At 48.2% G+C, this 72,089-nt stretch overlaps 1 protein-coding gene across 1 annotated transcript; it reads right to left on the reverse strand.

The window, feature by feature from the left end:
- Positions 1–28,728: 28,728 nt before the first annotated feature.
- LOC143961884 (phospholipid scramblase 3-like) lies at positions 28,729–59,980 on the reverse strand. Its single transcript, XM_077471219.1, has 6 exons — positions 59,889–59,980; positions 51,893–51,920; positions 51,188–51,372; positions 40,770–40,931; positions 36,263–36,424; positions 28,729–33,477 (listed from the first exon to the last, which is right to left on the reverse strand). Exons 1-6 carry the CDS (start codon positions 59,949–59,951, stop codon positions 33,436–33,438), a joined length of 642 nt encoding a protein of 213 aa, XP_077327345.1. The 5' UTR covers positions 59,952–59,980; the 3' UTR covers positions 28,729–33,435.
- Between the last annotated feature and the right edge of the window lie 12,109 nt (positions 59,981–72,089).

Genomic DNA, 72,089 nt, shown 5'->3' on the forward strand with positions numbered 1-72,089 from the left:
CTCATGTTTTTCTGGAAAAAGGCAGGCTTCCGTGGGCCAAATGTTTGAGTGTAAAAAAATGATGATGCCGGATAACCGTCTTGCCCAATGGTTGACGGCTGGCTTGTCAAAACTGATAGCCCGCCAACTACTGCCATATAAACTGGTGGACTCAGAGGCCTTTTGAAAATTTGTGGCCATTGGAAAACCACAATGGAAGGTCCCAGGAAGGAAGTATTTCTCACAGAAGGGCATCCCAGAGCTATATGGCCATGTTCAGCGGCAAGTGAATGTATCTCTGGCACACAGTGTCAGTGCCAAAATACATCTGACCACAGACACGTGGTTTAGCAAACAAGGACAGGGAAGGTATATAACTTTTACTGCCCACTGGGTGAACCTTCTGGTGGCCATCAAGCATGTAACCCGTGGCACCCATGTAGATTTGGTTTTACCGCCACGGATTGCATTGCAGGCCTGCCTCTTCTTCTCCTCCTCCTACTCCATCCTCCTCCCTCTCCTCCTCAGCTGACTCCTCCTTTTCCGCTGCTTGCGTCTCTTCCGCTGTGCCACCCAAGATCCCCAGAACCTATTTGACAGGTGAGACGTTGCCATGCTGTGCTGTGTCTGTTGTGCCTGGAAGCCAAGAGCCACACTGGCCCTGCACTCCTTTCAGCTTTGCGTTCACAGGCAGATCAGTGGCTAACACCGCTCAATTTGACAGTTGGTAAAGTGGTGTGTGACAACGGTGCCAATCTGCTTAGCGCATTGAAACAGGGCAAAATTACACACGTGCCATGCGTGGCACACATCTTAAACTTGGTCGTGCAGCGATTCTTTGTGAAATACCCTGGGGTCCAGGACATCTTGCTGCAGGCAAGGAAAATCTCGGCCCATTTCAGAAGATCTTACACGGCCATGGCTCGCCTTGCTGACATTCAGCGCCGACATTATCTGCCGGTCAGACGTCTTATTTGCGATTGCCCAATGCGATGGAACTCAACCTTCTATATGCTTGATAGGCTGCTCCAGCAGAAACGTGCAGTTAACGACTACCTGTACGAACTCTGCAGCAGAACAGGTTCTGGGGAGTTTATTTTTTCACCGTTCCAGTGGTTGCTCATGCGCGACACATGCAGATTTCTGCGGCCATTTGATGAGATCACCAAACTGGTCAGGCGCAGCCATGGCGCCATCAGTGATATCGTACCTTATGCATTCTTTATGGAGCGTGCATTGCGTTGTGTCGTTGATCAAGCCGTGGAGGAGCAGGAGCAGGAAGATGAGGAAGTTGCAATGCTGGATGAATTCCCAGGGGGGCTACTCTATCTGAGACAAGTCAACAACAGGAGTCTGAAGAGGAGTCAGAGGAGGATGGTGCCGGGGCAGATGAGGAGGAACAAGAAGAGCATGCTTTAAACCTTTCTGGGATACCTGTTGTGCATGGATGGGGAGAGGAGAACGAGGAGGACGACATTATCCTGGATGATGAGCAGGAGCCAGACCACCACACCGCTTCCAGTTTAGTGCAAATGGGGGCCTTCATGCTCCAGTATTTTAACAGGGACCCCCGTATAAAAAGCATAAAGGTCAAGGACCAGTACTGGGTGGCAACGTACTTAGACCCCGGTACAAACACAAAATGGCGGAAATGTTACCACCGTCACAGAGGGCTGTCAGAATGGAGCACTTACAGGCCTTGCTTCGAGAAATGATGCATTCTGCTTTTGCGTGAGCTCCCAGAGAAAGAGTTGCGGGTACCAATCCAACAGCGCCTGCAAGAAAAGGAAGGGTTGAAGATGTGTTGGTGACTTCTGATATGAGGTCATTCTTTCAGCCGACCCATCGACAGGTCTCATCCAGATCCAGCATCAGGGAACGCCTAGACCGACAGGTGTCCAACTACATCAGGTTAACGGCCGATGTGGACTCTCTGAGAAGTGATAAACCCCTGGACTACTGGGTGGGCAGGCTTGACCTCTGGCCAGAGCTTGCCCAATTTGCAATGGAACTGTTGGCTTGCCCCTCGTCCAGTGTCCTGTCCGAAAGGACGTTCAGCGCAGCAGGGGGGTTCGTGACTGATAAGCGCACTCGCCTAGCACACGACAGTGTTAACTACCTCACATTTATAAAAATGAATGAGGCATGGATCTCGAGCACACGGACCTTTTTTCTACCTTTGACTCACTTCCTTGTACAAAAAAAGCACACCGTACTATATGCCTGTTCCCTCCTGTTTGAAGAGGTTGAGCGGTGTCATATTTTTGGGTCCCGCAGCGAGTTGCTGGTATCAGTGCTGCTGTCAGTGCTCTCTATCTCAGTGCTGGTGTCAGTGCTCTCTCTCTCTATCTCGGTGCTGGAGTCAGTGCTCTCTCTCTATCTCGGTGCTGGTGTGGTGTCAGTGCTCTCTATCTCGGTGCTGGTGTCAGTGCTCTCTATCACGGTGCTGGTGTCAGTGCTCTCTATCACGGTGCTGGTGTGGTGTCAGTGCTCTCTATCACGGTGCTGGTGTGGTGTCAGTGCTCTCTATCTTGGTGCTGGTGTCAGTGCTCTCTATCTTGGTGCTGGTGTCAGTGCTCTCTCTCTTGTTGCTGGTGTCAGTGCTCTCTCTCTTGTTGCTGGTGTCAGTGCTCTCTCTCTTGTTGCTGGTGTCAGTGCTCTCTATCATGGTGCTGGTATCCGTGCTCTCTATCTCGGTGCTGGGGTCAGTGCGCAGACTTTATTGCGGTGCTGGTGTCAGTGTTGTATCTCAGTGCTGGTGTCAGTGAGGGAGATGGCAGCATAGAAGCCAATCAGCAGGCAGTTCCAGCACCATGGCTGAGGATCAGCACTGGACTGGCACCTCCGTACCACCGCAGTGGAGCCCTGAATAGGTGGGGGTAAGGGCCGGGCAGAGAGAGGGGCTCAAGCACAGGTTGGCACACTGGGACATTGGCACAGGACTGCACTACCCTGACTGTGGCACTGATCATCTCCTGCACCCCCTTCATAGCCTGACCTGACCTTGCCTCTCCTCCATGGCCTTCATGCGCTCCTGAATTGTCAAAATTTCACAGATAAAAAAAGAATGCTTGTCGTTGTCGATCCCAGATTCACTTAATACTTTTGTAATGTCAGTGTCCATGTGTGCACAGCTAGTAAGTATTTTGTGGCTGAAAATATGACCTGGAGGTTTTTAAGGTTCGCCTGCCATTGAAGTCAATGGGGCCCGCCACAAACTTTGCGGTTCACGAACTTTTTCCCGCGTTCGCGGTTCACGTTCGCGAAACGTCCCGTCTGAAGTTCGTCCATCTCTATTCTCCACCACCAGGGGGTCGTCCACTCCTTTACTTCTTTAGCACAATGATGTGAACACAGATAACAAGTGAAACGTCCCGTCGGAAGTTCATCCATCACTATACCAGTGTCCATCACCTGAAGGTGCCTATATACCCACACCACATAGTAATTACTATGGTGCTCTGTGTCCCATGATGTATGTAGTGGTGGCACCTGAAGAGCATGCGCTATGCGGTTTTTCTAAAATTAAAGTTGCCTAAACTGGAGTTTGGTTTGGGTGTAATTATCTAAATTGGGTCTCGGTATCAGTCTGACTGGACTGTGAGATGTTCGGCCTGGCCACAGGGGGCACTGTCTCTTCTGGCAGGCATGGAACTGTGGTCTGGTGAGGTGCCTAAGTTACTCTCTCTTGGAGCCCCCCCATTGGGAGGGGCGCTCTCGCTGTGCTTTCTGTAAGAGGGTACTTAAGATGCAGAGGTCACGTGGTTTGGGGGTTCCGGTCCAGTATAATGTGCTGACTACATGGTCCAGGTCCTCCTGACCAGCCCCCAGGAAGGCTAAAGCCTAGGGTGCGGATCCACCCGACTTTAATGTTTTGGGGCTGGCTAGCCCAAGGCAAGGAAACTAAAGGAGGATTCTGAGGTGGATGGGTGCCGTCCCCAGTCCGGGAGAGACCCAGTGTACTTCAAGCATTCCAGGGAAGGACTCTTCAGAAGAACACCACGTACGGGTTGGTTTTCTTAGCAAGAGCCTGGAAGGTCTGAAGTAACCGAGAGAATCCGGTCTTGTGGATATCGCCAAGCAGGCTGAAAGATCCAGGTATCCTACAAGTGTTATAAAGCTTAGTTTCCACTACGGGTTTTACAACAATGTCTGTGTGGCAGAGACTTTGTTCTTGAGTAAGCACCAAGTTGGCTGCTAGGCCTTGTGAGAGAGGGACTGTCCAACCAGAGTGATCATCCAGCTGCGAATGGCTATTCTCTGGATGCAGTCAAAGTAAGCAAGTTCTTCAATGTGTTTTGGACTTTGATACTAAGAGTACCTGAATTTCCCTTCCAACCCTCTGATCCCAAGTTGAAAGTGGATCTATTATCAGTAGGGATGCACCGAAATTTCGGCCGCCGAAACATATCGGCCGAAAATGGGCCTTTCGGCAATTTGCCGAAAGGAAAAATCGGCCGATAATTGAGCCGAAAATGGGGCGGGGCCTGGGCAGGGCAGAGCTCCGCCCCTGCCCCTGGTGCCGCCCATCACGGGAGGTGTATAGCGCAGGAAAGCCACCTCTGCCGTCTGGATCAATAGAGCGCCGGGAACATCACAGCTTTAATTTTAATAGCTGTGTGTTCCCCCGTCGCTCGCTGTCGCATACAGCCCCTCCCCCTCATTCGGGGAACTGTGATAGACAGATCACCTGTCCAGATTGGACGGGGGTTCTGTCTATCACAGATCCCCGGACAAGGGGGAGGGGCTGTATGCGACGGCGCGCAACGGGGGAACACACAGCTATTGAAATTAAAGCTGTGATGTTCCCGGCGCTCTATTGATCCAGACGGCAGAGGCGGCTCTCCTCTCTTTCTGCATCACTGACTGCACAGGGGACAACACACGCTGCATGAGGGGACACAAACACTGGCTGCACGAGGGGACACAAACACTGGCTGCACGAGGGGACACAAACACTGGCTGCACGAGGGGACACAAACACTGGCTGCACGAGGGGACACAAACACTGGCTGCACGAGGGGACACAAACACTGGCTGCACGAGGGGACACATACACTGGCTGCATGAGGGGACACAAACACTGGCTGCACGAGGGGACACAAACACTGGCTGCACGAGAGGACACAAACACTACTGGCTGCACAAGGGGACACAAACACTACTGGCTGCATGAGGGGACACCACACTTATCTCTTTTATCATGTCGCCAGTCTCTGACCACCTCCTGTACCATGTCACCAGTCTCTAACCACCTCCTGTACCATGTCGCCAGTCTCTGACCACCTCATGTACCATGTAGCCAGTCTCTGGCCACCTCCTGAACCATGTCGCCAGTCTCTGGCCACCTCCTGAACCATGTCGCCAGTCTCTGGCCACCTCCTGAACCATGTCGCCAGTCTCTGGCCACCTCCTGAACCATGTCGCCAGTCTCTGGCCACCTCCTGAACCATGTCCACCTCCTGAACCATGTGGCCAGTCTCTGGCCACCTCCTGAACCATGTCGCCAGTCTGGCCACCTCCTGAACCATGTCGCCAGTGTCTAGCCACCTCCTGTACCATGTCCACAGTCTCTGACCACCTCCTGAACCATGTCCCCAGTCTCTGACCACCTCCTGAACCATGTCCCCAGTCTCTGACCACCTCCTGAACCATGTCCCCAGTCTCTGACCACCTCCTGAACCATGTCCCCAGTCTCTGACCACCTCCTGAACCATGTCCCCAGTCTCTGACCACCTCCTGAACCATGTCTCCAGTCTCTGACCACCTCCTGAACCATGTCCCCAGTCTCTGACCACCTCCTGTATAAAAATATTTTTTTAAAACAGTCATTTTCGGTATCGGTGCTGTTTCGGTATCGGTTTCGGTTTTCGGCCTAGTGTATTTTTCATTTTCAGTATCGGTTTCGGCACCAAAAAAACCCATTCGGTGCATCCCTAATTAAATCAGTTACTGGGCCACCTACCACGGGACATCCTCCTAGACGTGCAACAAGAAGAACGGAGGGTAACAATAAGCTCAAAACTAACCAGCAGCTCCTTCCGGGGTTAGTGCTACATGTTCAATAAAGAAATATATCTTTTTTTCTAAATAGTTTTTTTTTTGCAGTGGTGATCAAATACCAACGAGAAGAAAGCTTTATTTGTGGGAAAAAAATTATATATTGAATTTATGTACAGTGTTGCATGACTGCGCAATTGTCAGTTAAAGTAACACAGTGTGGTAACATAAATAAAGGCCTGTCATGAAGGGGGTAAATCTTCCGGAGGTCAAGTGGTTATATAACCAATTTCCTTTTCATCATGATGTACTCATCTCCACTTTTCATGTCATTGCACTTAGTGCTCCGCATGTCTTCTCCACATCCGTCTTTCCCTCTTTCTCTCTTCTAATGTTGGGAGGTATAATTCTCATTACTACTGCAAAACGAATCTCCTCCCTTCTGTACTCTGATCTCCGTGTCCTATAATATTCATCCAGCCTCACCCTGTGTAGGAGGACGTCACCCCTCCCCCATCCACATTCCTCTCCGGTGTCAGAGACTTTCAGTCTTGTTTCACTTCCCCTGTCAGCGATGGCGTCTGGTGATCTGAGAGCCGAGCTGAAATGTTCCGTCTGTCTGAACATTTATACCGATCCTGTAATGCTGAGATGTGGTCACAACTTCTGCCGGGTCTGTATTGATCGTGCGCTGGATACACAGGAGGGGTCTGGAGATTTCTTCTGTCCTGTATGCAGAAAAAGGTTCAGGAGTCGTCCTGCACTGCAGAGGAATATAGCACTACGTAACATAGCAGAGACTTTCCTGTCTCCTCATCAAGATCGGGAGGAGTCCGGGGTCTTCTGTACTTACTGTGTGGACTTTCCTGTACCTGCTGTTAGATCCTGTCTGCTCTGTGAGGTTTCTCTGTGTGATAAACACCTGAAAGTGCACAAAAATTCCCCAGAACACGTCTTATGTGACCCCACCTTGTCCATGGAGAGCAGGAAATGCTCCGTCCATAAGGAAGTTTTGAAGTATTTCTGCACTGAGGATGAGACCTGTATCTGTATTTCTTGTTGTATGATTGGAGAACATAAAGGACATGAGATGATATCACTGGATGAGGCTTCTGAGAAGAAGAAGGAGACACTGAGGAATGTTCTGCAGAAACTTCTGACAAAGAGAGAGAAGACGGAGGAAAGAGTCCAGAGTCTGCAGGAACATCGGAGGAAAGTAGTAGAAGAAACATCCGGTGACACCGAGAGAGTCACTGCCCTGTTTAGAGATCTCAGGAGACGTCTGGAAGACCTGGAGAAGAGAGCCCTGAGGGACATCTCCGGGAGGGCAGAGCGGATCTCCATCTCCATCCGGGATCTGGAAATACAGAAGGAGGAGCTGTCCAGGAAGTTGCGTCACATTGAGGAGCTGTGTAACGTGACGGATCCACTGACTGTCTTACAGGAATCAGACACAGGTGACTTGTGTGATACTGAGGATGGAGATAATGAGGACAGAGAGAGACATGAGGAGCTCCTCCATGATGGAGGGGGTCTGGATGTGGCGGGGGTCTTACAGAAAGGTTTATCTGATGTAATAACAGAGGTAAATGTATACTATATACAGGGGGCTGCAGACATATTACTGGATGTAAACACAGCTCATAATGATCTACAGATATCAGATGACAGGAAAACTGTATCCAGGTCAGATATAAAGCAGAATTACCCAGAAAGACCAGAGAGATTCCAGGATTGTTCTTCTCAGGTGATGAGCAGTCGGAGTTTCTCCTCAGGGAGACATTACTGGGAAGTGGATGTCGGGGGGTCAGATTGGTTTACAGTCGGGATGTGTTACCCCAGTATGGAGAGGAAAGGGAAGGTGTCAGAGATTGGATTTAATAAGAAGTCCTGGGGATTGGACAAGGATGATGATGATGATGAGTATTCGGAGATTCATGACAGTAAATGGACCTTCTTATCCCCCAATCCCTCCAGTAACAGAGTCAGGATATATCTGGATTATGAGGCCGGGCGGATCTCCTTTTATGATCTGTGTGACCCGATCCGACACCTCCACACCTTCACCACCACCTTCACTGAGCCCCTCCATGCTGTGATAGGTGTATGGAGAGGTTGTATAAAGATATGTGGGGGGGAGGCGGGAGATGTGAGAACTCCGCCCACAGTCTAGTGATGTCAGACGAAGGAGGGGAATTCATTTAATATTCATCCAATAGTATATAGCAGTGGGCGGGGCTTCCTGCAAGTTTTTCTACTATAAATAAATGCGAGATTGCTTACTGACCGTTGTGATTGGGTAGAATATCTGTCCAATTATTGGAGTAACAATAACATGTTCCTATGGCAGAGTGGGTCAGGATTAGATCCCCTGTCAGGTTTTTTCTTCACACCTATGCAGGTTGCTTTCCAGCCTTTCTGCTGAGCTTTCCGCAGGATTTTTTTACCATGATTTGTGTTTTGTGGGGTTTTTTTTTTTTTATGCATTTTTTTTTTTTGGTTGGGGGGTTTGTGTTTTCTTTTTTTTATGCATTTTTTCGTTGCCTGGCAAATTTGATCAAAGATTGTATGGCTCAGAGCAGTGGGAAACAAAGTCTTACTTTGGAAGTTTGCAGTCAGGGTGTCCAAGCTGAGGTGTCCTCCAACACACCGACAGACAAACGGTCATCGAATAAAAGCAGCCGATAACGCCGTAACATCTAGCATATTTATTTTCAAGCCTTCACAGTGAGTACGGTCAGCAGCAGACGAGTTTTGTTCAACAAGGCTTATCCCCGAAACTCGTCTCCCACTGACGGTACTCGCTGTGAAGGCTTGAAAATTAATACGCTTGATGTTACGGAGTTGCCGGCTGCATTTATTCGATGACCGCTGGGCAGATTTAACCTCTTGGTGCCCACACTATAGCCGAACGCACTGTCTTAAAATGCCGGGAGGGCGTCCATGTACATCCTCCCGTTCTCACACTGCCCGCCCCCCTTGGGATTCCGCTGATCGGGTAAAGGGCCAATCACAGCGAGCCCTTTACCACATGATCGGATATCAGCCAATGACAGCTGATCCATTGGATGACTTTTCTAATGGATCCTAATATAATGTATCATTGTGATGTTGTATCTTATAATCACTAGATGTGTCCTGGTGATGAGGGAGGAATTAGGAAAAGAAATGTTAATGTGAAATAAAGATTCTTCTGTATGTTATTATTATTCTTCTTATTATTATTATTCTGGGTTTATACAGAGCCAACATTTTCCGCAACGCTTTACAACATAGGGGCAGACATTCCATATAGAATGTAATACAGGAGGAATCAGAGGGTCCTGATCATTAGAGCTTGCAATCTAGAAGGGAGGGTCAAGAGATGCAAAAGATAATAACTGTGGGGGATGGGCTGATGGAGAAAATAAATGTCCAGCTGTTAGGTGGGGGCAGGATAGGTCTCTCTGAAGAGATGAGTCTTCTGAGATCGTCTGAAAGTGAACAGAGTAGGAGATAGTCAGACAGATTAGGGGTACTGAGTTCCAGAGGATGGGAGAGGCTCTGGAGAAGTCGTGGAGGAAAGCATAGGAGGTGGTGATAAGGGAACTAGAGAGCAGGAGGTCTTGGGAGTAAGCATGAGCCGAACACACCACCCCCGCTTTGGTTCGCAACCAGAACCTGCGAACAGACCTAAACTTCGTGTGAACTTTAGAACCCTATTAAAGTCTATGGGACTCAAACATTCAAAATCTACAGTGCTAATTTTAAAGGCTAATATGCAGGTTATTGTCCTAAAAAGTGTTTGGGGACCCGGGTCCTGCCCCAGGGGACATGGATCAATGCAAAAAAAAGTTTTAGGGGGGCGCATGTTTCCCATGCTTAGAACTGTCCCTGCACAAAGTGTCATTTCTGCAGGAAAAAAAGTCATTTAAAAATCACTCGAGGCTATAATGAATTGTCGGCTCCCCGTAATACAGAGAACACTCATTGAAAGTCATTGATTAAAAAAAAAAAAAGCGTGGGGTTTCCCCAAATTCAATTACCAGGCCCTTCAGATCTGGTATGGATATTAAGGGGAACCCCGTGTCATTTAAAAAAAAAAAAAAATGATGTGGGGTTCCCCCTAAAAATCCATACCAGACTCTATATCCGAGCACGTATTTCACAAAGAAACTGTAAAAAATAGTTAAAAAAGACACACACATCGTTGCAAAAGTCCTTTATTAACCACTTAAGGACTGCCGTATTGCCAATGTACGTCATCACAATGGCACAGGCAGGCACAAGCACGTACATGTATGTGCCTGCCTTCCAGCGGGTGGGGGGTCCGATCGGACCCCCTCCCGCTGGATACGGCGGTCCGGTTCGCTCCAGGAGCGATCCGTGATGAGGGGATGGCCGTTGGTTTCTGGCCACCCCCTCTGGATCGCTCCTGGCCAAGGAGAAGCTTCCTCCCACTGTGTATTGTTTACACAGGAAGGAGGAAGTGATGTCATTCTCTTCGGGGCGGTCTTTTTGACCGGACTACGAGGAGAAGACACAAAGTAAGTGTGCACCAACACTACACTGACATTTAGGTACACACAGGCACACAAACCCCCCCCCCGATCCCCCCCCCCCGATCGCCCCCCGATCCCCCCCCCCCAGTCACAGTGTCACTGATTGCATTGATCATTTCTTTACTGATCACTGCATTCAGTGTCAGTTGTAAAAGTAAAAACTGTCAGGGCAGTTAGTGTTAGGTCCAGGGTAGCCCCCTATCACCCCCCAATAAAGATTTAACCCCCTGATTGCCCCTAGAGTTAACCCTTTCACCCCCTTTTGCCAGTGTCACTAAGCGATCATTTTTCTGATCGCTGCATTAGTGTCGCTACTGTCGCTAGGTAGCTAGTTATTTTTTTAGGTTCACCGCCAGGTTTTTATATCGCTAGGTACCCCGATATACTACCCAATAATGGTTTTAACCCCCTGATTGCCCCTAGTTAACCCTTTCATCCCCTTTTGCCAGTGTCACTAAGCGATCATTTTTCTGATCGCTGCATTAGTGTCGCTATTGTCGCTAGGTAGCTAGTTATTTTTTTAGGTTCACCGCCTGGTTTTTATAGCGCTAGGTACCCCGATATACTACCCAATAATGGTTTTAACCCCCTGATTGCCCCTAGTTAACCCTTTAACCCCCTTTTGCCAGTGTCACTAAGCGATCATTTTTCTGATCGCTGCATTAGTGTCGCTAGTGTCGCTAGGTAGCTAGTTTTTTTTTTTAGGTTCACCGCCAGGTTTTTATAGCGCTAGGTACCCCGATATACTACCCAATAATGGTTTTAACCCCCTGATTGGCCCTAGTTAACCCTTTCATCCCCTTTTGCCAGTGTCACTAAGCGATCATTTTTCTGATCGCTGCATTAGTGTCGCTAGGTAACTAGTTTTTTTTTTAGGTTCACCGCCAGGTTTTTATAGCGCTAGGTACCCCGATATACTACCCAATAATGGTTTTAACCCCCTGATTGCCCCTAGTTAACCCTTTCACCCCCTTTTGCCAGTGTCACTAAGCGATCGTTTTTCTGATCGCTGCATTAGTGTCACTAGTGCCGCTAGGTAGCTAGTTATTTTTTTAGGTTCACCGCCAGGTTTTTATAGCGCTAGGTACCCCGATATACTACCCAATAATGGTTTTAACCCCCTGATTGCCCCTAGTTAACCCTTTCACCCCTTTTGCCAGTGTCACTAAGCGATCGTTTTTCTGATCGCTGCATTAGTGTCACTAGTGTCGTTAGGTAGCCCCTAGTTAACCCTTTCACCAGCGATCACAGTATAAGTGTCACTGGTGACGCTGGTTAGCCAGTTAGTTATTTAGGTTCCCCGTCAGGTTTTTATATAGCGCCAGGGACCCCCATATACTACCTAATAAAAATTTGAACCCCCTGATTGCCCCTAGTTAACCCTTTCACCACTGATCACTGTATAAGTGTTATGGATGACTGTGATTAGTTTGCTTTTTATAGCATCAGGGCAATAAAGGTTTAACCCCCTGATCACCCGGCGGGTGATATCAATTAGGTTTTAGGGTCAGGGTCTGCGTCGCCCCAGGCAGCGCTAGGTTAGTGCCAGTACCGCTAACACCCACACGCAAAGCATAAACCTCCCGTAGTGGTATAGAATCTGAACAGATCAATATCTGATCTGATCAGATCTATACTAGCGTCCCCAGCAGTTTAGGGTTCCAAAAAAATGCATTGTTAGCGGGATCAGCCCAGATACCTGCTAGCACCTGCGTTTTGCCCCTCTGCCCAGCCCACCCAAGTGCAGTATCGATCGATCACTGTCACTTACAAAACACTAAACACATAACTGCAGCGATCACAGTGTCAGGCCTGATCCCTGCGATCGCTAACAGTTTTTTTGGTAGCATTTTATATTTAAATCCGGAAGGCAGTGCTTGGTTTTCGGGGTCCCGTACGTGGCTAGGCTCCCAAAAAGTCCCCCACATGTAGTATCCCCATACTCGGGAGAAGCAGCAGAATTTATTTTGGGGTGTAATTTGACTTATGCCCATAGCATTTAGTGACAACTTTGTGCAAAAAAAAAAAAGTTTGTAATATTCCCGCAATTTGTGGCAAAATATAAAATATTCCATGGACTCAACATGCCTCTCAGTAAATAGCTTGGGGTGTCTACTTTCCAAAATGGGGTCATTTGGGGGGTTTTGTGCTATTTTGGCATTTTATGGCCTTCGAAACTGTGATAGGTAGTGAGGAGTGAAATCAAAAATTTGCACCCTTAGAAATCCTGAAGGTGGTGATTGGTTTTCGGGGTGCCGTGCGCGACTAGACTCCCAAAAAGTCCCACACATGTGGTATCCCCATACTCGGGAGAAGTAGCGGAATATATTTTGGGGTGTAATTCCACATATAACCATGGCATGTGTGAGCAATATATCATTTAGTGACAACTTTTTGTAAAAAAAAAAAAAAATTTTTTATTTTTTGTCATTATTCAATCCCTTGGGACAAAAAAAAATATTCAATGGTCTCAACATGGCCCTCAGCAAATAGCTTGGGGTGTCTACTTTCCAAAATGGGGTAATTTGGGGGGGTTTTGTGCCATCTTGGCATTTTATGGCCTTCAAAACTGTGATAGGTAGTGATAGGTAGTGAGGAGTAAAAGAAAAAATGTATGCCCTTAGAAATCCTGAAGGCGTTGCTTGGATTTCGGGGTCCCGTACGCGGCTAGGCTCCCAAAAAGTCCCACACATGTGGTATCCCTGTACTCAGGAGAAGCGGCAGAATGTATTTTGGGGTGTCATTTCACATATGCCCATAGCATGTGTGAGCAATATATCATTTAGTGACAACTTTGTGCAAAAAAAAAAGTTTGTAATATTCCCGCAACTTGTGGCAAAATATAAAATATTCCATGGACTCAACATGCCTCTCAGTAAATAGCTTGGGGTGTCTACTTTCCAAAATGGGGTCATTTTGGGGGGGTTTTGTGCTATTTTGACATTTTATGGCCTTCGAAACTGTGATAGGTAGTGAGGAGTGAAATCAAAAATTTGCACCCTTAGAAATCCTGAAGGTGGTGATTGGTTTTCGGGGTGCCGTGCGCGACTAGACTCCAAAAAAGTCCCACACATGTGGTATCCCCATACTCGAGAGAAGTAGCGGAATATATTTTGGGGTGCAATTACACATATAACCATGGCATGTGTGAGCAATATATCATTTAGTGACAACTTTTTGTAAAATTTTTATTTTATTTTTTTTGTCATTATTCAATCCCTTAGGACAAAAAAAAAAAATATTCAATGGACTCAACATACCCATCAGCAATTTCCTTGGGGTGTCTACTTTCCAAAATGGGGTCATTTGGGGGGTTTGTACTGCCCTGCCATTTTAGCACCTCAAGAAATGAGATAGGCAGTCATAAATTAAAAGCTGTGTAAATTCCAGAAAATGTACTCTAGTTTGTAGACGCTATAACTTTTGCGCAAACCAAAAAATATACGCTTATTGACATTTTTTTTGCTAAAGACATGTGGCTGAATAAATTTTGCCCTCAATGTATGACTAAAATTTAGTTTATTCGATTTTTCTTATAACAAAAAGAAGAAAATATATTTTTTTTCAATATTTTCGCTCTTTTTCCATTTATATCGCAGAAAATAAAAATCGCAGAGGCAATCAAATACCATCAAAAGAAAGCTCTATTTGTGGGAAGAAAAGGACGCAAATTTCTTTTGGGTGCAATATTGCATGACCGCGCAATTACCAGTTAAAGCAGCGCAGTGCGAAATTGGAAAAAGACCTCTGGTCCTTAAGGTGTTTATTGGTCCGGGGCTGTAGTGGATAAGAACAAGGAGGTCCCCTTAGTCTGCCTGTAAAGTAGTGCATCTTCCCCATATTTATAACAGCAAAATGACATTTCTAAAGGAAAAAAATGTCATCAAAAACTGCTTGCGGCTGTAATGTATTGTCTGATTCTGGCAGTCCATTACTAGGCCCTTTGGGTCTGGTATGGATATTAAGGGGAACGCCATGGCAAAATTAAAAAAAAAAAATGTCATGGGGTCCCCCAAAATCCATGCCAGGCCCTTCAGATCTGGTATGGATTTTAATGGGAACTCTGCACCAAATAAAAAAAAAATGCTGTGGTAGCCCCCCCCCCAAAAAAAAAATCCATACCAGTCCCTTATCCAAGCATGCAACTTGGCAGGCCGCAGGAAAAAGGGGAGGTGACCTCGCTCCCTCTGATGTCACATGACATCAGAAGGGGGGCGGGGTCACCTGGTTACATCACCGGGTGGCACCGCCCTTGGCTATATAACCGCTGTCAATGCGAAAAGACGGCAGTTGGTGGGGCGCCTCCTATGGAGGCAGAGCTTTTCCGAGGTTTTTTTTTTCTCTGGGTCGTTGGTGCCGTGATTGACGATGGATTTACATTGCAGAAAACTTTTTTTTTTTTTTTACAAGGAATTGGCAAAAACTGTCTGCTGTCGTTTTTTATGTTTTTGACACTTTTTTGGTGAATGGGTAGGTGTACAATGTACCCGATACCCATTCACATGGGGTCGGCGGGATCTGGGGGCTCCCTTGTTAAAGGGTGCTTCCAGATTCCGATCAGCCTCCTGCCTGCAGACCCTCACAACCACCGAGCAAGGGTTGTGGGGATGAGACCCTTGTTCCCAATCAACATAGGGACAAGGGGCTTTGGGGGGGGAAAGGATATGGAAAATTTCAGCCCAAAATGATGTGGCTAGTGGGCAGCTCCAACAAATATAGAGATGTGTGTCATTGTCAGGGCAACCACAAAAACAAGCAGAAGAGTAGGATGAATCATTTGCCCTTACTCAAGATGGCTGCTGCTAGAAATGCTAGCGGGGTATTTGATCAAAGTGTTTAATAAAGAACAGAGACATTGATGGATGGTGGAGATTGCTTTGAATATTAAAAATTAATGAAAAATAATTTTGGATTTGTGGTGCTCAGATACAGTGTAGGGCCGATTCAAACTTTAGCAATCCCATAGTTGCCAACGGTCCCGATTTTTCCCGGGACAATCCCGATTTTGGGACCCTGATTGGAGGCCGTCCCGATTCGGGATTTTGCCTTTTGCCAATGGAAAAACTGGAATGTTTGGCTCTACAGCAGTTTCCGGCTCCTGGCTCCAACAAAATGGCTGCCAGCGCAGCCCGCGAGAGCTTTCCCCTCCTGATCAGCTACATCTCCTCTCGTTCCTCATGTTCGGTGGAGAGGGGAGGGGCCAATCCGTGCAGCCAATGAATCGGCTTCTCTCTTCTCAATTCTCCAGCCAGGGTTAGCTGCACGGATCGGCCCCTCCCCTCTCCACTGAACAGATGTAGCTAGACTGCAGCCAACACTGGGGGCACTGGTTTAAGAGGCACTCCACTGCGGGGACTGATTTAAGAGGCACTCCGCTGGGGGCACTGATTTAAGAGGCACTCCGCTGGGGGCACTGATTTAAGAGGCACTCCGCTGGGGACACTGACTGCTGGGGACACCTGATGTAAGAAGCACTCCGCTGGGGACACTTGATGTAAGGAGGGACTCTGCTGGAGAGACCTGATGTAAGGAGGGACTCTGCTGGAGGCACCTGATGGCATCTGGTGGCAGGCGTTTTGGCAGGTGACATGCTCAGGGGTCCCACTGATTCTGGATTATGGTGAGTTGAATGATTTCATTCTATATTACAATGTAATAATAGTAATAATGCACTTCAATCATCCTGACACCACAACAACCATGGTTCTGGGATGATTGAAGCGCTAACACCAGGTGTTTGAAGTATCTTTATCTGCTGATTTGTTAAACTCTGGAATACACATATTTCTATTGTGGTGTAGGATCTGGGCCTGCTGTCCCTCCATCCCTCTTTTCTTCCTTCTCTCTCCTTCCCTCCTTCTCTTCTTCTCTCCTTCTTTCTCCTTCCCTCCCTCCCTCTTTTCCCCTTTCTTTCTCCATCTCTCATTCATCTCAGACTCTAACCACACCCCATTTGAACCACACCCATATAAGCCACGCCTACAATTTTTCACATACACCACGCCAATTTTTGAGCGCTGTGCGCACCACATTCTTCTTTTTTTTGCCCCAAATCCCCCCAATCTCCTTGCAGCCGCCCCACCTCACATGATACCACAGTGTTCAGGGCAGACACCCCTTCTGCTCACCCCTTGTAACGGCCCTGGTGGTGCTTGGGTGGGGGGGGAAATTCACCCTGACAAGGTTGGTTAAGAAGGCTGAACTGTGCCAGGATCCATTTTTGGGGGGACACCAGGCTTTTTTTTCTAATTTTTTTTTTGCATGGGTTTCCCCCTAAATCTAGACATGTGCACACTGAAATATTTCATTTCGGAATTTTGCCTTCATCCGAAAAAATTAATTACTTTAGTTACTCCCGAAATTCGATTTTATTTATTTTGTTTCGTTAAAAAAGGCATTCGTACGAAAATACGAAATAATTAAAGTCGAATCTGTCATTGAGGCTTATGGTTAGGGTTGCCACCTGTCCGGGATTCACCCGGACAGTACGGGTTTTGAAACGTGTGCCCGAGTCTCTGACCACCTGAGACCCGGCCACATTATTCATTTCAGACCAGTCCAGTGGCTCCCTGCGTGGCCGAGTCTCCTCAATTTATGAGTCCGCAGCGGCGTGCGGCTGCTTAAATTCAGCTCCTGTTTAGCTGTCTGAGTGCAGGATGGGAGGCGGGACACAGAGGCAGAGGAGGAGCCTCCATGGTGCTCTCCTCCAATCCTCTGGCTGGCTGCAGAAGGGACAAGGAGGTGGGCGGAGCCTCCCCATTCCTTGCTGCTCTGGAATGTGTGCAGAGATCACTGGGACTGCAGCCAACCAAGCTTGTAAGGTAAGTACTCTCACCTCCCTCCCCCACCTACACTAACACACACCCCTCCCCCCACCATACACCCCCTCCCCCACCATACACTATACATACACCCTCCCCCCACCATACACTCCTCCCCCACCATACACTATACATACACCACTCCCCCCACCATACACCCCTCCCCCCACCATACAAATACATAACCCCCCCCACCATTACACCCCTCCCCCACCATACACTATACATACACCCCCCTCCCCCACCAGACACTATATACACCCCCCTCCCCCACCATACACTATAGACACCCCCCTCCCCCACCATACAGCCCCCTCCCCCACTATACATACACCTCCCCACCATACACATACACACCCCCCTCCCCCACATACAGCCCCCTACCCCACTAACATACACCCCCTCCCCCACCATACAACCCCCCCACCATACACTATACATACACCCCCCATCATACAACCCCCTCCCCCCACCATCCACTATATACACCCCCCTCCCCACCATACAACCCCTCCCCCACCATACACTATATACACCCCCCTCCCCCACCATACAGCCCCCTCCCCCACTATACACTATACATACACCCCTCCCCCACCATACACTATACATACACCCCCCTCCCCCACCATACACTATATACACCCCCCTCCCCCACCATACAGCCCCCTCCCCCACTATACACTATACATACACCCCTCCCCCACCATACAACCCCCTCCCCCCACCATACACATACACACACCCCTACCCCCACCATACACCCCCTCCCCCCACCATACACTATACATACACCCCTCCCCCCACCATACACTCCTCCCCCCACCAGACACTATACATACACCCCTCCCCCCCACCATACACCCCTCCCCCACCATACACTATACATACACCCCCCTCCCCCCACCATACAACCCCTCCCCCACCATACACTATACATACACCCCCCATCATACAACCCCTCCCCCACTATACACTATACATACACCCACTCCCCCACCATAACACCCTCCCCACCATACACTATACATACACCCCCCCTCCCCCACCATACACTATATACACCCCCTCCCCCACCATACAACCCCTCCCCCCACCATACAGCCCCCTCCCCCACTATACACTATACATACACCCCCTCCCCCACCATACACCCCTCCCCCACCATACACCCCTCCCCCACCATACACTATACATACACCCCCCCCCCCACCATACACTATATACACCCCCCTCCCCCACCATACAGCCCCCTCCCCCACTATACACTATACATACACCCCTCCCCACCATACAACCCCCTCCCCCCCACCATACACTATATACACACACCCCTACCCCACCATACACCCCCTCCCCCCACCATACACTATACACACACCCCTACCCCCACCATACACCCCCTCCCCCACCATACACTATACATACACCCCTCCCCCCACCATACACTCCTCCCCCCACCATACACTATACATACACCACTCCCCCCACCATACACCCCTCCCCACCAGACACTATACATACACCCCCTCCCCCCACCATACACTCCTCCCCCCACCATACACTATACAGTACACCACTCCCCCCACCATACACCCCTCCCCACCATTACACCCTCCCCCACCATACACTATACATACACCCCCCTCCCCCACCATACACTATATACACCCCTCCCCACCATACACTATACATACATCCCCCTCCCCCACCATACACTATACTACACCCCCTCCCCCCACCATACACTATACATACACCACTCCCCACCATACACCCCGTCCCCCACCAGACACTACACATACACCCCCCTCCCCACCATACAACCCGCCCCCCACCATACACTATATACACCCCCTCCCCCACCTTACACTATACACACACCCCTCCCCCCATCATACACCCCTCCCCCACCATACACTCCCTCCCCCACCATACACTATACATACACCCCCCTCCCCCACCATACACTATATACACCCCCCTCCCCACCATACACTATACACACACCCCTCCCCCCACCATACACCCCCTCCCCCCACCATACACTCCTCCCCCACCATACACTATACATACACCCCCTCCCCCACCATACACTATATACACCCCCCTCCCCACCATACACTATACACACCCCTCCCCCCACCATACACTATACATACACCCCCCTCCCCCACCATACACTATATACACCCCCCTCCCCCACCATACACTATACACACACCCTCCCCCCACCATACACCCCCTCCCCCACCATACACTCCTCCCCCACCATACACTTTACATACACCACTCCCCCACCATACACCCTCCCCCACCATACACCCCTCCCCCACCATACACTATATACACCCCCCTCCCCCCACCATACACCCCCTCCCCCCACCATACACTCCTCCCCCACCATACACTATACATACACCCCCCTCCCCCACCATACACTATATACACCCCCTCCCCCACCATACACTATACATACACCCCCCTCCCCCACCATACACTATATACACCCCCCTCCCCCACCATACACTATATACACCCCCCTCCCCCCACCATACACCCCCTCCCCCCACCATACACTATACATACACCCCTCCCCCCACCATGACACTATACATACACCCCTCCCCCCACCATACACTCCTCCCCCACCATACACTATATACAACCCCCTCCCCCACCATACAACCCCGCCCCCACCATACACTATGTACACCCCCTCCCCCACCATACACTATACATACACCCCTCCCCCACCATACAACCCCCTCCCCATCATACACTATATACACCCCTCCCCCACCATACACTATACATACACCCCCCTTCCCCACCATACACTATATACACCCCCCTCCCCCACCATACACTATATACACCCCCTCCCCCACCATACAACCCTCTCCCCACCATAACTATATACACCCCCTCCCCCACCATACACTATACACACACCCCCCCACCATACACTATACACACCCCCTCTCCCCCCACTATACACACACCCCTCCCCACCATACACCTACACATACACCCCTCCCCCACCATACACCCCTCCCCCACCATACACTATACATACACCCCTCCCCCCACCATACACTATAAATACACCCCCTCCCCCCACCATACACTATATACACCCCCCTCCCCCACTATACACACACTCCTCCCCCACCATACACTATACACACCCTCCCCCACCATACACTATACACACACCCCTCCCCCCCACCATACACCCCTCCCCCACCATACACTATATACACCCCCCTCCCCCCACCATACACCCCTCCCCACCATACACTATATACACCCCCCTCCCCCCACCATACACCCCTCCCCCACCATACACTATACACACACCCCTCCCCCCACCATACACCCCCTCCCCCCACCATACACTCCTCCCCCACCATACACTATACTTACACCCCCCTCCCCCACCATACACTCCCTCCCCCCACCATACACTATACACACACCCCTCCCCCCACCATACACCCCTCCCCCACCATACACTATACACACACCCCTCCCCCCACCATACACCACCTTCCCCCACCCATACACTATATACACCACCCTCCCCCACCATACACTATACACACACCCCTCCCCCCACCATACCAACCCCCTTCCCCCACCATACACTATACACACACCCCTCCCCCCACCATACACTATACATACACCCCCTCCCCCACCATACACTATACATACACCCCCCTCCCCCCACCATACACTATACACACACCCCCTCCCCCCACCATACACCCCTCCCCCACCATACACTATATACACCCCCCTCCCCCCACCATACACATATACACCCCCCTCCCCCACCATACACTATACATACACCCCCTCTCCCCACCATACACCCCCTCCACCCACCATACAATATACACACACCCCTCCCCCACCATACACTATACACACACCCCTCCCCCACTATACACACACCTCTCCCCCCACCATACACTATATACACCCCCCTCCCCCACCATACACCCCTCCCCCACCATTAACTATATACACCCCCTCCCCCACCATACAACCCCCTCCTCACCATACACTATATACACCCCCTCCCCACCATACATACACCTCTCCCCCCACCATACATACACTATACACACACCCCCACCATACACTATACACACCCCCCCTCCCCCCACTATACACACACCCCTCCCCACCATACATACACTATACACACACCCCCCACCATACACTATACACACCCCCCTCCCCCCACTATACACACACCCCTCCCCCACCATACACTACACATACACCCCTCCCCCACAATACACCCCTCCCCCACCATACACTATACATACACCCCTCCCCCCACCATACACTATATACACCCCCCTCCCCCACTATACACACACTCCTCCCCCACCATACACTATACACACCCTCCCCCACCATACACTATACACACACCCCTCCCCCCACCATACACCCCTCCCCCACCATACACTATATACACCCCCCTCCCCCCATCATACACCCCTCCCCCACCATACACTATATACACCCCTCTCCCCCCACCATACACCCCTCCCCCACCATACACTATACACACACCCCTCCCCCCACCATACACCCCCTCCCCCCACCATACACTCCTCCCCCACCATACACTATACATACACCCCCCTCCCCCACCATACACTATATACACCCCCCTCCCCCCACCATACACCCCCTCCCCCCCACCATACACTGTCCACTGCCCTACTGACACCGTCCACTGCCCTACTGACACCATTTACTGCTCTACTGACACTGTCCACTGCCCTACTGACACTGCCCACTGCTCTACTGACACCATTTACTGCCCTACTGACACTGCCCACTGCTCTGCTAACACCATCCACTGCTCTACTGACACCATTTACTGCCCTACTGACACTGTCCACTGCCCTACTGACACCGTTTACTGCTCTACTGACACTGTCTACTGCTCTGCTGACACCATTTACTGCCCTACTGACACTGTCCACTGCTCTACTGACACCATTTACTGCCCTACTGACACTGTACACTGCCCTACTGACACCATTTACTGCTCTACTGACACTGCCCACTGCTCTACTGACACCATCCACTGCTCTACTGACACCATTTACTGCCCTACTGACACTGTACACTGCCCTACTGACACCATTTACTGCTCTACTGACACTGTCCACTGCCCTACTGACACCATTTACTGCTCTACTGACACTGTCCACTGCCCTACTGACACCATTTACTGCTCTACTGACACCATTTGCTGCTCTACTGACACTGTCCACTGCCCCTACTGACACCATTTACTGCCCTACTGACACTGTACACTGCCCTACTGACACCATTTACTGCTCTACTGACACCATCCACTGCCCTACTGACACTGCCCACTGCTCTACTGACACTGCCCACTGCCCTACTGACACTGTACACTGCCCTACTGACATCATTTACTGATCTACTGACACTTCCCACTGCTCTACTGACACCATCCTCTGCTCTACTGACATTGTACACAGCCCTACTGACACTGCCCACTGCTCTACTGACACCATTTACTGCTCTACTGACACTGTCCACTGCTCTACTGACACTGTCCACTGCTCTACTGACACTGTCCACTGCCCTACTGACACCATTTACTGCCCTACTGACACCATTTACTGCTCTACTGACACTGTCCACTGCCCTACTGATACCATTTACTGCTCTACTGACACCGTCCACTGCCCTACTGACACCGTCCTCTGCCCTACTGACACCGTCCTCTGCCCTACTGACACCATTTACTGCTCCACTGACACCATTTACTGCCCTACTGGCACCGTCCACTGCCCTACCGACACCGTCCTCTGCCCTACTGACACCATTTACTGCTCTTCTGACACCATTTACTGCCCTACTGACACCGTCCTCTGCCCTACTGACACCATTTACTGCTCTATTGACAGCGTCCACTGCCCTACTGACACCGTCCACTGCTCTACTGGCTGACAGTGTCCACTTTTAAGGTAGGCTATTTTCACTGACATTTCTTTTATTAATCAAATCATATTTTATGGGTACACTAAATGCTTTTGTTTTATTTAATCAGCCCCTTTAAGTCCCCCCACTGTTAATGCAATTTGGCTATAGCAAATGTTCACTGTAGCACACTTCATTACTACTCTTTTTAGGTAACCCAAGGTATTTTATAATCCTATAGCGCGTACTACAAAAAAATTGCTGTGCGCCGTGAAAATGTTCGGGTTTGGCTTGAAGAAAAGGTGGCAACCCTACTTATGGTGTCTGTCGTGTGTTCTAAGAAGATTCGGCGGAGCAGCTAAACTGTACGACGCCGCAATCGTACGTTTCCGGTCGAATGTTCCACCTACAAGCTATAGTAGAATTCTAATGTTGTATGACACTAGTAATAATTATATTTATTCATTATTATTACTAGTCAACCAACATTAGAATTCTTCTATAGCCTATGGGCGGAGCATTTGACCATGAATCTCCTGTCGCGGCGACTGCTTTGTCGAATCTTCATGTCGAATCTTATCTCTCATGTCCCTTTAAAAAATATATATATATATTTTTAAATTTCCCTCCCTATGTGCACTGGTATCCTGGTCCCGGGCGCAGTGCAATATGGGAAGTGCCACGTCTATGCAATCACAAGATTGCAGACAAGGCGCTTCATTTGCCCAAAAAAAGAGCGCTCTGTGGCACCCGGCGCAATGGACTGCCCATTCGAGTGCATAGACTTGCACTTTGTCACATGGGCGGTGCTTCCGACGTCACTCAAGGAAGTGACGTTCGTTGGCACTGCACTGCAGTCTATTCTTTGTCCCGCCTGAGAGGATCAGGTAAGGCTGCCACATGACCATGCTTACAAATTCATTATTTATTCAGCGCCGGTACCCCCTCCACATCCACAGGGTTACTATTGGTGGTCGGCACTCGGCAGCATACCCCAAACCCCCCCCCACCCCTCTGCTAAACAAGATTTAAAAAAAAAGGGTTATTTTCGGTGGTCGGCAGCATACACCCCCCCCCCCAACAAGCTTTAAAAAAAAGTTATTAATAATAAGCCTTTTTTTTTTAAATCTTGTTGGGGGGGGGGGGGGTGTATGCTGCCGACCACCGATAATAACCCTTTTTTTTTAAAAATCTTTTTGGGAGGGTATGCTGCCGACCACCGATATGAACTTATTATCGGTGGTCGGCAACATACACCCCCCCAACAAGATTTAAAAAAAGGGTTATTATCGGGGGTCGGCAGCATGCCCCCCCCCCCGCTAAACAAGATAAAAAAAAGGGTTATTATCGGTGGTCGGCAGCATACCAATAAGCCCCCCCCCGCTCAACAAAATTAAAAAGATATATGCTTTTTTAGTTTACAACCCCCAACACCCCCCCCCCCCCTGAATGTAGATATGTGCGATTTACAGTTTGCAGAATGCAGATATGTGCGATTTACAGGTTGTAGATATGTGCGATTTACAGAATGCTATTTACAGAATGCAGATTTGTGCAATTTAAAGGTTGCAGAATGCAGTTATGTGCGATTTACAGAATGCAGATATGTGCGATTTACAGGTTGCAGAAAAGGTGCCTGATGTGGTTAGAATTGTCATGGAAACCACCATGACTTAGCCTGGAGACCAGCCTCCTTCCCACTGACCATGGACCCTGGACTAAGGAGACCCTCTATTGAGTTTACAAGGAACCTTTTCCTCAAGGGTTATATCACTTCCCTGTGTACCTGACTGGCCATGAATATACTAGCGACACTTTCCATGCCATTAGGGCTGGAGGGACTGCTCCTGGGACCCCCTGGCATACTGTGAATAGTTCTAACCTAATATACTGGTCCTGTCTGGTAATTAGGAATGAGCCGAACACCCCCCGGTTCGGTTCGCACCAGAACCTGCAAACAGACCTAAACTTCGTGTGAATTTTAGAACCCAATAAAGTCTATGGGACTCGACCGTTCAAAATCTAAAGTGCTAATTTTAAAGGCTAATATGCAAGTTATTGTCATAAAAAGTGTTTGGGGACCTGGGTCCTGTCCCAGGGGACATGGATCAATGCAAAAAAAAGTTTTAAAAACAGATGTTTTTTTCAGGAGCAGTGATTTTAATAATGCTTAAAGTGAAACAATAAAAGTGTAATATTCCTTTAAATTTCGTAGCTGGGGGGTGTGTATAGTATGCCTGTGAAGGGGCGCATGTTTCCCGTGCTTAGAACTGTCCCTGCACAAAGTGTCATTTCTGCAGGAAAAAAAGTCATTTAAAATCACTCGCGGCTGTAATGAATTGTTGGCTCCAATAATACAGAGAACACTTATTGAAAGTCATTGATAAAAAAAAAGAAAAAGCGTGGGGTTCCCCCCAAATTCAATTACCAGGCCCTTCAGGTCTGGTATGGATATTAAGGGGAACCCCGTGTCAAATTTTTTATAAAAATGACGTGGGGTTCCCCCAAATATCCATACCAGACCCTTGGGCAGGACCCGGGCCCCATAGACTTTAATAGGGTTCTAAAGTTCACACGAAGTTTAGGTCTGTTCGCAGGTTCTGGTGCGAACCGAACAGGGGGGGGGGGGGGTGTTCGGCTCATCCTTAATGCTCGGTAACAGGTTCAGTAACAATCAGTAACAGGTGCAGTAGCAATCAGTAACAGGTTCAGTAACGCTCGGTAACAGATTCAGTAACAGGTGCAGTACCACTCAGTAACAGGCTCAGAAACACTTTGGTAACAGGTGCAGTAACACCCAGAAACAGGTTCAGTAACAATCAATAACAGGTGCAGTAATGCTCGGTAACAGGTGTGGTAACACTCAGTAACAGGTGCAGTAACACTGTGGTAACAGGTGCGGTAACACTCAGTAACAGTTTCAGTAACGCTCGGTAACAGGTGCAGTAACAGGCTCAGAAACACTTTGGTAACAGGTGCAGTAACACCCAGTAACAGGTGAAGGCTCTGTAACACTCAGTAATGCCGCATACACACGATCGGAGGTTCGGCCAGCAAAATACAGATGAGAGCTTTTGGTCAGAAAATCCAACCATGTATGCTGGACTTGGACTTTTGCTGGCCGAATTCCCTCCAGCAAAATATTGAGAGTATGTTCTCAATTTTTTGGTCGGAAAAAGTTCAGATCCGAAATTCCGATTGTCAGTCTGTAGCAATTCTGATGCGCAAAATTTCTACACATGCTCGGAAAAACAATTTGACGCATACTCGGAAGCATTGAACTTAATTTTCTCGGCTCGTCGTAGTGTTGTTGTACGTTACCACGTTCTGTACGGTCGAAAGTTCCGAGAACTTTTGTGTGGCCGTGTGTGTGCAAGCCAAGCTTGAGCGAAATTCTGTTGGAAAAACCATCCAAGATTTTTCCACCGGAAAATCACTCGTGTGTACGCAGAATAACAGGTGCAGGCTCTTTTATGCCCCGTACACACGGTCGGATTTTCTGATGGAAAAAAAATGTTCAAAGGGAGCTTGTTGTCGGAAATTCCAACCGTGTGTAGGCTCCATCGGACATTTTCCATCTGAATGATGGATCTGGATCTCAAACTTTCCAACAACAAAATCCGTTGGCGTAAATTCCGATCGTGTGTACACAATTCCGACGCACAAAGTTGCACGCATGCTCGGAATCAAGCAGAAGAGCCGCACTGGGCTATTGAACATCATTTTTCTCAGCATCGTCGTACGCGTTGTACGTCGCCGCGTTCTTGACGTTCGGAATTTCCGACAAGATTTGTGTGACCGTGTGTATGTGAGACAAGTTTGAGCCAACATCCGTCGGAAAAAAAATCTGTGGATTTTGTTGTCGGAATGTCCGATCGTGTTTACAGGGCATAACAGGTGAGGTAACACTTTGGTAACAGGTTCAGTAACACTCAGCCAGAATTGTCCAGGTTTGTGGCAGGGTCACTTTAAGCAGTAATGGAAAGATTGCCCACCTTATATCGAAGAGTGGATGAGTATGAGAGGGGGGTGGGGCCCCCCTATATAACAGCTTTATTCTCTGAAACAGGCAAACCCCCCATCCCCCCGCTGTGTCCAGAGTTCCTGCACCAATCTCTGCATCTACACATACCAGAAAGAAAGATCTCTGCAAGACCTGATAATGCACGACAGAGGTCTAAAATCTAGACTGTCTCTGCCAAATCGGGACTGTATCCTCTGTGTTTTGGTCTAAAAAAATGTGTAGCAGCAATTGTACATATTTTTTATATTTCATTCAGAACTGACAAAAGAATACAAATTCTTTATCAGGTAAATATGAAATATTGTAGATGAAAAGTTTGGTTTTATTTTACATCAGCAGGTGGAGCTCTAGTCTCCTTTTCACCCCTAAGCCTTCCATCATTCTCAGCTGTGCTGAAAGAAGCCTGTTATTTAACCGACTCGATTTCTCATTGCAGCAGTGACTCCGCCCCTATCAGACAGCCCAATAGGAAGTTTTAGTATTAAGCTAACTCATGGTGCTCTGGGAGTCCGTGGTCAGGGACGATGTGTTTATTTGTCAAACAAAGTGTGTATTCAGTATACTGCATATGTATTTGTCAGACGATGACTGTATACAGTATATGGTTCACAGATATAATAAAATGAACCCCAAATCATTCGAGTTAACCTTGAAGTTTTGAAACACTTGCAATTTTTATTTATTCGTTTAAAAATGTAAAGCAGCCGATCTTCAGCCTGATCATTATAGGTATGGAATGTACAGAACACGTCTATCTCTATACAATGGATAAATCATTTGATTTGTTCTTGAGTGTTTGGTCCCTGAGGGTGGCTGTATAGGAAAGCCAAGAGCAAAAAGGACAAAAAGGAAAAATAGAGGAGGGCTGGGCATGACAGGGTTAACAGGGTACAGACAGGGGAAAGGTCTTACCCGATTGGGGGGAGCCTGGGGAAGGAGGGGTCAGAGGAGTAAAAAGGAGCTGGCCCTTCCCCCCAGCATCAGAGCAGTGTGGAGGAACAAGATGATGGATGGATGGAGGCCTGCAGGGAGGGGGCTCCGGGGACACCGGGGTGTCTTGTCAAATAACGTCCTCCATCGGATAGTGTCCGCTGTGTACTGCGCATGCGCAGTACACAGCAACACAGATTCCGAAAATTGCCGAGGATGAACGGCGCCTGCCCCGTGAGTCCAGGTTCAATCCCCACTATCCAAGTGGACATAGAGTAGGAATAAAAAAGAGCCGAGAGCAGCGAGGCCGAGGCCTCTAATATTCACAACCCTATGTCTGCTTGGATGGTGGGGCTACCAGTTCCACTCACGGCGCAGGCGCCGTTCAGCTTCGGAGATTTTCCGAAGCTTCGTCTCCTCCGTACTGCGCATGCACTATGACACTATTTGATGGCCGGACACTATACGGCAGAACACCGGGACAGAGTTTGCAGCCCTCACTACCGCAGTACGGAGCACGCGGGCTCTGCCCCCTTGAAGGTGAGATGGTGGGGGGAACTGTCCAGCAATGGCCGCTGGGCCTACGGGCGCAGAGGCTACAAGGCATCGGGGGACTGAGGTGGCACTCCCCCCTCCCTGGACGGAAAGCGGCTGGTGGGTGCTCCGGTTGGGTGTTCCCCTGGGAGGGCTTTTGCTTGCTGGGGACTGTAGGTCGGGGCACGGTCAGTGTCGGAAGAGGAGGAGGAGCCCCAGAGACAGTCGGCGGTGATGGAGGCATGACCTGCGACTGGTGGGAGCCGACCCATCCTAGGCAGCCGGGTAAGTCCATTTAAAAATTTTTCTATTTCTGGGCAGTCTGCGGGTTAGCGGAGGTGGTTGGGGTGGGCCTAGGCCATAGCGGGAGGGGATGGATACGTGGTCATGTTTGCCCGCGGGGGGTTCCCCCGGTGCTTTCAGCCCACAGTCACGCCACTAGCAGGGCAATACGGGAGTGCAGAGGTTGCCGGGTTGGGTGTAAGGCAGTGGGGCTCGTCAGCAGCTTGGCTGGCGCAGGTGGGGTGGACATGGCTGGGGATGATGGGGGGAGGCTGCTGGCACACAAGCCGCCATTAGTTAGCCGACTCGTACTCAATGGGAGGTGTATGGGTTTTGAGAGGCCTCTAGGGGTGCACCTTACACCGGGGTCCATTGGGACAGCTGTGCAAGGTGGGTCTGGGGTACTGTTCTCCCGGCTGCCATGGACAAGTGACAAGCCAGCTGAGGCCAAGAGAGCATAGAGCACAATGGGGGGTGAGGCGGTACGGCCTGATCTGGCAGAATTTTTCTAGGATTAGTTAAGGTTGTTTTTTTTTCGATATTATGGTGGGAGTGAGTGGGGGAAAGAATCCCGGACATTGTTCAGCGCTTCGGTTAACGGAAGCGGTGGATGGAGCTCACAGGGGAGTCTATGGGGACATGGCCTGGTGGAGGGGCATGAGCATTTCTGGCTGAGGAGGGTGCTACGGGTACTTGCGGTGAGATTGCAGGGACAGTGGTTGGAGGAGGCGGCTTCTGTACTAGGCGAGGGCCGAATTGGTTTTGTTTAAGTTCAAAAGGGGACGGCAGATTTTCTCCCCTGGGACCGGGGCGGGGGCCACATGGATAAAGGGAGGGACGGCGCAGCGGAGGCATGGGTGTCCCGTCCTACCGGTGGAAAATAGTGGGTTGGGCGCATCTGAGGTATGGGTGTCCCTTCCTACCTGTGGGACACTGTGGTTTGGGTCCATCTGGGGTAGGAGAGTCCCTTCTTAACTGGGGGAAAATGGTGGGACGGGCCCATCTGAGGTATGGGTGTCCCTTCCTAACGAGGGGAAAAAACGGTAGGTTGGGCTCAGCTTAGGGATGGGTGGCCCTTCCTAACTGCGGATGATAGTAGGTGGGGCCCACCTGGGGTCTAGGTGCCCCTGGCCTGACTGGGAATTTGGTGGGTTGGGCCCATCTGAGGTATGGATATCCCTTCCTAACTGTGGATAGCTGGGCCCATCTGTGGTATGGGTGTCCACTTCCTAACTGTGGATAATGGTGGGTTGGGCACATCGGAGTTATGGGTGTCCCTTCTTGACTGTACAAAAAATGGTGGGTTGGGCCCATCAGAGGTATGGGTGTCCCTTCCTAACTGGATAATGGTGGGTTGGGCCCATCGGAGGTATGGGGGTCCCTTCCTGACTGGATAACAGTGGGTTGAGGCCATCGGAGCTATGGGTGTCCCTTCCTGACTGTACAAAAAATTGGGGATTGGGCCCATCAGAGGTATGGGTGTCCCTTCCTGACTGTACTAACAACTGTGGGTTGGGCCCATCTGAGGTATGGGGGTCCCTTCCTAACTGTGGATAACGGTGGGTTGGGCCCGTCTGAGGTATGGGGTCCCTTCCTGACTTTAAATAACTGTGGGTTTGGCCCATCTGAGGTGTGGGTGCCCCTTCCTGACATTATGGGGGTATTATTGGGGTATCAATTAGGTTGTATCTGGTAGTATGTAAGTGGTTAATTGTCCCTGAGCCGGGGGTATTGGCGGCTGGGGGCCTTTGATTGGAGGGAGAATACAACCGGTAAATTATAAGTATGTAGGTCTTTGAAGACATTAGGCAGGGCATATGCTGAGGTGGGTTTATTGGTTAGGCATTAATGGTATGCTGGCCTTAAACGTGTTTTCTTGTGAATGGGGGATCTAAGGGGTTTGTGGAGAAAGGTTGATGTGGCCATTCTATTCCAACGGAAAATAAGCAGGAGTTGTGAGGGTGACATTTTTTTTTCCTGGTTTCTTTATCGGAACGGGTATTGGGGGTCAGAGCAGGCTAGTGGCTGTGATTGGGCAAATTATGTGCATGCAGCCGGCTCGACAGGTTGTGGGGCTTCCTTCCAAGGCCGGTGGAGTATGGTGCCCTGACACATTCGGCAGGCAGCTGGCTTTATAATTTGTGTTCACGGATATTGTTTATGGTGGTGCTGGCCGTGCAGGGAGGGGTGACTCGGTTGGGGTGCTGTCAGGAGCTTTCACAGGGACTTTATGGGGGTGATACAGGTCACAGCACTGCGGAAGTCATGTCTACCTGTGGGTAGGCTTCTCTGTCATTTGGGGTGTAGAGGTCTGAAGTTAGGGGTTTATCGGTGCCATTCACCTCCCGGGGGTGGGAACGTCATAGCAACAGCTTGGTCTGGCTTACGGTGGGGATGTACCCCGGGAGTTGTTAGGCGGCACCAGAGTAACTGGGGGGTTCGTTGTCCCAGATGTCGGCGGTGACCCGGAATTGGCCTTTTTCGGTAACTCACAGGGTGGATGGTACTTCTTTATAAGTTAGGACGAGCACTGATAGGGTATCGGCTATCTCGTAAGCGCAAGGGTCACACTGTGTTGTTGGAGATTCGGTGGCAGGTTTTCACCCGTTGGGGGTTGTAGGTTCACCAGTCTGGGAAGTTTTTTTTTTGCTAACGGCTTTTTGCTAACGGCTTTTAGCCGAAGTACGGGGGGGGGGGGGGGGGCAAGGCTCTGTAGGTCACCTGCAAGGATATTTGGGAATCCCAGGTGCTTGGCTGGAGATCTGTATATTTAGAAGGTGGGGGGGGGCATGGTGGCTACATTAGGACTTGTCTCCGATGTTCAGAGTTCAAGTCCGTGGGCTGAAAGGGTTTAACGGTCTTAGGTTTTGGGGGCAATGGTTTTCGTCTTATTTATTCGATGTGGAGCCGGCCAGGTGGGGGTCGGTTAAGAGCAGGTTAAGCACATTTTCAAAGGTAACTGCGTAAATTCCAGTGGTATGGTCTCGCCCACCTGTTGCAGGATTATAGGAGGGATTATGCTAGGAGGGTTTTTGTTGGGGGGTATGCGGGTTTTTTCATGCCTGTTGTGGTTACGCCTGGTGGGTTCTCTCTTCTCTTGCAGGTGGACCACAAGGCCTGGGCTAAATATTGGGCCTCATCTGGGTTGAGGGGGACAAGAGGTGCAGGCAGTAGGTATGAGGGGACAAACTGGGGCATTGCTAGATGAGTAACAGGTGTTCATTAGTTAGGAGTACTGGGCATGCTAGGGAGCAGGATGGTGTCGGGAGGGCATAGCGTTGCACGACTGGATGAGGCCTCTGGACGTTGTGGTGCTACATGTCGATGGTGATTATTTGAGCTTACAGTCCATGTGGGAGATAACGAGGGGTATGCAGGTAGATTTAGGCACCCTGAAGGGCTTTCCCGGGTATGCTGATTGTGAGGTCCGACATTATCGCTCGGACGATTTGGAGATTGGACCACTCGGTGGAGAGGGGGGAAATATCTCATAAAAATGGTTAAAGGGGGTGTCAGCAGATGGTGGGTTAGGAATGGATAATTGGTGGTGTTTCGGGGTGACGGGGTTCACTTCTGTGCTGGGGGGATTAAGATGTGGGCCCTGGGGTTGCCGGATGGCATCCAGAGAGCGTTGAGGGTGGTAGGGGCACCCAAGCGTAAGGTTTTCCCCCTGGGCGCTGTGGCGGGTGTTGGTCTTTGCAGGTGAATAAAGAAACCTCGGAATAAGGACAGTTTGGGACCCATTGGTGATATGGACCCGATGGTGGTATTAAATCTAATGGTGGTTTAGCTTGAATTTGGCTAATGGGTGCACTGCGGTCAGCTGACTGTCTCCGAGCAGTATTTCGGCTATTATCATATATAAAAGGTACTGCAGTGCATTTACTAAACAGATGGTATGTGGAGGGTATGCAAAGACCAACGCGAAGATCAGATGTTTTTTTTTATGGTTATGTTCATTTAAATTTATTGGTTAATAAAGAGGCTGCTACGGACAATATTTACTCCAACTTGGTGTGGTTTCTATTAATTGGAAATGGTATGGGGGTTGGAGTAGGGGTTGGTCAGGCAGTATGGGAGGTATAGTACATCTGTTATTCAATGGTCATGCTATAAGCAGATCTCTGGGGTGTGATTGGCTGGCCTGGGATAGCACTGCCCCCTGGAGGACTGAACTAAATTACTGTGGAATCAGGACCAGCAAAGAGGTGATCCAGATAGAAAAGTGGGGGTGTCCTCTGATTGGCTCATCTCTCCAATATATACACGGTGTGATGTCATCGACTCCACTCCACATTGGTGAGGACGCTAGTCAAACCCCTTACTGGTGCACACATCAGGAGTTATTTTTGCGCCTGCGCTCTTCTTCCAGAAAGTCCTGAAAAACAAAGTTCTGGTTACAACAAATGACCATTCCTTGACCAACAAACTGTTACAACAAATAACCATTCCCTGGCTTCTAAAAAGCAAGGCCCGGATCGAGAGAAAATAAAATAAAAGATAGTACAGGACAGGCATGACGGTGTGAGAAGGGGAAGCAACTATGGGGTTAAGGACTGTAGGTGGAGAATGGGGGCGAGGTGGATTGGTTGGAGCAACAGGATGAGGAGGGGCTTGTGGTAGTTAGTTAAGGGATAGCTGGGGTCTCCTGGACAGCAGAGAAGGGACAGGTGACAAGAAGGCAGTTTCCCACCCACCCTCCCTGTGTTTTGTTTGGTTGGTTTGCTTTATCTCCTTGCAGGTGCAATATGAGCAAAGGACGTCATGACAGCTGATCGTGTGGTGGTGGTTGGTCTTTTGGAGGTGGAAGAAAATACGGCTGAGATGGAAGTGTGGGGGGCTCATCGGTGGTATGTGCCTCTCTGGCGTATTCCAGTTATTAAGGTTAGCTGGAATACGGTAATGGTTGCGCTGGGTTGTCTCCGAGCTGGTGTGTCATGGTCGGAGGCCAGGTATGGTAAAAGGTCCTGCAGTGTTACAAGTGGAACAAGTTGGAATTCTGGGTGCCGTCGTAAGACCAAACAGGCTGATAAGTTGTTTTTGTTACTAAAAAGGCTGCTATGGCCATTTGTACTCCAATTCATGTGTGGTCTCATTATTTAGTTAATAGCAAGGGGGGGGAGGTGGTGAGTACTCATGGGCGGGCAGACACAAAACAAGGTGGGACACCTTATCTACACTGGTCATGAGCTAAAAGGTACACTTCATTACCAAAAGTATTGGGACACCTGCCTTTACATGGCATCCCAGTCTTAATCCGTAAGGTTCAATATTGAGTTGGCCCACCCTTTACAGCTATAACAGCTTTGAGGTCAGGCCAGTTAAGTTCCTCCACCCCAAACTTGCTTATCCATGTCTTTATGGACCTTTTTTTGTGCACTGGTCCAAATTATTTGGTGTAGGGGGGATTATGGTGTCGGGGGTTGTTTTTTTAGGGGTTGAGTTTGGCCCCTTCGTTCCAGTGAAGGGAACTCTTAAGGCATCAGCATACTAAGACATTTTGGACAATTTCATGCTCCCAACTTTGTGGGAAGGGTTTGGGGACGGCCCCTTCCTGTTCCAACATGACTGCTCACCAATGCACAAAGCAAGGTCCATAAAGACATGGATGAGCGAGTTTGGGGTGGAGAAACTTGACTGGCCTGAACGGAGTCTTGACCTCAATCCCATAGAACACCTTTTGGGATTAATTAGAGCGGAGACTGCGAGCCAGGCCTTCTAGTCCAACGTCAGTGCCTGACCTCACAAATGCTCTTCTGGAAGAATGGTCAAACATTCCCATAGACACACTCCTAAACCTTGTGGACGGCCTTCCCAGAAGAGTTGAAGCTGTTATAGCTGCAAAGGGCGGAGCCAACTCAATATTGAATAAAAATAATTCTGTTCCCTTAAACCCAAAGAGAGACACTGCGCTATCCGTCTATCAAGAGAAAGCTGCTAACGCACTAAAACTGGATATTTTAGTAGAAAATGTACAAATATTGTGAAAAGTGTAGCGCTTAAACAATTATATTAGAAACTAAAAAAAACATTAAAAAAAAATATATATAACGTCCATGCGTTTGACCACACAGATTTATGTGTAATATATAGTAAGTGAAAATAATACAATAAATATACACCAAAGCCTTGTGCTTATATGTGAAAAAAGAATATAAAGTCTCTATAAATCCAAAGAGATATTAAAATCCAGCGTATACAGTGACACTTCAAACACGTCCTCCGATCCGATGGAGGATTGGCATGCAAACACCCGTGTGATGATACCACCACCCAGGGCTTACCAGATATACATGACCCAAAAGAACATATATTCTGAGGGTCTTGCAAGCTTTCTAGTTTCCATGGACTTACTCTGGGGTCGTTACTCTGGGGTCGATGTCTATGAAGACGAAACACGTTGGGAGGACTCCACTGCCTCCTATTTTTATGAAAAGCGCTTATTAAACTACAGAAATGTGAGTTTATTATTAATAAATCTTATTTTAATGGAATTACACTATATGGTCCCATGTTTTTTCCTCTATGTGACTGTTACTTTGAACCGGGTCTTCACATGTTTGGAGAAAATCTACTGTAGTTGGAAAGATTATTTGGAAGATCGCTTGGCATTCTAACCATTTGCTGGTTTGCGGTTCTGGCATTTCAACACTGGTCAGTCTGAGTTTCCACGGAAACCAGAAAGCTTGCAAGACCCTCAGAATATATGTTCTTTTGGGTCATGTATATCTGGTAAGCCCTCATCTGTTAAGGTGGTGGTATTATCACACGGGTGTTTGCATGCCAATCCTCCATCGGATCTGAGGACGTATTTGAAGTGTCACTGTGTACGCTGGATTTATATATCTCTTTGGATTTATAGAGACTTTATATTCTTTTTTCACACACAAGCACAAGGCTTTGGTGTATATTTATTGTATCATTTTCACTTACTATATATTACACATAAATCTGTGTGGTCACACGCATGGAGTTCATGTGCGTGTGAAGGCAGGTGTCCCAATACTATTGGTAAAATAGTGTATCTAAGGGCAAAATAGAAATATACATTGCAGTGTTCCCTCCATGATCACACACATTGCAGTGTTCCTTCCATCTTCACACACATTGCAACATTCCCTCCATGATCACACACATTGCTGTGTTCTCAGGCTCAGACTCACAATGAACAATGTGCAGGCCATCAGCATGGCTTTCATGGAGACATTGAGGTCCATCGGGAAATTGATAGTATAGTTGTCTTTCATGCTGAACATCTCCTTGCGTAACCCTCGCCACACACGTGTGATGACCCCGACTTGTGTTGTTTTGTCAGAAGATAGAACCTGGAGGTAGAAGAGAGGGGATCATGGTGACCACCAAAGTGTCTACATGGAGAACATCAATTATAGAAAAAAGTCATATTACATATTTATAGTTGAAAAGGAAGGAATTTTAACAGTTCCTCCTTAGATTATTGAGACCCTGTTTTAGGTGACATGTTCAGTGTTATAGTTCCAAAGGTCTAATGCCGTGCACACACCGACCGGACTTTCCGGCAGACTAGGCCCGACGGTCTTCCCGACTGACGTTTCAGCGGAGTTCCGATGGACTTTCCGAATGAACAGACTTGGCCACACACAATCACACCAAAGTCTGACGGATTCGAGCGGGATGACGTAAGACCGGACTAGAATAAGGAAGTTCATAGCCAGTAGCTAATAGCTGCCCTGGTGTCGGTTTTCCTCCATCGGACTAGCATACAGTCAAATGGATTTTTCCACCGGACTTGAGTCCGTCGGAAAGATTTGAAACATGTTCTAAATCTAAAGTCCGTCTGATTTTTTTCGACAGCAAAGGTCCGATGAAGCCCACACACGGTCGAATTGTCAGACGGATTCCTTCCGTCGGACCTTTGCTGTCGAAAAGTCCGGCCGTGTGTACACGGCATAAGGGTTGAAACCTTTCCACATTCGCCATCAAAAATTAAATAATAACACTTTGTCTTGCAACTTTAGAAACTAGTGGAGAACCTGCTACGTTGATGTGAAATTGCCATTGACACGTATGTTACAATTATTACAATTTGTCCAAATGTTTGAATCCTGAAGAACGGAGGTGACCAGTGAGAGAACCACAAAGAGGACCCCAAAGTGCAACATGGCAGTTTATTATAATTCTACCTTAAGGCCAAATGTCTGTGGACCCTTGACCATCACACCTATATGAGCCTGCTGGACATTCCATTCCAAAACCATGGCCATAATATGGAATTGCCCCATTTGTAGTTATAACATCCTCCACTCTTATAGGAAGGCTTTCCATATGATTTTCAAGGGGGTCTGTAGGAATTTGTGCCCATTTGTGAGGTCAGGTACTGAAGTTGGATGAAAAGACCTGGCTCACAGTCGGCATTCCAATACATCCCAAAGGGGTTCCGTTGGGGAAAGGTCAGAGCTCTGTGCAGGACACTCGAGTTCTTCCACGCCAAACTGGTCATGCCATGTCTTTATGGAGCTGACTTTGTACATGGGGGGGTGGAGGGCACAATCATGCTGGAACAGAAAAGGATCTTCACCAAACTGTTACCACATGGTTGGTGGGTAGGGATGAGCTTCGTGTTCGAGTCGAACATACGTTCGACTCGAACATCGGCTGTTCGTCCGATGCCTGTGGCCAATCATAGCTCAGGCTGTGTAGTGCACGCCCCACACTATATAAGGCCGCCAGCGCGGCGGCCTTGTGTAGTGTGTTGGCGTCTGAAGCAGTGGGTGTTCTGTGTACCTTCAACACAGTACACACCAATCGTTTTCGGCCGATTTTCGATCTTGCTGTTGTGTAGTGGTTGTTGTCTGCGTGCCCTGACCGCAGTATACACCGCTATATTCACCTCACCTATATAGCTAGTGAGAGCCACCTATCAGTGGTACCTATCAGTGCCCCTTAGTGCCACCCATCTGTGCCACCCATCCGTGCCATCTTATCTGTGCGCGTCTTTGCCCATCAGTGCCGCCTTATCTGTGCCCATCGGTGCCGCCTTATCTGTGCCTATTAGTGCCGCCTTAACTATGCCTATCAGTGCCTATCAGTGACCACCAGTGCAGCCTATCAGTGCCCACCAATGCAGCCTATCAGTGCCCACCAGTGCAGCCTATCAGTGCCGCCTCATCAGCGCACTTCAATGAAGGAGAAAAATGACCTGTTTGCAAAATTTTATAACAAACTATTAAACATGATTTTTTTTTTTTGCATCTTTTTTTGTTTGTTTAGCAAAAAATAAAACTCCCAGCTGTGATTAAATACCACCAAAAGAAAGCTCTATTTGTGGGAAAAAAATGATAAAAATTTCATTTGGGTACAGTGTTGTATGCCTGCGCAATTGTCATTCAAAGTGCATCAGCGCTGAAAGCTGAAAATTGGTCTGGGACTGAGGGGGGTTTAAGTGCCCAGTAAGCAAGTGGTTAAAAACGTACCAGTTGAAAATTACAAACAGATTCAACTTAACACAACAAACCTACACAGTCCCTGTCTTGTTTGCACTGCCTGTATACTGCTGTTCTGAGTATATAGGGCCTGGGGGCCACACGCATTTCCTTTTTTTAATATGGGTACGGGGTTCCCCTTGATATGCGTACAAGACCCAAATAGGCTGGTAATGGGCAGGGAGGGCTACCCATGCCATGTTTCTTAATGGTTTTCAACCATATTGCAGGAACCAGATATAACATTAAAACCGCAAGCAGTTTTCAATGATGTTATTTCTGTTTAATGTCATTTTGTGCAGGGACTGTTCTAAACACGGGAAACACGTGGCACTTCACAGGCATACTACAGACACCCCCCAGGCACCATATTTAAAGCAATATTTCACTTTTTTTTCCACTTTAATCGTCATTAAAATCAGTGCTCCCGCCAAAACGGCCGTTTTTAAAACTTTTTTTTGCATTGATACATGTCCCCTGAGGCAGGAGCCAGGTCCCCAAACCCTTTTTAGGACAGTATCTTGCATATTAGCCATTAAAATTAGCACTTTTAATTTCAAACGTTCGAGTCTCATAGACTTCAATGGGGTTCTAACGTTCGTACGAATTTGGGGTCCGTTCGAAAGTTCTGGTGCAAACCGAACCGGGGGGTGTTCGGCTCATCCCTATTGGTGGGGCACAATTGTCTACAATGTCATATGCTGTAGAATTACCAGTACTCTAGTTCTCCATTTATGCAGCAGAGAGAACACCAAGACTGGAGGAGAGATGGCTATGTCATCTTGACAGGGCATATGAACAGACTACCCTTCCAGCTTTTTTTTTTTTCAAAACCCCATTCAAGTTATTAAAAGGGTGATTTGTGTGCAAAATAAATAGTGAAGATGTTTTTCTTCCTCTTCATGAATAGGGAATGGGATGAGCCGAACACCCCCCAGTTCGGTTCGCATCGGAAACATGCGAAAAGCCAATAAATTTGTTCGAACATCCGAACACCGTTAAAGTCTATGGGACTCGAACATGAAAAATCGAAAGTGCTAATTTTAAAGGCTAATATGCAAGTTATTGTCATAAAAGGTGTTTGGGGACCCGGGTCCTGCCCCAGGGGACATGTATCAATGCAAAAAAAAGTTTTAAAAACTGCAGTTTTTTTTCGGAAGCAGTGATTTTAATAATGCTTAAAGTGAAACTATAAAAGTGTAATATTCCTTTAAATTTCATACCTGCGGGGTGTCTATAGTATGCCTGTGAAGGGGTGCATGTTTCCCGTGCTTAGAACTGTCCCTGCACAAAGTGTCATTTCTGAAGGAAAAAAAGTCATTTAAAAGGGCTCACGGCTATAATGAATTGTCAGCTTCCCGTAATACAGAGAACAGTCATTGATAAAAATAAAAGAAAAAGCGTGGGGTTCCCCCCAAATTCAATTACCAGGCCCTTCAGGTCTGGTATGTATATTAAGGGGAACCCCGCGTCAAATAAAAAAAAATGACGTGGGATTCCCCCCAAATATCCATGCCAGATCCTTCAGGTCTGATATGGATTTTAAGGGGAACTTCATGCCACATTAAAAAAAAAAAAATGGCGTGGAGTTCCCACCTAAAAATCCATACCAGACCCTTTATCCGAGCACGCAATCTGGCAGGCCGCAGGAAAAGAGGGGGGAAAAGAGCGCCCCCCCTTCCTGCACTGTACCAGGCCACATGCCTCAGCTTAGGGAGGATGCTTTGGGGGGCTGTGACCCCTCAAAGCAACATGTCTCCATGTTGATGGGGACTAATCCCCACAACCCTTGCCCGGGCTTCCCCAGTGACGTGCGGGTGACCCCGCCCCCCTCTGATGTAACAGAAACCTGCGTTAAATCAGAGGTGGGCGGGGACACCCACACCTCACTGGGGAAGCCCGGGTTTCCCCTTGTCTCAGAGGGGGGCGGTGTCACGTGACGGTTGGCCCTTTGAATCTTCCGCGAACACCCCAAATTGTTCGCTGTTCGGCGAACGGGCGAACAGGCAATGTTTGAGTTGAACATGAGTTCGACTCGAACTCGAAGCTCATCCCTATTCATGAACAACAAACCAATAGAAGCCCACAGCGGGCAGGAAGCATGACAGATATTCTCACCTAAACCACCATGCAGAGGCAAACTGATGACATTTTCTACAAAGTATTATTTCTAAGGAATGAAATATTTGGTGTTTCTTGATAGACTGACCTTAAACTCCTGGTCAGACATAAAGCCTTCCCCCCATCCTGGACCTTTCACTTTAAGACAAACAAGTCCCGATGGATCCAAGATGTCAAATTTTATGGAAAAACTTGTCCATTCTTTGTATATGTAGCCGAGGAGCTCCCCAGTGGAACAGAAGACCTGCAACTATAGTAATAAAAAATTGTTACAAGAGGTTGTCTAATGAGCTTGGTCGTTCATACCTAGAATGGTGCCTGGACTGTCCAATGATAACATCTGAATTTATTCCCTGGCTTTAATTAAGGCAGAAACATATAACTAACCAGCTGACCAAATATTGTATCCACCTGGATCTACAGTTTTATATTTCATCAGTCCCTTTAGTCCACAAAGCTGTGCTTTTGTTCTCACCAGTCCTAGAGGACCATATTTTGTATCACGCCACTCCTACAGGCTTGCATCTTGTATTTCACTCTCCAGTCCGTACAGTCTTTCTTACCAGTCCTAGAAACCCCCTGTAAATGTGTGCCTTATATCTAACCAGTCCTACAAGACCAAGGATTTTATCATAGTGTTTCAGGTCTTTTCTCACCAGCTGTTGAGCAGACATGTACTGGCCATCGGGGACTACAGGGAGTTTCCCGGTGGGCCGATGGCTCAGTGGGCCGGTCAGGTGCAGTCCTGGAGCCGCTCTTCTCTGACAGTGAGTGATCGTGATTTCACTCCTGTTGGGCGGAGCAGCTGCCGTCACTTGCTGGAGAGAGCATTAGGCATTCTGCTCCCTCCAGCCTGCAGGGGGCGATAGACTGCTGGCAAACGTTCCATCCTCTCTCCTCTTATCACTTGTCACTTATCACATGACTGGAGAGAGGAATGAGAAGCTGCCTTAAAAACTGTGAGTACACGTGAGAGGGGGAGGAGAGGGAGGACACTCTGATGTACGGGGAAGTGCTGATGAAGACACTCAAAATTAAAGTGGGCCGGTCATGATGAAGTCCAGGGCCAAATGTTTGTCCCAGTCCAGCCCTGCTGTTGAGGATCACCTAAATAGTTAACCCTATGTAGTGCTCACCCCCGTAAAGGGGCGCTGATTTGCCCGAGGTTCTTTTTGGAGTTTAGTGCAACAGCAGCCAGGCACACAGCAACAGACACTCCTCTTGCTCAATGAACAGTCTAGAGGTTGCCTTGTTTAACTTTATTGCTAAAAACCTTGGCTCAAGGTGCTGTAGGATCAGGGCTCAAGTCCTGCGGGAACGCATGGGAACGGAGTTCCTGTACTTTTTCCACAACAGGAACTCAGTTCCCATTAGCAGCTGCGTCCTGCAAGACTTTGAAGTATGTGAGCTGTATGGCAGGTGCTACACCAGCAGCTGCCGACACAGCTCGCAATAGTAAGTGCCGCACACCTGACCATTCAGGCATTGCCAGTAGGGGGCCTCATGACAGCTTCAGCTTCGATCTACCTGTCAATCACAGCTAGCTGATGGGTAGAGCAGGTCTAGGTCTAGCTGACGGGTAGATCAGCTATTCTGCTCACAGGACATGCAGGGAGAGAGGTGAGCTGAGGGAGGAACATCAGTTTGGGGTGGTAAGCTGGGAACAATACCTGGCGAAGTTTAATGCCAGGAGGGAAGTTTATGTGGAAATATATGAAGGGTTGGAATAGCAGCAAGTGTGTGTTGGAGCCCCTGCAGAGTTTGCAGCCCCCCCCAAGCTAACATACATCTCCTAAGCAGGAACACATCACTATCTCCCCAAGCATTCTGTCCAGATAATGTGCAATTCATTTATGACCTTTCTATTTAACCCTGTGTTATCCAAACTCTGTTCAATGAAAATCTTGGGTGGGAGTTCCCACACTTTTTTCCCCAGGACTTGACCCCTGTGTAGGATACTCGATAAAAACACATTCTCTATTTTGTCCTTACTTTATAGGATTATCTGCTTAGTCAATGACCAGAGAAATGAACAGCACCAAGACACCAGCAGAAATGTCTCCAGCTAGGCAATCACTAATATTATCGCACAAGGGGCTAGTAGCAGCAACAGTCACCAGGATCCTACACTCAGGTGTGTACTCACAATGGACCTGGATACTTGGAACCCTCCTTCCAATGTCAGTCAGACATTCTCCCAGTGAACGCTCCAGACCAGATCCTCATTGAAATCCCTTGATCAGCTCCAAAGATGGTGGGAAAGAGGCCCCACAGGTATGCCACAGCTAGGACCTCTATGAACACAGGTAGAGCTAGAGTTGGCTGCCAAGAAAGGCAACATCCCTTAAGGCTGGCAACTTTTCCTACTAAACATTGGACAAGAACCCAGCTGCCTCAGGCCCTAAACTATTTGTGCACTCTCCCAGCCACCATCTTGGCTTCCTCCCCCAGGGTTTGACTGAAGATATATCAATATTCAGGCTTCTGATCTGCCTCCCCCCATCCATTATATTCTGGAATCCTCCATAACTCTGGGGGGAGCAATCAAACCTGCAGCCCAGAATAGCCCAAAGCAATCACAAACTGCTCCACTGATTACAGTGGACCCAAAATGAACAAAATGTTACCTTGCTTTCCTAGGAACCTATCTAGGAGGGTGCTACACCTACAATAGACCTAACTAGTCCTAGAGGACAATCGCTATCTAACAGCGGTGAGAGGGGATCACATGCCTTGCATTTATCAGTCTCACCAGTTTTAGAGGACCACACCTTGTATCTCACTAGTCCTTAAAGATTATGACTTGTATCTTACTATTTCTAGAGAACCATTCCTTGCATCTCACCAGTACTAGAGAACCATATCTTGTATGCCACCAGTCCTAGAGGATCATGCTTTGTATCTCACCAGTCCTAGTAGTCCATGTTTTTTTTTTTCAGCTCTAGGGGACCGTGTCTTGTATGTCTCCAGTGCAAGAGGTATCTCATCAGTTCTTGAAATCCACATTTTGAACATTCGGACACTAACTAACACTTTGTGGGAAACAGTGACACTCATAGCCCTTGTACACATGGCCGGAGATTCCGACGGAATGTTTCCTATCGTTTTGTCGGCTATTCCGACTGTGTGTGGTCTGCATCGGACTGTTTCCGTCTGAATATCCGAAGGACCACGTTTTCCAACTTGCCAGTAAAATTTTCCGACAAAATGCCCCTATCGGACATACTCCGATCATGTGTAGCCTACTCCGATGGAAAAAGTGCCATGCATGCTCAGATCAAATTCCTAGACCAAAGCTATTGGCTACTAGCCTGAACGTAGTCCCGTCGTAACGAAATAACGTCATCACCTTATGTACAATCGGATTTTCCGACAATTTAGTCCGACCGTGTGTATACAACATCACTTCCGGAATTAATCCATCGGAATTACTCCGACGGATTTGGTTGTCAGAATCTCCGACCGTGTGTACAAGGGCTTACAGTAATCAGTGCTAAAAATATGCACTGTCACCATACTAAGGTTTCATTAGTTAAAAAGGTGCGATGTTACGGAGATGACGTTTACAAGCTTTTGATAACAATTGGATTTTGGCTCTGAAAGGACAGGTCAGAGTCTAGGATTAGACCTAACACCCCGGTGTGAGGGGAGGGATTGATGGTTGCATAATTGACCTTGATGGGAAAGTCATGGAGGGGGCATGGGCGGGGGATATTATTAGCTCGGGTTTAGAGAGATTTAGCTTAAGGGTGTGGTGTGACATCCATGCTGATATGTCAGTTAGTAAGTTAGTAATAGGAGAGGAGACTGAAGGAGTGAGGAGAGGAGGGTCATACGGTCAGCAAGCGGTTAAAAGCCCTTCAGAAACATACAAGTGTTACTACTGTGAAGAGACAAGAGTTTGTGCGCCAACTGAATGAAAGGAGACTTCTTGTATAGTTTCAGTTTCCTGATTTACATCACTTGTAGTAACACAATGAGATGACACAAGAGATGTATAACAAGTAAACAGCTTAGGACTGTGACTGCAAAAGAAGTTCATCCACAGAAGAGTGAAGGGAATTCGGTGCATTGCATTATTTTATAAGATATTGGTTACTTTTGAGATACTTTTGGAAAAGACTATAAATGGTTACATCACTTTTCAATTCTCAGTATAAAGTTACATAGTATACTTGTCCTCCTAGTTATAGTTACATAGTAGGTGAGGTCGAAAAAAGACTCAAGTCCATCAAGTCCAACCTATGCGTGTGATTATATGTCAGTATTACATGTATGTTGCAGTCGTTCAGGTGCTTATCTAATAGTTTCTTGAAACTATCGATGCCCCCCACTGAGACCTGTAGAAGGGAATTCCACATCCTTGCTGCTCTAAGCCCCCTTTAACACCACACCGCCCATTGCGTCGGCGGTAAAAAGGCCATTATTTTTAGTGGCGTTTTACCGCCGGATTTGCGGCGCATTTCGGCCGCTAGCGGGGCGCTTTTACCCCCGCTATCGGTCGCGAAAAAGTTAAAACCGCCGGCAATGCGCCGCAATAGCGGTGTTTTGCCGGTGGTATTAGAGCGCTGTCCCATTCATTTCCATGGGGCAGCATCGGTGGAGGAGAGGTAAACACACCGCTCCTTCACCACTCCAAAGAAGCTGCTGGCAGGACTTTTTTCTGATGTCCTGCCAGCGCACCGCTGTAGTGTGAAAGCCCTCGGGGCTTTCACACAACACACAATAGTGCAGCTTCTTTAGGGCGGATTGCTATTTCTAACGCTATAACGCCTGCAAAATGCCCTGGTGTGAAAGGGGTCTTACAGTAAAGAACCCTCTACGTAGTTTAAGATTAAACATCTTTTCTTATAATTTTAATGAGTGGCCACGAGTCTTGTTAAACTCCCTTCTGCGAAAAAGTTTTCACCCTATTTTGGGGATCACCAATCCGGTATTTGTATATTGTGGGGTCACCAGTCCGGTATTTATATATTGTGGGGTCACCAGTCTGGCATTTGTATATTGTGGGGTCACCAGTCTGGCATTTGTATATTGTGGGGTCACCAGTCTGGCATTTGTATATTGTGGGGTCACCAGTCCGGTATTTGCATATTGTGGGGTCACCAGTACGGTATTTATATATTGTGTGGTCACCAGTACGGTATTTATATATTGTGGGGTCACCAGTCCGGTATTTGTATATTGTGGGGTCACCAGTCTTGTATTTATATATTGTGGGGTCACCAGTCCGGCATTTGTATATTGTGGGGTCACCAGTCCGGTATTTGTATATTGTGGGGTCACCAGTCCGGTATTTGTATATTGTGGGGTCACCAGTCCGGTATTTGTATATTGTGGGGTCACCAGTCCGGTATTTGTATATTGTGGGGTCACCAGTACGGTATTTATATATTGTGGGGTCACCAGTACGGTATTTATATATTGTGGGGTCACCAGTCCGGTATTTTTATATTGTGGGGTCACCAGTCCGGTATTTATATATTGTGGTGTCACCAGTACGGTATTTATATAATGAAATCATATCCCCTCTCAAGCGTCTTTTCTCCAGAGAGAATAAGTTCAGAGCTCGCAACCTTTCCTCATAACTAAAAGAAGAGAACAGGCACCTCCAGGTTAGAACTAGTAGCATTTAATGAATTACAGGTGCAATTACCCACTTACATCAAAGTTATGTGAAGTCCGGCACATGTCCTATCCTGATTTTCCAATGAAAAGCTCTCATCAGTCTTTTTCTGTCCGGAATTCCAATTGTGTGTACACGGCATAAGATGTAAGTATAAGATTTTTAGTACATCCTCTAAATCAGGGCGTCTCAAACTGGTGGCCCTCCAGCTGTTGCAGAACTACAATTCCCATGAGGCATTGCAAGGCTGACAGTTACAAGCATGACTCCCACAGGCAGAGGCATGATGGGACCTGTAGTTTTGCAACAGCTGGACGGCCGCCAGTTGGAGACCACTGCACTAGATGGCAGCAAACGAATGCACATACTGTATATGTCCCGTAAGCTTGAGAAAGTAGCGCAGCTGTCTTGTTAGTCAGAGCGCATGCTCCGAAACTTCATCGCGACCAAAAGTGAAGCCACCGCGCCCCAATGCTGCATTCCGCCACCGACGGACAGCTTCAACCAAGCCTCGGGCACAGCCCTCCCGGAAACCCTGCTGGACAGGATTCTCCTCTCATGGAAAAGCTGCAGCAACGCTAAAGCGCCGGACGGCTGCCACATCAGTGTGGATAGGACAGATGCTGGACTTCCATAACTTTTATGTAAGTCTAGTTCTAACCTAGAGGCGCCCGTTCTCTTCTTTTCTTTTGCATATCCTGGAGTTTGCTCTCAACTTATCTCTGAAGGCTTGCCCTGTTGTATGGACTTTTTGCAAACAATATACAGGTCTTTTTTTTCCCTTTCTCTACCCCAACCCCCTTCATTTCAGTCTCAGCCCCTCTCCATTAATATCAAGAACTCCATAACAAGGACTAAATTGATGGACTTCTTTATCATGCATATCACGTGACAGCGCCACTATCCCCTATAGTTTTCCTCATAACTAATATCCTCCAGACCCTTTATTAGCTTTGTTGCCCTTCTTTGTAGTCGCTCCATTTCCAGTACATCCTTCCTGAGGACTGGTGCCCAGAACTAGACAGCATACTCCAGGTGCGGCCGGACCAGAGTCTTGTAGAGGGGAGAATTATCATTTTATCTCTGGAGTTGATCCCCTTTTAATGCCAATATTCTGTTTGCTTTGTTAGCAGCAGCTTGGCATTGCTGAGCCCATCACCTACTAGGACCCCCAGGTCCTTTTCCATCCTAGATCCCCCCAGAGGTTCCTTCGCAGTCTATAAATTGCATTCAGATTTTTGCCACCCAAGGTTTCCGTTACATCAGAGGGGGGTGGGGTCACCTGCACGTCATTGGGGAAGCCAGGCTTTCCCATTACGTCACAGGGGGGTGGGGTCAGGTGACGGGTGGTCCCGCCCTCCTCATATAAGAAGTGTCAGGCTGCCGGGATCCCTGCAGTGTCTCCGGTGGAGACAGAGGGTGGATGGATGCGCTACGCTGGAGGGAGAGATCACCGGTCGCTGGATCAGATCAGCCATCGCTGGACCCCGGAGAGATGATCATCCGTCGCTGGATAGCAAGAGTGGATTACCACCGCTGGAATCTTTTTTTAATTTTTTTTTTATTTTTAATAAAGGAATTTTGCAACGGTGTGTGTGTGTTTTATTAACTATTTTTTACACTTTCTTTCTGAAATGGTAGGGGTACTTTTGTACCCCCTTACCATTTCAAACAGGGGGGAGTGGGATCTGGGGGTCACCATGTTAAAGGGGGCTTCCAGATTCTGATAAGCCCCCCCGCCCACAGACCCCCACAACCACCGGCCATGGTTGTGGGGATGTCCTCATCAACATGGGGACATCTTCCCAATGTTGAGGGCATGTGGCCTGGTATGGTTCAGGGGGAGGGGGGCGTTCTCTCGCCCTCCCTCTTTTTCTGTGGCCTTCCAGATTGTGTGCTCGGACAAAGGGTCTGGTATGGATTTTTAGGGGGAACTCCACTCCATTTTTTTGGGGCTTGGAGTTCCCCTTAATATCCATACCAGACCTGAAGGGCCTGGTAATTGAATTTGGGGGGAACTGCTTTTTTCTTTTTTTTTTTTTATCAATGACTGTTCTCTGTATTACGGGGAGCCGACAATTCATTATAGCCGCGAGTGATTTTAAATGACTGCACGGAGAAAAGTCTGTTCATTTTGAGTACCGCGCGGCTCCCCCATCCCAAATAGCACCTTGTCCCCATGTTGATGAGGACAAGGGCCTCTTCCCGACAACCCTGGCCGTTGGTTGTCGGGGGTTTGCGGGAGGGGGGCTTATCGGAATCTGGGGGCCCCCTTATTAAATCCCGGCCCCCACCCTATGTGAATGAGTTTGGGGTACAATGTACCCCTATCCATTCACCTGTGAAAAAAATGTAAATAAAACACAACACACAAGGGTTTAAAATAATTTATTGCACAGCTCCGGGGGTCTTCTTCCATCTTGGGGGGTCTTCTCGCCAGACTCCTCCGCTATCTTCTGCTCTTTTACTAGCTCTTTTACTAGCGGAGGAGCCCAGCTTTCTTCTTTGTCACCGCCATCCGGGGGTCTTCTTCCAACTTGGGGGGTCTTGCCCCCCTCTTCGGGGGTCTTGTCCCCCTCTTTGGTTCTTCTTGCCAGGCCTTCGCGCCTTCTTCCAGCTCTTTTACAAGCAGTGGCCCAGTCTTCTATCGCCGCCGCCTTCTCTTCTTCTTGTTCTTCTTCCTTGAGATGTTGACTCGACGCGCTCTCTGGCCGCAATGACAGGGATGCGGCAAGAGGATGCTGGGACTGTGACATCATAATGGGCGGGGACATCACCCGGTGACCCCGCCCATTGTCCCTATATAAGTCGCGGTGCAACACGTCCCTGTTATTACGGCCAGAGACAGCGATGAGTCAACTTCTCAAGAAGAGAAGAACAGAAGGCGGCGCAGACAGTGGCGACAGCGGCGACAGAAGACCAGGCCACCTCCAGTAAAAGAGCTAGAAGAAGGAGCGGAGGACCGGCAAGAAGAACTGAAGAGGGGGTCAAGACCCCCGAAGTCGGAAGAAGACCCCGGGCGGCGGTGAAGAAGAAAGCCGGGCTCCTCCGCTAGTAAAGGAGCTAGCAGAAGATAGCGGAGGAGTCCAGCGAGAAGACCCCCCCAAGATGGAAGAAGACCCCCGGAGCTGTGCAATAAATTATTTTTAACCCTTGTGTGTTGTGTTTTAGTTACATTTTTTTCACAGGTGAATGGGTAGGGGAACATTGTAACCCATACTCATTCACATAGGGTGGGGGGCCGGTATCCAGGGGCCCCCTTATTAATGGGGGGCTTCCGGATTCCGATAAGCCCCCCGCCCGCAGACCCTGAAACAAACGGCCAGGGTTGTCGGGAAGAGGCCCTTGTCCTCATCAACATGGGGACGAGGTGCTTTGGAGTGGGGGGCCCCCTTCCCCAAAGCACCCCCTCATGTTGAGGGCACGCGGCCTGGTACGGCTCAGGAGGTGGGGGGCGCTTGCTCGTCCCCACCCTTTCCTGACCGGCTGGGTTGCGTGCTCGGATAAGGGTCTTATATGGACCTTGGGCGGACCCCCACGCTGTTTTTTTGGCGTAGGTCTTCCCCTTTAAGTCCATACCAGGTGACGGGACCAGTGGCGTGTCACTCTCCCCACCGAAGGTGGCGACATGGACTTTTTTTTGCTAGTCCCGGCTAACCGGAGCCGCGTTAAAAATGAACAGACTTTCCTCCGTTGTGTGGGCAAGTCCGTTCATTTCAAAAGTACATGAACTTTAATGGCATCCCAGTCTTAGTCCGTAGGGTTCAATATTGAGTTGGCCCACCGTCTGCAGCTACAACAGCTTCAACTCTTCTGGGAAGGCCGTCCACAAGGTTTAGGAGTGTGTCTATGGGAATGTTTGACCATTCTTCCATTAGAGCATTTGTGAGGTCAGGCACTATGTTGGACGAGAAGGCCTGGCTCACAGTCTCTGCTCTAATTCATCCCAAAGGTGTTCTATTGGGTTGAGGTCAGGACTATGTGCAGGCCAGTCAAGTTTCTCCACCCCAAACTCGCTCATCCATGTCTTTATGGATCTTGCTTTGTGCACTGGTGGGCAGTCATGTTGGAACAGGAAAGGACCGTCCTCAAAGTGTTCCCACAAAGTTGGGAGCATGAAGTTGTCCAAAATGTCTTGGTATGCCGATGCCTTAAGAGTTCCCTTCATTGGAACGAACTAAGGGGCCAAGCCCAACCCCTGAAAAACAGCCCCCACAGCCTATAATAAGGCTTACCTATAGGTACAAACAATCCATGGAAGTTTACTTCCTCTTTAAGAGTTCCCTTCACTGGAACTAAGGGGCCAAGCCCAACTCTTGAAAATCAACCCCACACCATAACCCCCCCTCCACCAAATGATTTTGGACCAGTGCACAAAGCAAGGTCCATAAAGACATGGATGAGCGAGTTTGGGGTGGAGGAACCTGACTGGCCTCCACAAAATCCTGACCTCAACCTGATAGAACACCCTTGGAATGAATTAGAGCGGAGACTGCGAGCCAAGACTTCTAGTCCAACATCAGTGCCTGACCTCACAAATGCGCTTCTGGAAGAATGGTCAAACATCCCCATAGACACCCTCCTAAACCTTGTGGACGGCCTTCCCAGAAGAGTTGAAGCTGTTATAGCTGCAAAGGGCGGGCCAACTCAATATACCAAGCCCAACCCCTGAAAAACAACCCCCACAGCCTACAATAAGGCTTACCTATAGGTACAAACAATCCATGGAAGTTGACTTCCTCTTTAAGAGTTCCCTTCACTGGAACTAAGGGGCCAAGCCCAACTCGTGAAAAACAACCCCCACACCATAATTACCCCTCCACCAAATAATTTGGAACAGTGCAAAGGTCCCTATTGTATGGCTAATCAATCTTTCATACCTTGGTGTCCCAGTCACAGAAGTTTGAAGGTAGGAAAAGGTTGAGGACATTATTTCCTTGGGCGTTGTTCACCTTTAAATCCATCCGAGGACCACAACACTCCCGCTGCTCGGTGGCTTGGTACGCAAGTTGGCCATCGGTGCCAAACAAATCATACGTAGTATAGCTCTGGAATGTGCTCACCCCTGAAATGACAGAATTATAGGAAGAATTTAGTGAAGAAAGTCAAATGTCTATGGGGCGGGGGGGGGGGGGGTTTCTACAATAATAGATGACATTTTGCTACATCCATCCGCCTTCCGATGGTAAATTCACATCTACTGTTTGTGTAATCCAAATATATGAAGATTTCCAGATTAAAAACAAATGTTATGTCCTTTTTTTTCGTAAACCCTCCTACTGGTGGGAGAAGCTAATCAAGAAATGGGGACCAGAGCTCCACCTGGTGGCTGGGTATGAAAATATTAAATGTGAAATATGTCTGGAGTTCTAGTCAGCTCTGCCAATAAGAGCAGCAGGAAAGGTTCATTGATAAATCTATCATTTCATTGACAAGGAAACAAATCTTGATACATTTGTAGAACGAACAATCCTGCGAAGATGAAGACGGAATGTTAGAGGATCCCGATAATCAGTAGAAGATTAATAGAGACCTGGAGGGATGGGGGAGCTTTAAAAAAAATAAAAGAAATAAATAAAACTTACTTGTTTGTTTCATGAGGAGTCCATTGACCTATTGAACAGAAGAAAGACGCGTCAGTAAAGTACGCCCTGGTTACCATTTCCACCACAACCAACACCAACATTCTCATAACCGGAGGGAGTCGCGGGGAGTCTGGAGAAGTCTTGTTTGGGATTTACACATCTCCCAGGCTTCCTTCATGTACGTTTCTGGACCTCTGGCCTTCTGTCCCCTCCGGGTTTTGCACCCCTTCCTTCCAGGCAATATAACCGCTTTGCCTACTGGACACTTTCACCCCCTTCCTGCCCAGACCAATTTTCAGCTTTCAGCGCTGTCACACTTTGAATGACAATTGTGCGGTCATGCTACACTGTACCCAAATTACATTTTTATAATTTTTTTCACACAAATAGAGCTTTCTTTTGGTGGTATTTAATCACCAATGGGGGTTTTATTTTTTGCCAAACAAACAAAAAAAGACTGAAAATTTTGAAAAATAAAACAAAACAGTTTTCATAGTTTGTTATAAAATTTTGCAAACAGGTAATTGTTCTCCTTCGTTGATGTGTGCCGATAAGGCTGCCCTGATGGGCACTGATGGACACTGATAGGCTGCACTGATGGACACTGATTGGCTGCACTGATGGACACTGATTGGCTGCACTGATAGGCACTGATAAGGCGGCACTGATGGGCACTGATGAGGTGGCACTGGTGGGCACTGATAGGTGGCATTGAGAGAGGGCACTGATTGGAAGCACTAGTAGGTAACACTGATAGGTGGCACTGGTGGACATTGATAGGTGGCACTGGTGGGCACTGATAGGCTGCACTGATAAGGTGGCACTGATGAGGCCGCACTGGTGGGCACTGATAGGCTGCACTGATAAGGTGGCACTGATGGACACTGACAGGCTGCACTGATAGGCACTGATAAGGCGGCACTGATGAGGTGGCACTGGTGGACCCTGATAGGTGGCATTGATAGAAGGCACTGGTAGGCAACACTGATTGACAGCACTGATAGGTGGCACTGGTGGATATTGATAGGTGGCGCTGGTGGGCACTGATAGGCTGCACTGATAAGGCAGCACTGGTGGGCACTGATAGGTGGCATTGATAGGTGGCATTAATGGGTGGCACTGATGGGCACTGGTAGGTAACACTGATTGGCATTGATACGTGGCACCGGTGGACATTGATAGGTGGCACTGGTGGGCACTGATCAGCACTCAGCAGTAATGTTGTGCACTTGTAGATGGCACTGGTGGGCACAGATGAGGTGACGGTGGCTCTCTGTGTGAGGGAATGATGTCCCTCTGACAGAAGCCGGTGATTGGGGTTTTTATTAGACGATTACGGCTCTATTTACATCACGTGATTGGCTGACAGCTGATCACATGGTCAGAGGTTGGGATCGGCCCCTTACTTTGATCTGTGATCAGCCGAGGTTTCTTGACGCGCTGATCACAGAGTGCAGGCCGCTCGAGCACGGGAGGATGTACATGGATGCCCTCCAGGCAATTTAGGCCCGTGCTGTAGCCGTCTTTCGGGGTTAAATCGGAGTTCCACTCTAAAGTGGAACTTCCGCTCACCCACCTGATTCCTCCCTCCTCCGGTGCCACAATTGGCAGATATCCTTTCCCACTTGCGGGAGCCTCAGCCGCGCATATTGATGTGGCTGAGGCTCTTTCCTCCTCCCTACCCTGGCTGCCAGGCCAGTAGGAAAGAGGATTGAGGTCAGGAATCAGGATCGCCTCATGTGTAGATGATATGACCAGGTAAAGGGACAAGGGGTGATTAGTAGTAAATATCAAGGCAATGTTTGTAAAAACAAAGTCTATATAATAGAATACAGCGGAACCTTGGATTACGAGAATAATCCGTTCCAGGAGAATGCTCGTAATCCAAAGTACTCGCATATCAAAGCAAGTTTTCCCATTGAAGCCAATGGAAACGAAAATAATTTGTTCCACATTGACTTCAATGGGATGCAATACCGCATGCGGCCAGAGGCGGGGGGCGCCAGAGAGCCTCGGAAATGGACGAAAAAGGCCCGAGCACACTTCGGCTGACCTCGGCGAACCTCGGAAAGATTCACGAGCCTTTTCGAGGTTTGCCAAGGTCAGTCGAAGTGTGCTCGGGCCTTTCCGTGCATTTCGCTGTTCGGCTCCGGCGCCCCCCCCCCACCTCAGGCTAAAAGCGGTACTGCACACAGCTTTTGGCCTGAATCCTGCTCGTTTGGCGAGACAACACTCGCAAAACCGAGTTAGGATTTTTAGAAATACAGTGCTCGTTTCGCAAAAACGCTCGTTAACCGCGTTACTCGCAAACTGAGGTTCCACTGTATAATGAATCCAATAGAGGGGATACACTGTTATGCCCCGTAGACACGGTCGGACTTTCTAATGGCAAATGTGAGATCGGATCACGTTGGCGGAAATGCCGACCGTGTGTGGGCTCCATCTGACTTTTTCCATCGGAAATTTCTGACGCACAAATTTTGAGACCTGGATCTCAAATTTTACTACAACAAAATCCGTTGTCGTAAATTCCGATCTCGTGTACACAATTTCCGACGCACAAAGTTCCACGCATGCTCGGAATCAAGCACTAGCTATTGAACTTAATTTTTCTCGGCTCCTCGTATGTGTTGTACGTCGCCGCGTTCTTGACTTTTTCGCAATTTCCGACCAACTTTGTGTGGCCGTGTGTATGCAAGACAAGTTTGAGCCAACATCCGTCGGAAAAAAAACGTAGATTTTGTTGTCGGAATGTGCGACCGCGTGTATGCGGCATTACAATACACTGTTACAATAGGGAAAACGCTGTTACAGTGTCCAGCAGACTCTCCTTCAAACGAGATCTGGAGTTTTCCCAGAAATAGTCATGTAAAAATAAAAAGACAGAAGCGGGAGAGAGAGCGCTACTGTCTAAGTGTAGTAGTGTTAGGAAAATCAATAAAAATCTAGATGATAAGTATTGCACTCACATATACAAGGATAAAACGAAGTATAGTATTATTTATTAAAGCTGGATTAAACCCGCTGACTTTTTTTTTTTTACACCTGTAAGAGAAAAGGCATAATGAGCTAGTATGCACCGCATACTAGCTCATTATGAAATACTTACCTAAGAACGAGGCGCCGGCATCTCACTCGGTCCACGCCGATGGAGCTGACGTGTTCTGAGAGTGGCCGGAGCTGCGATGTCATCGCTCCTGCGCATGCACACAAGGGTTTTTCTTCCCGGCAAGGTCTGGCGTCTGCCGAACTTGCAGCCGGGAATCCCCGGTGCGCATGCGCCGCTGAAGTCAGCGGCTCATTGCGAGGGATATAACTTCTAAACCGTACAGGTGTAGGAGATATTCTTTTTACCTACAGGTAAGTCTTATCATAGGCTTACCTGTAGGTCAAAGTCAAAAGTTTGACTATAAAACCGCTTTAAATTAAAAAGATAAATTATAAAAATGCACTCACATGTAGTAAGTAAAGCAACAGGCAATATGCCAAAAACTGGTGGCATTATATCATGGGTTCTAATGTTTCATCAGTCCTGGATGGTTATAGGTGGATAAGTATGCCAAGAAGCACTATAGTTTCTCATAGAATAAAAACCATAAGGAACCCACACTGGTGCGTATGATTGGAGGCCAGCAGGAACCTGGGAACTTGCTATAGCTTGCTATAGTGCTTCTTGGCATATGTATCCACCTATGGCAATCCAGGACTGGCTATCCATTGGAACCCACGATATAATGCCACTTGCTGGAAGTGTTTGGTGTATTGCCTGATGCTTTAAATTACTACATGTGAGTGCATTTTTATAGTGCTTCTTGGCATATGTATCCACCTATAGCAATCCAGGACTGGCTATCCATTGGAACCCACGATATAATGCCACTTGCTGGAAGTGTTCGGTGTATTTCCTGATACTTTAATTACTACATGTGAGTGCATTTTTATAATGTATCTTTTTATTTAATAAATAATACTACACTCCGCTTTTGGTTTTTGTTTCTTATTTTCTGCTACCATATTTTTAAATGCACTAATGGGATCATCCCCCAGGAGCAGTTCCCTATCCATCCTCCATACCTCTCCATTGGGGACTGTAATATTCTATGAAAATTGATATCATTGCTGTTTGGACACATTCTAAAATAGGGCTTCCCTCTAGGGGCACACTGCAAAAGGACATTTGCACATCTAGCCAACCATAAAGAGGATTAGATAAATGTATGCACACTTGACTAGTAACACCCCTGCTCCCAAACCTGGACAGTATGGGTTACGGAATGGACCCGGACTTTCTGCCGGACTGCCGGACTTTCAGCCGAGAATCCCCGGTGTGCATGCACCGCTGAAGTCAGTGGCTCATTGCGAGGGATATATCTTCTAAACCATACAGGTTTAGGAGATATTCTTTTTACCTACAGGTAAGCCTTATTATAGGCTTACCTGTAGGTCAAAGTCAAAAATTTGACTATACAACCGCTTTAAATTAAAAAGATAAATTATAAAAATGCACTCACATGTAGTAAGTAAAGCAACAGGCAATATGCCAAAAACTGGTGGCATTATATCATGGGTTGTAATGTTTCATCAGTCCTGGATGGTTATAGGTGCATAAGTATGCCAAGAAGCACTATAGTTTCTCATAGAATAAAAACCACAAGGAACCCACACTGGTGCGTATGATTGGAGGCCAGCAGGAACCTGGGAACTTGCTATAGCTTGCTATAGTGCTTCTTGGCATATGTATCCACCTATGGCAATCCAGGACTGGCTATCCATTGGAACCCACGATATAACGCCACTTGTTTGACGTGTTTGGTGTATTGCCTGATACTTTAATTACTACATGTGAGTGCATTTTTATAATGTATCTTTTTATTTAATAAATAATACTACACTCCGCTTTTGGTTTTTGTTTCTTATTTTTTGCTGCCATATTTTTAAATGCACTGATAGGATCATCCCCCGGGAGCAGTTCCCCTATCCACCCTCCATACATCTCCATTGGGGACTGTAATATTCTATGAAAATTGATATCATTGCTGTTTGGACACGTTCTAAAATAGGGCTTCCCTCTAGGGGCACACTGCAAAAGGACATTTGCACATCTAGCCAACCATAAAGAGGGTTAGATAAATGCATGCACACTTGACTAGTAGCACCCCTGTCCCCCAAACCTGGACAGTATGGGTTAGGGAATGGACATTTTGAATGCCAGGACCCCTGGCAGGGGTTTACTGCCCAGATCTGGCCAAAATGGCAGCTTACGTCCTGGGCTGGGAACTCCTGGGGACAGCTGACGTGGTGATCAGGAAGTCAACTGTAAGCCTGGGACAGGAATACACGTTTATGACCTTTTGTTTAAGATATCTTCACTGACTGCAATTGCCAACCCTTCAACTGTGTGTCAAGTCTGGACAAAAAGAGCCCTTGGCATGAGAGATTCAGAGCGAATGCTTGTATGTGGGTGTTAGACCAGTGAAGACCCCCTTCTTCCCCTGTTACCAAATTTTCCCTTTTCCCTCTCTCCTTATTTATAACTGTAATGTATTGGTATCCCTATTGTGGGTAAAGCCAAACATTATTTTAAGAAAGAGTCCTTTATTGGAAGCTGGACACCCCAAACAGAGCACATTTTTACAGGGACCATTAGAAGGGCGCCACCTGCTGGACACATTGGGTAATGCTTGTGTTACACTACCTTCATGTGAGTGTATTTCCTAATAAATTTTTTGCACATTGCCCTTTATGAATACTACACTGAGAGTGGTGGGCTTCCCCTTTCTCCCCTTTCTTATTATTTCGTATACATCTAAGTAATCTTCAGAAGCTGAACATATTAATACGCTGTGTTTTATCCATGTATATATGAGTGAAATACTTATCATCCAGTTTTTTTTATTGATTTTCCTAACACTACTACGCTTGGACAGTGATGCTCTCTCTCCCAATCATGGATGATGGGAAAAAATACATGGAGTGAGTAGATGAATGTCATGGATGGGTGCCATAGGGTGAAGGGATGGATATCTGGGGTGAATAGATGGATGTATGGGATGAGGGCATTGGTACATGGGGTGAGGGAATAGGTGTCTGGGGTGAGTAGAGGGATGCCAGAGATAGATACAGAAAGGGAAGGCATGGGTGTCTGGGGTGAGTAGAGGGATGTTGGGGCATGAGGGGTTCGGTACATGGGGTGAGGGAATAGGTGTCTGGGGTGAGTAGGGGGATGTTAGCGATGAGGGGTTTGGTACATGGGGTGAAGGGATAGGTGTCTGGGGTGAGTAGAGGGATGCCAGAGATAGGTACAGAAAGTGAAGGGATGGGTGTCTGGGGTGAGTAGAGGGATGTTGGCGATGAGGGGTTTGGTACATGGGGTGAAGGGATAGGTGTCTGGGGTGAGTAGGGGGATGTTGGCGATGAGGGGTTTGGTACATGGGGTGAAGGGATAGGTGTCTGGGGTGAGTAGAGGGATGCCAGAGATAGGTACAGAAAGTGAAGGGATGGGTGTCTGGGGTGAGTAGAGGGATGTTGGCGATGAGGGGTTTGGTACATGGGGTGAAGGGATAGGTGTCTGGGGTGAGTAGGGGGATGTTGGCGATGAGGGGTTTGGTACATGGGGTGAAGGGATAGGTGTCTGGGGTGAGTAGAGGGATGCCAGAGATAGGTACAGAAAGTGAAGGGATGGGTGTCTGGGGTGAGTAGAGGGATGTTGGCGATGAGGGGTTTGGTACATGGGGTGAAGGGATAGGTGTCTGGGGTGAGTAGGGGGATGTTGGCGATGAGGGGTTTGGTACATGGGGTGAAGGGATAGGTGTCTGGGGTGAGTAGAGGGATGCCAGAGATAGGTACAGAAAGTGAAGGGATGGGTGTCTGGGGTGAGTAGAGGGATGTTGGCGATGAGGGGTTTGGTACATGGGGTGAAGGGATAGGTGTCTGGGGTGAGTAGGGGGATGTTGGCGATAAGGGGTTTGGTACATGGGGTGAAGGGATAGGTGTCTGGGGTGAGTAGAGGGATGCCAGAGATAGGTACAGAAAGTGAAAGGATGGGTGTCTGGGGTGAGTAGAGGGATGTTGGCGATGAGGGGTTTGGTACATGGGGTGAAGGGATAGGTGTCTGGGGTGAGTAGAGGGATGCCAGATGCTCCACTGCCTGTGGAAGGGAATTCCACATCCGCGCTGCTCTTACCGTAAAGAACCCTCTATGTAGTTTAAGGTTAAACCTCCTTTCTTCTAATTTTAATGAGCGGCCACGAGTTTTGCTAAACTCCCTTCTGCGAGAAGGTTTTCTCCCTATTGTGGGGTCACCAGTACGGTATTTGTATATTGAAATCCTATCCCCCTCTCAGGCGTCTCTTCTCCAGAGAGAATAAGTTCCGTGCTCGCAAACCTTTCCTCATAACTAATATCCTCCAGACCCTTTTTTTAACCTTAAGCTACGTAGAGGGTTCTTTACTGTAAGAGCGGTAAGGATGTGGAATTCCCTTCCACAGGCGGTGGTCTCAGCGGGGAGCATCGATGGTTTCAAGAAACTATTAGAGAAGCACCTGAATGACCGCAACATACATGATATACAATGTAATACTGACATATAATCACACACCTCTAGGGAGTTCAGCATTCCTACACCCTAGAATGGCAAGATTCAATATCTCAGATGGTAGGATGCCCTCCTGACAGGTGCTCTTTACATTGATCAACTGTACCAAAAAAGTGGCAACCACCCCAACCCATAACTGGCCTTTGCAGCAAGGTACACATGGAAGGGCAATGCAAATCACAAAAATACAAAAGATTTCCCCAAACACTTATCGACCAGCCTGCAAAACAACCAATTTTTTAAAACAGAGGTTTTTTTTTCCCCCCTAACATATTTTCAAATATATGCGGAAGCCGGAGTGCCCGCGCCAAGGGACCTCTGTATATACTGTGGTCCTATGTCTACATTTCCAGAGCCTCCATTACTCTTTACATTGTCACGCTGGAATAAAATATACCTCACCCGAAGAAGATATTCCAGTCCGGGTGGAGCAACAGGAACTCTGGCCATAATATCCTGCAACATATAAAAATACTGAACATTATTATAGGTAACGCTGGCAGGAATGTATGATTTGAGGAGCTCAGCTATAGGTAATGGTGGAGCTCCTCTCTGGTTGAGGGAGAATCTCAGCTATGGGGGGGGGGGGGGGGGGGGCTGAGTTTACCTATAGGAGGTGGAGGAGCTCAGCTATAGGGGGTGGAAGAGCTCAGCTATAGGGGGTGGAAGAGCTCAGCTATGGGGGGTGGAAGAGCTCAGCTATGGGGGATAGAGGACCTCAGCTATGAGGAATGTAGGAACTCAGCTATCGGGCATGTAGAAGTTCAGCTGAGGGAGATGTAGGAGCTCAACTCTGGAGGATGGAGGAGATCAGATATGGTGGGCGGAGGAGCCTAGCTATTGAGGACGAAGGAGCTTAGCTTAGGGGGACAGAGGAGCTCAGTTTAAGGGCATGGAGGATCTCAGTTTAGGGGGAGGGAGAAGCTCAGCTTAGGGGGACGGAGGAGCTCAGCTTAGGGGGATGGAGGAGCTCAGCTTAGGGGGACGGAGGAGCTCAGCTTAGGGGGACGGAGGAGCTCAGCTTAGGGGGATGGAGGAGCTCAGTTTAGGGGGATAAAGGAGCTCAGTTTAGGGGGATAAAGGAGCTCAGCTTAGGGGGATGGAGGAGCTCAGCTTAGGGGGACGGAGGAGCTCAGCTTAGGGGGACGGAGGAGCTCAGCTTAGGGGGATAAAGGAGCTCAGCTTAGGGGGACGGAGGAGCTCAGCTTAGGGGGATAAAGGAGCTCAGTTTAGGGGGATAAAGGAGCTCAGCTATGGGGGACGGAGGAGCTCAGATTAGGGGGATGGAGGAGCTCAGCTTAGGGGGACGGAGGAGCTCAGTTTAGGGGGATAAAGGATCTCACTTTAGGGGGACGGAGGAGCTCAGCTTAGGGGGATGGAGGAGCTCAGTTTAGGGGGATAAAGGAGCTCAGTTTAGGGGGATAAAGGAGCTCAGCTTAGGGGGATGGAGGAGCTCAGCTTAGGGGGATGGAGGAGCTCAGCTTAGGGGGACGGAGGAGCTCAGCTTAGGGGGACGGAGGAGCTCAGCTTAGGGGGATAAAGGAGCTCAGCTTAGGGGGATGGAGGAGCTCAGCTTAGGGGGACAGAGGAGCTCAGCTTAGGGGGACAGAGGAGCTCAAATTAGGGGGACGGAGGAGCTCAGATTAGGGGGATGGAGGAGCTCAGATTAGGGGGATGGAGGAGCTCAGATTAGGGGGACGGAGGAGCTCAGCTTAGGGGGAGGGAGGAGCTCAGATTAGGGGGACAGAGGAGCTCAGTTTAGGGGGACGGAGGAGTTCAGTTTAGGGGGATGGAGGAGCTCAGCTTAAGGGCATGGAGGAGCTCAGCTTAAGGGCATGGAGGAGCTTAGTTTATGGGGAGGGAGGAGCTCACTTTAGGGGGAGGAAGGAACTCAGCTTAGGGGAAAGGAGGAGCTCAGCTTAAGGGGAAGGAGGCACTCAGTTTAAGGGGAGGGAACAGCTCAGCTTAGGGGGACAGAGGAGCTCAGCTTAAGGGGAGGGAGGTGCTCAGTTTAAGGGGAGGAAGGAGCTCAGCCTAGGGGGAAGGAGGAGCTCAGTTTAAGGGGAGGGAGGAGCTCAGCCTAGGGGGAAGGAGGAGCTCAGTTTAAGGGGAGGGAGGTGCGTTTAGCTTAAGAGAAGAGATGAGCTCAGTTTAGGGGAGGGAGGAGCTGAGCTTAAGGGAAGGGAGGAGCTGAGCTTAGGGGGACGGAGCAGCTCAGTTTAGGGGGATCGAGGAGCTCAGTTTAGGGGAGGGAGGAGCTCAGCTTAAGGGGAGGGAGGAGCTGAGCTTAGGGGGAGGGAGGAGCTCAGCTTAGGGGGAGGGAGGAGCTCAGCTTAGGGGGAGGGAGGAGCTCAGCTTAGGGGGATGGAGCAGCTCAGTTTAGGGGGATCGAGGAGCTCAGCTTAGGGGGACTATGGAGAAGAGGCAATAAGAGGAGGTATGATTACAACATACAAATATACAAAGGTGACTCCAGTAACTGTAATAAACTGTTTGCTGTAAAGTCCTTTGTAGAGGACACACAATTTGAGGTTAGAAGAAAGAAGGTTTAAAATTAGATTGAGGAATAGGTTCTTTACTGTTAGAGCAGTAAAATGTGAAACTCGCTCCACCAAGAAGAGGTACTAGCTGAGAAAATACTTTTCAATGTCTTCAGGAAGTAGAATATACAAGGCTATGAGAAATGTTAGAGAATATAAATCACACATACTGTACATAGGTTGGACTGAATGGACCTGTGTCTCCTGGGATATGTGATGAGATTACCCCAGGGGGCTGCTGGAGCATGACTAGGCCAGAATAGGGAGTGGGGGTAAAAGTAAAAAAAAGGAAAAGGAGAGAGAGAAGTGAGAGAGTGGCTGATACTGTTGTTTTATGCATGGAGATGTCCCAGTTCTTGCTGGTGTACATGACATCCTTATAAAGGTCATGATTGTAAGGAAATGTAGAGTTACTCTTTAGATATTGTGAGGAAAGGTAGAGTTACTCCTTAGAATCTGTTTTAGAAGATAATGTTTTAGAAAATGATTTCATCTCATGCTAAGCTTGTGCTAAATTTTACCAGACATGCTAAGGCGAAGTGTGAAGCAGGATGCGTCTGCGGTTAGAGTTGATATTTAGCTATTGCACGCTAAGAACATATATTGTGATCTTGCAGATCTGAGCCATGGAGGCTTGGTGATACACTGCCCAAGAAGCACCAACTGCTCTAGTCGAGTGCGCTTTATCCTGAAAATGAGGAACTTCATCATTATCAGACTGCTCATCCGATAAGCAACCCACAGCAGAGGCAGGGGATCTATCACGTTTTCTGCTACTCTCGAAGGAAGTTGTGATTAAAGTAGCAATCCTTCATCTAAACCAGTGATTCTCAACCAGGGTTCCTCCAGAGGTTGCTAGGGGTTCCTTCAGAATTGGGAAATTTCTACCCCTCAGATAAGTTCCCACCGACCCCATTGATCTTTGTAGCTATCTGCAAGGAGGTAATTCTTCCCAATGACTACAAGTGTAAGGACCATTCTTCCCAATGACCACAAGTGTAAGGACCATTCTTCCCACTGACCACAAGTGTAAGGACCATTCTTCCCAATGACCACAAGTGTAAGGACCATTCTTCCCAATGACCACAAGTGTGAGGACCATTCTTCCCAACGACCACAAGTGTGAGGACCATTCTTCCCACTGACCACAAGTGTGAGGACCATTCTTCCCAATGACCACAAGTGTGAGGACCATTCTTCCCAATGACCACAAGTGTGAGGACCATTATTCCTACTGACCACAAGTGTGAGGACCATTCTTCCCAATGACTACAAGTGTAAGGACCATTCTTCCCAATGACTACAAGTGTAAGGACCATTCTTCCCAATGACCACAAGTGTAAGGACCATTCTTCCCAATGACCACAAGTGTGAGGACCATTCTTCCCAATGACCACAAGTGTGAGGACCATTCTTCCCAATGACCACAAGTGTGAGGACCATTCTTCCCACTGACCACAAGTGTGAGAACCATTCTTCCCACTGACCACAAGTGTGAGGACCATTCTTCCCACTGACCACAAGTGTGAGGACCATTCTTCCCAATGACTACAAGTGTAAGAACCATTCTTCCCAATGACCACAAGTGTGAGGACCATTCTTCCCAATGACTACAAGTGTAAGGACCATTCTTCCCAATGACTACAAGTGTAAGGACCATTCTTCCCAATGACCACAAGTGTAAGGACCATTCTTCCCAATGACCACAAGTGTGAGGACCATTCTTCCCAATGACCACAAGTGTGAGGACCATTCTTCCCAATGACCACAAGTGTGAGGACCATTCTTCCCACTGACCACAAGTGTGAGGACCATTCTTCCCACTGACCACAAGTGTGAGGACCATTCTTCCCACTGACCACAAGTGTGAGGACCATTCTTCCCAATGACTACAAGTGTAAGAACCATTCTTCCCAATGACCACAAGTGTGAGGACCATTCTTCCCAATGACTACAAGTGTAAGGACCATTCTTCCCAATGACCACAAGTGTAAGGACCATTCTTCCCACTGACCACAAGTGTAAGGACCATTCTTCCCAATGACTACAAGTGTAAGGACCATTCTTCCCAATGACCACAAGTGTGAGGACCATTCTTCCCACTGACCACAAGGACATTAATGGTAACATTGGTTCATACCAAAATATAAAAGTCATGAACATACCTGTAGAAGTCAAAGGCTGGATACCCATATATATATATATATATATATATATATATATATATATATCAGGCATGTACTGTCCATAGGGACTATAGGGAGTTTCCCTGTGGGCCGATGGCTCAGTGGGCCGGTTTCAGTGGCAGCCAGTGGCATCGCTGGGGGGGGACTTTTGGGGCTATAGCCCCGAATCTGGGGCCCATAGCCCCAAGTCAGTCAAGGAGTCCCCAACCACAGGGTCCCAGCCCAATACCTGCCCTCTTTTTGGAGACCCTGATGTAAGGAGGAGCTCTCTGGGGACCCTAATGTAAGCCGGAGGCTCTATGGGGAACCTGATGTAAGAGAGAGGCTCTCTGTGGACCCGGATGTAAGGGGGGGGCTCTGCGGGGACCCGGATGTAAGGGGTTGGCTCTCTAGGGACCCTGATGTAAGGCGGATGATTTCTGGGGACTCTGATGTAAGAGGGGCTCTCTGGGGACCCTGATGTAAGGGGAAGGCTCTCTGGGGACCCAGATGTAAGTGGGGGGCTCTCTGGGGACCCAGATGTAAGGAGGGGCTCTCTGGGGACCCTGATGTAAGGGAGGCTCTCTAGGGGCTTTTTTGCCCAATTACATACACTGTACTGTACTGTTTTTTGCGTGTTTGCAAAATTAAAGTGGGCCGGTCTGGATGAAATCCAGGGCCAAATTTTTGTCCCAGGCCAGCCCTGATATATATATATATAAAAGGACACTCAAATATCATAATACCTTACACAGGTTCCTGGGTTCCTCATCATGTGGAGAAGAGACCCTGGTCTTCATCAGCGTGGGGACCAAAGGTGCTTTGGCAATGGGGTCTTCCCTATGTTAAGGGCATGTAGCCTTCTATAGTTCGAGAGGGGCACATTTTAACTGGTACATATTTCCCAGCTCAGGTCCCTCCCCTCACTATTATTTTTCTACCTGTTAGGCCTAAAGAGGGACATTTTTTTTTTGTTTCTCAGATTTGGGGCTCCCGTTTGATTTAAAAGTTGTTTCAGAACCCAAACCTCTGCTGGACTGAACCCGGACAGATCAGCTCATCACTACTTCTCACCTTCAGATAGCATATTGTATGCTTTCCAACACTGGAGACCTGCTTAGAGGGAGGAGCTTACACCCAGGATCCCGCCTATGTTCTTGGGAGATATAGAGGAGAAAAAACAATCAGACGTCTCTTCCATCATACCTCTGTGATTTCCTCGACTGTCCCCTCTCTCCTCCGCTCTCTGCTGTCTCTCCACCAGGAGACATCAGACCACAGAGGAGAGACAGCAGAGAGCGGAGGAGACTCCACCAGGAGACATCAGACCACAGAGGAGAGACAGCAGAGAGCGGAGGAGACTCCACCAGGAGACATCAGACCACAGAGGAGAGACAGCAGAGAGGGGAGGAGACTCCACCAGGAGACATCAGACCACAGAGGAGAGACAGCAGAGAGCGGAGGAGACTCCACCAGGAGACATCAGACCACAGAGGAGAGACAGTAGAGAGCGGAGGAGACTCCACCAGGAGACATCAGACCACAGAGGAGAGACAGCAGAGAGAGGAGGAGACTCCACCAGGAGACATCAGACCACAGAGGAGAGACAGCAGAGAGCGGAGGAGACTCCACCAGGAGACATCAGACCACAGAGGAGAGACAGTAGAGAGCGGAGGAGACTCCACCAGGAGACATCAGACCACAGAGGAGAGACAGCAGAGAGGGGAGGAGACTCCACCAGGAGACATCAGACCACAGAGGAGAGACAGCAGAGAGCGGAGGAGACTCCACCAGGAGACATCAGACCACAGAGGAGAGACAGTAGAGAGCGGAGGAGACTCCACCAGGAGACATCAGACCACAGAGGAGAGAAAGCAGAGAGCGGAGGAGACTTCACCAGGAGACATCAGACCACAGAGGAGAGACAGCAGAGAGCGGAGGAATTATTTTATTTTATGTTATATTGTTTTCTATTCTATTCCTTTATTTTGTATTCTATTTTATTACGTTTTTTTCGTTGCTATTCTATTTTGTTCTGTTTTACTCTATTCTCTATTCTATGCCTTTTTTTCCCTATTCTATTTTTTTCTGTTCTGTTTTACTCTATTATATTTTATTCTTTTATTTTCTATTATATTATTTTCTATTCCATCCCTTTATTTTCTATTTTATTTTATTCTGTGCTTTTACTTTCTATTCTATTTTATTTTTTTATATTTTATTCTGTTCTGTTTTACTCTATTATATTATATTCTTTTATTTTCTACTATATTCTTTTCTATTATATTCCTTTATTTTCTATTTTATTTTATTCTGTGCTTTTATTTTCTATTCTATTTTGCTCTGTTTTACTCTATTCTTTTGTTTTCTATTCTATGCCTTTTTTCTATTCTTTTATTTTCTATTTTGCTCTGTTTTACTCTATTATATAATTTTTTTTACATTATTTTCTATTATATTATTTTTTATTCTATTCCTTTATTTTCTATTATATTTTATTATCCTTGGAAATTTGAATATGATTAACCATTTGCCGCCCTGCGGCTGTCATATGATGGCCAGGTGGCGTGGTGATCAAATACCACCAAAAGAAAGCTGAAAAAAAAAAGTAAAGTAAAAAAAAAAAAATTGGATATTTATTATAGCAAAAAGTAAAACATATTGTGTTTTTTTTTTTTTTTTTTCAAACTTGTTGCTCTTCTTTTGTTTAAAGCGCGAAAAATAAAAAATGCAGAGGTGATCAAATACCACCAAAAGAAAGGTGAAAAAAAAAGTAAAAAGTAAAGTTAAAAAAAAAATTGGATATTTATTATAGCAAAAAGTAAAAAATATCGTGTGTTTTTTTTTCAAACTTGTTGCTCTTCTTTTGTTTAAAGCGCAAAAAAATGGAAAATTTATATCAAATACTTACCGTAATTTTCCTTTCCTGATGGACTCCATGGCAGCCTACGTATGGGTTAACCCCGCCTCTCCTACCTCATAGGACTCCACTCCCATAAATCTTTGCTTCTGGTCAGAGACCACGTTCCGTAACTTAGCCAACTCCAGCAAATGGGAGGGAACTCCTGCTGCCATGGAGTCCATCAGGAAAGGAAAATTACGGTAAGTATTTGATATAAATTTTCCATTTTCCTGACAGACTCCATGGCAGCCTACGTATGGGAAATGACTAGCCATACACACCCGGGTGGGCAATTGCTGGATAAAGAAAAGAAGGTTTAATTGGCACCGTCAACAGATAAAACATTCACACCAAAATTAACTGAGGATAAGGAAGCCGGGTCCACACAATAGTGTGTCATAAAAGTATTAATTGACGACCAAGAGGCCGCTTTACAGATCACTTCCGGGGAAACGTGACGGGAAGCTGCCCATGATGTAGAAACACTCCTGGTAGAATGAGCAGTAACCGCTTCCGGGGGAGCCAGACCCTTAGCCTTATATGCCCTTTGGATAGCTTGGACAATCCAAGACGCTATAGTTCTTGAAGAAGCACGTAGACCTCTGTTCTTCCCATAAAAGTAGATGAATAAGTGGTCGGAATTCCGGAAAGGAGCTGTGGCTTCCAGGTATTGCTTTAAGACTTCTCCGACGTCCAGAGGATGAATATTGGAGTCTTCATCTGCCTGGAAGATTGGAAGGACAATTTCCTGATTTTCGTGAAAAATAGTTGTTACTTTCGGATTTGAACCTAACATAGGAATCAGGACTGCCCGATCTGGGAAAAAGGTGAGAAATGGCTCCTTGCAGCCTAGGGAACTAATCTCAGAGACCCTTTTGGCCGATGTTATGGCCACGAGGAAGGCAGTCTTAAGAGAGAGATCTTTTTTTTTTTTTTTTAACAAAGAATTTTTATTTATGTTTCAAACAAAAAAAGAAAAAAACAGAAAACAGACATGCGTCATCAAGGTACATACATAGTTTTAAGTAGACAGATAATCAAATGTATCACATATAAGCACAGATAGTTCTTAGCAATGTGTAGAGTCACTCATCATTGCAGCATAGAATGTAAAACCTCCCCGAGACCTCCCCCCACCACACAAAAAACCACATGAATTACAAAAAAAAAAAAAAAAGGGAGGGAGGGATAACCCCCCCCCCTCCCCCCACCCTCCACTCCCCCTAGCCTAAGCAATAGTCAAATGCTTCGCCTCAACCCATGCCGCCCAAATCTTCCCAAATTTCCCAGGGCAGTTCCTGCCCAGATATGTAAGTTTGTAGAGCGGTAAAGCCGCGTTCACCAGGGACTGCCACATTTGTTTAGTAGGAGGGAGAGGTTGATTCCATTGCAGTAGTATGGCTTTCCTCGCATAGAGTGTAGTGTAAAAAATAAACAGTTTCTTCCCCCAGGAGATATCCAGAAAATCACAGATACCCAGCAGGAGAGGTATCGGGCTAAGTGGAATCGTAAGCTCCCCCACTGCATTAATATCGGCCAGGACCCCTCTCCAAAATCCCACTACCCCAGGGCAGGACCAAACCATGTGGAAAAAGTCAGCATCATCTTCTTTGCATCTGGGGCAGGTAGTCGATCGGTCAGGGTAAATCCTTGCCAGGCGTGCCGGTGAAAAATATACCCGGTGGAGGAACTTCAATTGTATAAACCTGTCCCTTGCAGAAATCGCAAGGGTCAGGTATTGCTGTAAACCCTCCTCCCAGTCCTCCTCAGTAAGCTCCGGAATGTCACCTTGCCAGAGCTCAAACAAATGGGAGATCCTAGTCTCCTCCGATACGGTCAGCGCGGCATACACCATGGACAGTGTGCGCGTCCCTCCCCCCTCAGGACCAAGCGCCTCCTCCACCGCCGACACCCCAAGAGTCGCTCTAGATGGGAATTGAGAACGGAAGGCGTGTCGCAACTGCAGGAATCTGAAAAACATATGGTTCGGGAGGTCCCTGGCCTGTTTAATAGCATCGAAGGAGAGTAGCTGCCCCTGGGACACTATGTCCCCCAGTGTTGTAACTCCATGCCTGGCCCAAACAATCGGATCCGGGATGGATTGAAAGTGGGGCAGGCGGGGGTTCCCCCAAAGGGGAGTCCCCGGGGCCCACACCCCTGCGCCCACCAACCTTTTGTTCACCAGATCCCATATTTTAAGCGTCGTACGCATCGGGAGGGTTATCCCAGGGTTAGATCGTGGTCCCCTATAAATCAGGTTCCTGAGTTCCGCATAAGAGCCCAACAACGCCGCCTCCAACGAGGACGCAGGGTTGACCGGGCCCTCGGAGAGCCACCACCTGACAGTCACTAGGACTGCCGCCCAGTAGTATTTCAGAAAACAGGGCAGTGCCAGACCGCCCCTCACAAGGGGCCGTTGGAGGGTTGTTTTAGCTATTCTAGGGGGCCTACCATTCCAGACGAAGGACGAAACAATGCCATCTAATTTCTTAAAAAATCTAAGCGGGATGTGGACTGGGGTCTGACGGAAGAGATAGGTAAACCGAGGAAGGACCGACATTTTAATTAAATTGACCCGTCCCACTGGCGAAAGTGGCAAGGACCTCCACCCAGTACACCTCTGGGTCAACTGGGTAACCACCGGACTCAGGTTAAGGGTAATAAATTGTTTCAAGTCTCTGTGTATTTCCACCCCAAGATATTTAAATTGAGAAACCCTCTGCAGTTGCCCATCTACTCGGGAACCACCCTCACCATCATGTAGTGGGAATAGAATTGATTTCGCCCAGTTTATACGGATACCCGAGAACTGTCCAAACCGGTCTATATGCGACAATGCCGCCTGTAGGGAGGCTCCGTCGTCCTTGAGATACAACAGGGTATCATCAGCGTATAACGAAACTTTTTCCTGCAAAGGACCCCGGACAATACCCCGAACCTCAGGAGAGGAGCGGAGAACAGCCGCCATAGGTTCAATTGCCAGTGCAAAAAGCCCCGGGGACAGTGGGCACCCCTGCCTGGTTCCCCTATGGAGGGGAAAGAGCGGGGAGAGGACCGCACCCGTACGCACTCTGGCCGTGGGAGCTCTGTACACCGCCCTGACCCAGGAGATAAAGGCTGGACCGAATCCAAATCTATGGAGGACTGCCCACAAATAGTCCCACTCCACAGAATCAAAGGCCTTCTCCGCGTCTAGGGAGACCACAACCTCCTCCCCACATTTTGCATCCCCCGAGGCCAAAACAGTAAAGAGCCTGCGAATATTAATATCTGTCCCCTTCCCTGGCATAAAGCCAGACTGATCCTCATGGATCAAGGTAAGTATAACCTCGTTCAGTCGCCTGGCAAGGATTTTGGTCAGCACTTTCGCGTCCGAGTTGAGTAGGGAAATGGGTCGGTATGACGAGCACAACTGGGGGTCCTTCCCAGGTTTAGGGATCACCACTATGATGGCTTGTGCCATGGATGGAGGAAGTTCCCCCTCCCGAAGGGACACAGTGAGCATATCATGCATTCTAACTGACATCTCCTCTAGATAATACTTATAAAATTCCGGGGGTATCCCATCCTCCCCAGGGGTCTTCCCCGTCTGCATGGACCCCAGCGCCACCCGGACTTCCGCCAGAGTGATCGGGGAGTCCAGACCGTCCCTGGCCTCAGAGGTAAGGGCAGGGAGTGTCACCCCCTCTAAAAAAGCACTTAACTCCTGCGCTGAGTATTGCACCCTAGATGAATAAAGGGCGGAGTAGAACTCTGCAAAGCAAGCGTTGATGGCAAGGGGATCCGTCACCATTGTCCCAGCACTATTCTGTATTCGAGGGATAGTGGAGATTGGGGCCTGCTCCCTCGAGATCCAGGCCAACAATCTCCCCGTCTTTTCGCCCTGTTCAAAAATCCTCTGCGTCTGAGCCAGTTGACGTTTGCTTGTTTTAGCCACCCTAAGGAGCACCACCTCTCTATACGCTACTTTCATATCCTGAGCCGTGAGCGGGTTACCCGTGAGGGTGAACCGGGTCTCCAGTTCCTGGGCCCTGGCCTCTGCCTCCTCTACCGTGATCTTATCATTCCTGCGCTCCCGACCAATGGAGGAGATGTAGCACCCCCTCATATAGGCCTTGAAGGCATCCCAGACCATCCCCCCAGAAGCCGTGCCAACATTTGAGGCCCAAAATCCCCGGATTTCACCGCCCATCTCAAAAGCAATGGTGGGATGCTCAATCCAGTACCTAGACAAACGCCATAGTCTATCCCTCTGAGGGGTAGAGGTTTGCAATGTACACAGCAGTGGGGAGTGGTCAGAGATGCCCCGAGGAAGTAACTCTATTCCAAGGACCCTGGGAAGCATGGGGGCACCAGCATAGACTAGGTCAATACGGGAGAGTGTGTTGTGGGAGGAGGAATGGCACGTAAACTGGCGATCTGATGGGTGTTTCCACCTCCAGACATCCTCCAGCCCAAACACCTGTGCCCAGCGAGAAACTGGAGAGTCTGTGGCCCGGTCAGGCGTCAACCTATCCAGGGAGGGGTTAGGAGGAATATTAAAGTCCCCTGCTATAACCACATTGTCAGTCTGGAATTGGGCTATCAGGGCAGTCAGTTTATGTAGTAGAGACAGATCCGCAGGAGGAGGCATATAAAGACCCACCAGCACCATTTCTATCATGTCTATTGTGGCATGGACCAGTACGTATCTCCCGTCCTTATCTGTGACAATATCAAGAGGCTCAAAATTAAGGGACTTATGGATCAGGACGCTAACCCCCCGGGCATAGCCGGAATGTGTGGCATGATAGTGGTATCCGACCCAGGGCCTCTTCAAACCCATAATCCTTCCCCCCACTAGGTGCGTCTCCTGAAGAATACAGATATGCGGAGCATATTTTTTCATGTAGTCAAAAACAAGAGAGCGTTTAATCTTCTGGTTAAGCCCCCTAACGTTCCAGGAGAGGATCTTCAACGGAGCCATAATCTGGAAGGGCAGGGGGGACCAACGGAT

The sequence above is a fragment of the Lithobates pipiens genome, unplaced genomic scaffold (genome assembly GCF_037356315.1).
Source record: "Lithobates pipiens isolate NorthernLeopardFrog02 unplaced genomic scaffold, aLitPip1_a1.2 Scaffold_8, whole genome shotgun sequence".
Lineage (NCBI taxonomy): Eukaryota > Metazoa > Chordata > Amphibia > Anura > Ranidae > Lithobates > Lithobates pipiens.

What these genes read in the sequence shown, in the direction of transcription:
- LOC143961884 (XM_077471219.1), bottom strand. Translation starts at nt 59,951, where the DNA reads ATGTTGCAGGATATTATGGCCAGAGTTCCTGTTGCTCCACCCGGACTG. An exon ending in ACTCCTCATGAAACAAACAA is followed by an intron (nt 51,373 to 51,892) that starts GTAAGTTTTATT and finishes CTGTCATTTCAG; the next exon opens with GGGTGAGCACATTCCAGAGC. An exon ending in TGGCCTGCACATTGTTCATT is followed by an intron (nt 33,478 to 36,262) that starts GTGAGTCTGAGC and finishes TTTGTTTTTCAG; the next exon opens with GACTTTCTGGAAGAAGAGCG.